This window comes from Carassius carassius, chromosome 18 (genome assembly GCF_963082965.1).
Source record: "Carassius carassius chromosome 18, fCarCar2.1, whole genome shotgun sequence".
NCBI lineage: Eukaryota > Metazoa > Chordata > Actinopteri > Cypriniformes > Cyprinidae > Carassius > Carassius carassius.
In genome coordinates this window covers 32,538,918-32,611,006 of record NC_081772.1, presented here as the reverse complement: position 1 = coordinate 32,611,006, position 72,089 = coordinate 32,538,918, and the positions used below count along the sequence as shown (strand labels likewise).

The following is a 72,089-nucleotide window of genomic DNA, read 5'->3' as shown; positions in this document are numbered from 1 at the left end:
ACTGTATTAATATAATTTGACATGAAACACCTGAGATCAGGACAGGTATCTGAAATCATAACTGTATTAATATAATTTGACATGAAACACCTGAGATCAGGACAGGTATCTGAAATCATAACTGTATTAATATAATTTGACATGAAACACCTGAGATAAGGACAGATCTGAAATCATAACTGTATTAATATAATTTGACATGAAACACCTGAGATCAGGAAAGGTATCTGAAATCATAACTGTATTAATATAATTTGACATGAAACACCTGAGATCAGGACAGGTATCTGAAATCATAACTGTATTAATATAATTTGACATGAAACACCTGAGATAAGGACGGATCTGAAATCATAACTGTATTAATATAATTTCTCATGAAACACCTGAGATCAGGACGGGTATCTGAAATCATAACTGTATTAATATAATTTGACATGAAACACCTGAGATCAGGACGGATCTGAAATCATAACTGTATTAATATAATTTGACATGAAACACCTGAGATCAGGACAGGGATCTGAAATCATAACTGTATTAATATAATTTGACATGAAACACCTGAGATCAGGACAGATCTGAAATCATAACTGTATTAATGTAATTTGACATGAAACACCTGAGATCAGGACAGGGATCTGAAATCATAACTGTATTAATATAATTTGACATGAAACACCTGAGATCAGGACAGGGATCTGAAATCATAACTGTATTAATGTAATTTGACATGAAACACCTGAGATCAGGACAGGTATCTGAAATCATAACTGTATTAATATAATTTGACATGAAACACCTGAGATCAGGACAGATCTGAAATCATAACTGTATTAATATAATTTGACATGAAACACCTGAGATCAGGACAGGTATCTGAAATCATAACTGTATTAATATAATTTGACATGAAACACCTGAGATCAGGACAGGTATCTGAAATCATAACTGTATTAATATAATTTGACATGAAACACCTGAGATCAGGACAGATCTGAAATCATAACTGTATTAATATAATTTGACATGAAACACCTGAGATCAGGACGGATCTGAAATCATAACTGTATTAATATAATTTGACACGAAACACCTTAGATCAGGACAGGTATCTGAAGTCATAACTGTATTAATATAATTTGACATGAAACACCTGAGATCAGGACAGGTATCTGAAATCATAACTGTATTAATATAATTTGACATGAAACACCTGAGATCAGGACGGATCTGAAATCATAACTGTATTAATATAATTTGACATGAAACACCTGAGATACGGACAGGGATCTGAAATCATAACTGTATTAATATAATTTGACACGAAACACCTGAGATCAGGACGGATCTTAAATCATAACTGTATTAATATAATTTGACATGAAACACCTGAGATCATGACAGGTATCTGAAGTTATAACTGTATTAATATAGTTTGACATGAAACACCTGAGATCAGGACAGATCTGAAATCATAACTGTATTAATATAATTTGACATGAAACACCTGAGATCAGGACGGATCTGAAATCATAACTGTATTAATATAATTTGACATGAAACACCTGAGATCAGGACAGGTATCTGAAATCATAACTGTATTAATATAATTTGACATGAAACACCTGAGATCAGGACAGATCTGAAATCATAACTGTATTAATGTAATTTGACATGAAACACCTGAGATCAGGACAGGGATCTGAAATCATAACTGTATTAATATAATTTGACATGAAACACCTGAGATCAGGACAGGGATCTGAAATCATAACTGTATTAATGTAATTTGACATGAAACACCTGAGATCAGGACAGGTATCTGAAATCATAACTGTATTAATATAATTTGACATGAAACACCTGAGATCAGGACAGATCTGAAATCATAACTGTATTAATATAATTTGACACGAAACACCTGAGATCAGGACGGATCTGAAATCATAACTGTATTAATATAATTTGACATGAAACACCTGAGATCAGGACAGGTATCTGAAATCATAACTGTATTAATATAATTTGACATGAAACACCTGAGATCAGGACAGGGATCTGAAATCATAACTGTATTAATGTAATTTGACATGAAACACCTGAGATCAGGACAGGTATCTGAAATCATAACTGTATTAATATAATTTGACATGAAACACCTGAGATCAGGACAGATCTGAAATCATAACTGTATTAATATAATTTGACACGAAACACCTGAGATCAGGACGGATCTGAAATCATAACTGTATTAATATAATTTGACATGAAACACCTGAGATCAGGACAGGTATCTGAAATCATAACTGTATTAATATAATTTGACATGAAACACCTGAGATCAGGATAGATCTGAAATCATAACTGTATTAATATAATTTGACACGAATCACCTGAGATCAGGACGGATCTGAAATCATAACTGTATTAATATAATTTGACATGAAACACCTGAGATCAGGACAGAAATCATAACTGTATTAATATAATTTGACATGAAACACCTGAGATCAGGACAGAAATCATAACTGTATCAATATAATTTGACATGAAACACCTGAGATAAGGACAGGGATCTGAAATCATAACTGTATTAATGTAATTTGACATGAAACACCTGAGATCAGGACAGGTATCTGAAATCATAACTGTATTAATATAATTTGACATGAAACACCTGAGATCAGGACAGATCTGAAATCATAACTGTATTAATATAATTTGACACGAAACACCTGAGATCAGGACGGATCTGAAATCATAACTGTATTAATATAATTTGACATGAAACACCTTAGATCAGGACAGGTATCTGAAGTCATAACTGTATTAATATAATTTGACATGAAACACCTGAGATCAGGACAGGTATCTGAAATCATAACTGTATTAATATAATTTGACATGAAACACCTGAGATCAGGACGGATCTGAAATCATAACTGTATTAATATAATTTGACATGAAACACCTGAGATCAGGACGGATCTGAAATCATAACTGTATTAATATAATTTGACATGAAACACCTTAGATCAGGACGGATCTGAAATCATAACTGTATTAATATAATTTGACATGAAACACCTGAGATCAGGACGGATCTGAAATCATAACTGTATTAATATAATTTGACATGAAACACCTTAGATCAGGACAGGTATATGAAGTCATAACTGTATTAATATAATTTGACATGAAACACCTGAGATCAGGACAGGTATCTGAAATCATAACTGTATTAATATAATTTGACATGAAGCACCTGAGATCAGGAAGGATCTGAAATCATAACTGTATTAATATAATTTGACATGAAACACCTGAGATCAGGACAGGGATCTGAAATCATAACTGTATTAATATAATTTGACATGAAGCACCTGAGATCAGGAAGGATCTGAAATCATAACTGTATTAATATAATTTGACATGAAACACCTGAGATCAGGACAGGGATCTGAAATCATAACTGTATTAATATAATTTGACATGAAACACCTGAGATCAGGACGGATCTGAAATCATAACTGTATTAATATAATTTGACATGAAACACCTGAGATCAGGACAGGGATCTGAAATCATAACTGTATTAATATAATTTGACATGAAACACCTGAGATCAGGACAGGTATCTGAAATCATAACTGTATTAATATAATTTGACATGAAACACCTGAGATCAGGACAGGTATCTGAACTCATAACTGTATTAATATAATTTGACATGAAATACCTGAGATCAGGACAGGTATCTGAAGATATACCAGTGTTAATGTAATTTTAACTGTATGAATGTAATTTTGACACGAAACACCATCGATCGCGGAAAGGTTTTTAGTTGTAACAGTATGAATATAATATGAAAAACACCCACGATCTCGGAGAAGTAACGCTATTTGAAGCAATTTTAGCGAACGGCTTTCCTTCCATCTGCGCATGATCGTTGACCAATGCAAATTATCAAATAGGCCACGCCTGCCCGATGACGCAATATTTGTTACGCTGTTCTGAAATCCCTGGAAAAAAGTGCTAGCCCTAGGTGGATACATAAGCACTGAGCTCCAGCTGATCATGTGGAGTTCACCGTCTCTGAGATCGGCGAAACACATTTTTAAATAGGCGCTGTCTTTATAAATAAACCACAAGTTTTAAACAACTACATTTTCGCCTTAAATACTTTAAAAATTACATTTCATGACACAATAACAGTAATATTTTGAAAATGATCCGAATAAATGGTGGTTGAACCCAACCAATGCTGCGTGAACTCAACCAATCAGGATGTTTAGCGCCCAAGCCCCGCCCCATGAAAGTTCCGGAACTTTGAAAAAGTACCACCTCGCCAGCAGGAACTTTCTGAGGGGCATTTTTTTTTACCCGGAACTTTATTTAGTTCCTGGTTCCTGCGGTGGAAACACACCGAGTACCAGCCCAAAGTCCCTAGTTCCTGGGTAAAGTTCCTGCGGTGGAAACACGGCATATATGGGCCATAAAAGCCTGATGTATCAAATAGGATACAGATATATTTTAGATTATAAAGATTTTGACTAAGGTTCAGTAATGTGTTCCATTTATAAAAAAATAAATAAAAATAAAAAGATTTTTCTATTATTTCCCCTACCAGGCTTTATAGAATTAAAAAGTTTGACTTATTAAAAATATATACTTATAAATATATATTTATATATAAATATAATATATAAAATATATATTTTATTGAATCTAAACTTCAGCAACAGAGTGTTCACATTCTAACACAAAGCTACAGCAGCGCTTCAATCTGACCACACAAAAAGAGCTTTACTGCAAAATAATGGCAAGAAAACACATCTTTCTGAAAGTTGTCTGGTTGTTTTTAGTGATCCTGATCTTAATGATCCTGCACTGAACAGACTCATTCACTCGACTTTGTGCAAGCAGATTTACTTTTTTTACTGTAACAAATGAGATGAGATGTCACATTCTGCTGTGTCTTTTTTACAAACACACAATCATTATATTTCCCTGCAATGCGGCAACGGATGCTGAAAGTTTGTGTTCTTTTTATTTTAGCTTTGTGCATTAGCAGTAACACATCTGAGCGTTTACCACATTCGATGCGCTCTATGTATGTTTGTTGATGAATATTTATATGTCAATAAAAGCCTAAAATCAAATCTGTTCATCTTATAAAGCAATTGTGTCTCTTCAGATTAACCCCCCTGAGCCTTGTGGAGCACTTTTTATGATGGATGGATGCATTTTGTTTTCAGGCTAAACCCAACCATTTTAAATCTTGGAAGAACCAGGACATATTTTAATATAACTCTGACTGGATTTGTCTGAAAGTAGAAAGTCATACACACCTATGGCTTGAGGGTGAGTATAGCAAGGGCTAATTTTCATTTTGGGGTGACCTGTCCCTTTAATTGTGTTCCAAAGATGAACCACCGTCATATGGATTTGAAACAACATACAGTAAGAGAGAATAAATGATGACAGAACTTTCATTTTTAAGTAAACTATGACTTTAAGACACATTAACAGAATCCCTGGATTTATATGATTACCATAATTTGAATCATATTTCTAATTCAGCATTTGTATGAAATAAATGAAGGAAATGGTTAAAGGAAAGAGGCAAAAGAAGGTGGAGTAGAAGAGAAAGAGGAGATGTGTTTGATGTGTTTGTCTCTGCTGTAATCGCTGGCTTCTCTTCATCATGGAGAATCTTTTCAAAGAAACTGTGGAAGGAGGATATTAATCTCACTGATGGGACTGCGTTCATTCACCCTAACCAACTCTAATGCCAGAAAATGAAGAAAAATTACTAAAGTGCACAGACGACAGGTTTAATTGCTACTCCTTTACACTTTCAGTGATTTACTTGGTTGACTGTTTGAAATGAACATTCTTACCCTGTGTCTTTTTTTCATTCCTGGTCTGAAGTGAAAAGAGTTTCATTTATTTAACACAATCACACTCATCATGAACTACAGCAGCGTGCTCCAGTAATGCTGTCTTCAGTATGTACATGAATTTGTTTCTAAAGTAACTGAATGAAGTCTCCTGCAATGGCCACTTAATTATGTTTCCTTCTGCAAAATGCATTTGTCCATCAATGATCTGTGAGGCTTTATTTGATGTGTCTCATGAGAATTTATTTTCATGCAGTTAACACTTCAACATCACTGTCAGTAGTAATGATTTTAATCAGGGTGATCCAACAAGGTCCTTTGTGTCCTATAGGCACAATTATTTCATGTCAACAATAACCTCAAATCAAATTCCAGCTTTCATGTCAAGTAAAGTCAAGTCACCTTTAATATAGAACGCTTTAAACAAAATACTGTACATTGCGTCAAAGCAACTGAACAACATTCATTATGAAAACAGAAGGTAGAAGTGATGGTTCTTCCATACTAAATTCTACAGAATTTACAATTTTGGCTATATGAAGTTTGCACAGAACTAAATAATGATCTGAGATATCATCACTTGGCTGAATAATTTCAACACCATCAACATCAATTCCATGTGACAGTATTAAATCTAGAGTATGATTTCGACAATGAGTAGGTCCTGAAACGTGTTGTCTAACACCAATAGAGTTCAGAATGTCTATAAATGCTGATCCCAATGCATCTTTTTCATTATCAACATGTGCTCACACGGCTCTGTTTTACTTCATGGGTGTAAATGTGCATTGAAAATTCTTTATTTAAATGGCAAGACAATGATAATTATCCTAAAAAATAGCATTGCATGCATTTTTCACAAAAGTTTTCTCTCTTCTTGTTCATAAGACAAACCTTCTTTCTTTAAGTTTTATGATGCTTTATTGACAGTACCAATATTTCTGCATTTGGATTGCAAGCAGCTAACATGCTGGTTAAGTTAACCTCATTACATCTTGCTGCTCCTGTTTCATCTTTCTTCCCTTTGCTTCTACAGGAGTGAGTTTGCTTTGTTTTCTTTTATTTTCATCACTACTCCATTAGTGGTTTCCTCCTCAGCTTCCACAGATGCACTCTTTCTATTTTTCTCTTCTACCTTTCATCTCCATGATCTCATATGAGCACTCTTCTCCTTTTATCATCTTCCTTTAGTTTCACTGCCACAGTTGTCATTCCCTTTGCTTCCACCTTTATTCTTGTCACTAGTGCAGGGCTCCAGATGAAAGTGTCAATTAAGGTGCCACTGGCACTTATAAGAAATTAAAATAAAATAAACAGCCACCAAATATTTTTTAATGTGCCACATAAGAATGAACTTACATTTAATTTTTTTTAAAACTCATACTTTCAAGTCATACTTTCCGTCATTCTGTCATGTGTATACTGTACGTCTGCTATCTTAAAGCGGTTTCATCTTGTAGATGTTCTGAGAACTGAAGTTCACTTAAAGTGGGATCTGAAAGTCTTTTCCATCTTGAGAAAAACCTGGTTTCAAGATTAAATCACCTGGGGTGCTTCTGAATGTAGTGAAAGTGCTTGAGCCTCAATTCACATCTTTTACCGTTTCATTCATTTATTGTGTTACAGCATTGGTGTTATGTAGTCTAAATTTAAAGGTCAAGGAGAGTGAATTTCTTGACCTTTATATATGAGTTGTCTAGTGTCACATCCTTGTGGTTTGTGTGCTAGAGCTGTAGTGTTTACAACTGTGACAATGTACTTATCAGGATCAACTAAACACTACATTTCCAAAAGTATGAGAAGTTCACGGTAGAGACTGTAGGATGGTCCTTGGCCAGTGAAAGCTGCAGTGGAGTCCAGACGTCCTGCAGTCAGTCTGAAGCTCTGGATACACATGACTAGGTACTGTAGGCACTGACTTATAATAAATAATGTCTGTTTTTATCAAAGTTAAGCACTTTTTAATGAAATAACTTCAAGAAATGTAGTTCACTTTAGTACAGTTTACAATTCACTTGAATACTTAAATTTTTTTTGAGTAACATAGGCAAGATAAGATTCAGTAAAAGCACCTACCGTAGAAGTCCCTCAGTGTGAAAATATTCAGCATAGTTTTTAGACAATTTATTCTTCAGGACTGGAAAAAAAAATTCATGCCTGCTTTAAGGGACAGGTGATAAAAATGTATCAAATTCAATGCCAAACATAATCTTTAATATTATCTTCAATTAACAATTTGATTCCATTATGACCACGTTGCAATTTTAGACAAAATGATGTAGCTCGGATCAATTTGTACTAAAAAAGAAAACCCATATGCAAAGCATAATTACAGCTTTCTCTAAAGAAATATTTATTAGAGGAGGTTAGGGGATGAAGTATTTTCTTGTGCTGGAGGCATTGGGTTTGCTGCCAGATCAGAGCAAAAAGAGATCTGACTGTAATTAGCGGCCACCATTCCCCTATAAATGGAAATTTCATCAAGGCTTATTTGGAAAACTGCTTTAGCCTTCAAAAAAAACAAAAAAACATGCATGCCATATAGCGCTTTTGCCGGCAGGCAGGATTGAATGAGTCTGTTTTTCCACATTCAGGACTTTATGATAATAGGCAGTGGGTCAGAAGCGTTTGAGCCAAACAGAAAGCCCATCTGTATATCAGGATTTAAACTTGCTCTGTGTAAACCAGTTCCTTTTCCTCTATTGGCACATATCAAACAAGGCATCCAAATAAAACCCTACACAAATGAACGCTGCTGCTGTAATTGCTGAAACTACTATTAGCGCAGTGTGGTGTTAGCGCAGTGGATAAGACGCATGTCTGTGGTGTGAGAGACCCGGGTTCGAATCCACTGTGAACCGCCAGTGTGTCCCTGAGCAAGACACTTAACCCCTAGTTGCTCCAGAGGCGTGTGACCTCTGACATATATAGCAATTGTAAGTCGCTTTGGATAAAAGTGTCAGATAAATGAATAAATGTAAATGTAGCCATAGAATGCCTTGTATTGTATAAAGTAGGAAGTAGTCGAGTGAGTAGTAGGTTCTGTTTGAAGCTACTTCATGACTGGCTTTGTTTTGCCTTGAAAATCCTGCTTGAGGAACCTTTGTTTTTTTCAGCTTAAATGCAAGTTTAATGTTTATTGCTTTATTCAATTGTTTGTTACATTTATTGTCTTTGTGGACTTAGTTTTGCTTATTTGCTTAGTTGAATTAGTTTATTCAATGTTTTCTTTTGCATAGGATTTTTGTTGTACTTGTACCATGTCTGTGGCCTCCATTATGTGTTCTCAGATGAATATACTGGTTACATTATTTAAAGCAACAACTTTGGCTTTACTTGAGTGCAATATTGCAGTTGACCAATAATCCAAGCCTAGGACTTCAATCCATCTACATCAACCTTCTCAATTGAACTCATCTACAGACAAGACTGTTCATATTTTATTAACGGTTTCTCCTCAACGACTTGTTAGACATTTCAATTTATCACACACACACACACACACACACACACACACACACACACACACACACACACACACACACACACACACACACACACACACATTTTTACAATCTAAAAAAAATAATTCTGTATGATTTGTAAGCTCTTGTAACCATGGGGACCTCGATTTAAGTCTCTACAGTGACACAAGTCCCCATGAGTTGGTGTATATTCAGGTTTAAGTCCCCACCAGTATAGAAAAACCTGTACACACACACACTTAAATATTAGTATGTATTTACATAAGACTTTCAATATACAGTATGGTGTTTGAATACATACTAAGAAAAATACCACTGATGCTAGTTTATGTTTTTGGACAACACTACTGTGTATGTGTCCAGCGGCATGGTCAGAAGGATGGAACATGGTTGCAGCTCTGCCACCTTAAAAATGACTTTTGCCACTTCAGAGCATCGTATGTGAGTGGAGTGGGAGCGGAGCAGCAGGATTTTGACTGAAGCCAGGAATTCTTGAAGGTCTGAGCGTTGTGGTTTTCCCTCGCTCAGAGAGCACTCCATTAACGCTCCACCATGAGCACAGTTAATGCTAACAGGCAACAGCCCATAATATAACTATTTTTGTACGAATTCATGCGATTAAAAACCAAAATCAAGACACTCAAATCCAAAAGAATTTGAAGGTTATGAACAGCGAAGTTTGGAGTTATAGAGGAGTTTATGGCTTTCATGGGTCCATTAAAAGTGTTATCAAATTTAAATCCATCCTGAATTACCTTAAATAGTACAAAAATGTATTACGATTTTAAGAGGTCTTAAATTTGGGGAAAAGGAATTGCGTTATGGCTTAATGTTACATTTAAACTTTAAAAGGCAATTATTTCATTGAATAAATATGAGAGCTGCATTTTTCAAAGACAAATTGCTTTGTAGTTTTTTTTTTATATGGATGTATCTCTGAAAGGAACTGACAGTCTACAGAAAACCTCTGAAACATTCATTTCATATGAAAAAGTAGCCTCTTTGTGTACAACAGTTACCAGGGAAACAGCGTTTATTGTTCCGACAATACAAATCAACACATATTTTTACATAGCCAAGATGGTTGTAACTGTGAATGGTTACTTTCTAAAAAGAGAAATAATAATAATATTAATAAGACTATAAGATTTAAATTAATATAACTTATACTTTTGACTCATCTGTTTAAAAAAAAAAAAAAAAAAGTTTAATGGTGAAATGTGAGATTTATAATTATATAAAAATAGAGTCAGCATACTCAATATTGATCCACTTAATGCACATTTTAAACAGTTTAATGTACAGGTGGAAAGTCTATCTCAATTAAGGCATTACCTACAGTTATTGTAGCATATGGACACTTGTACATACACTGAAAAAAAAGGGTTTTATTCATCCAATTATAAAAATTTTGGGTAATGATAAACATCTATATTTTTTAACTTGAGCCAAAAGGGGGAAAAATGGGAATCTTTACCCTAAATTCTTTTAATTGGATGAATGAAACATTTTTTTTCAGTGTAGAAACAGCCAGGAGCACATAAAATTACAATCACAGCTGTCCTCCAGTGATTTAACAATAGCATGTATATACTGTATACACACACACACAGTCGTGGCCAAAAATATTGGCACCTGTGAAAATTCATCTGCATTGTTAATGCTTTTGATCTTTTATTTAAAAAAATTCACGAAAATGTATCCTTTCATTGGATAATAAGAATATAAAATGGGGGGAAATATCATTATGAAATAAATGTTTTTCTCTAATATACATTGACCACAATTAACGGCACCCTTTTATTCAATACTTTTTGGAACCTCCATTTGCCAGTTTAACAGGTAATGTCTGATGAGGTTAGAGAACACCTGACACGAGATCAGAGACCATTCCTTCATCCAGAATCACTCCAGACCCTTTAGATTCCCATCTCCATGTTGGTGCTTCTTCAGTTCACTACTCTCATGTTCCGTAGGGTTCAGGTCAGAGGACTGGAAGGGCTATAACAGAAACTTGATTTTGTGCTCAGTGACCCATTTCTGTGTTGTTTTAGAAACCATTATAAGATTTCTAACAGAGTCAGTTACTTTTTGATTTTTTATCTGTTGGTATTTGATATATCTAAATTACGGCCTATGCTCTCAATGTCAAATGCAGAAATGTTAATCCATGCATTTATGACCTCAAGGTTAGATTATTGTAATGCTTTATTGGGTGGTTGTTCTGCACGCTTAGTAAACAAACTACAGCTAGTCCAAAATGCAGCAGCAAGAGTTCTTACTAGAACCAGGAAGTATGACCTTATTAGCTCGGTCCTGTCAACACTGCACTGGCTCCCTATCAAGCATCGCATAGATTTTAAAATATTGCTTATTACTTATAAAGCCCTGAATGGTTTAGCACCTCAGTATTTGAATGAGCTCCTTTTACATAATCCTCTACGTCCGCTACGTTCTCAAAACTCAGGCAATTTGATAATACCTAGAATATCAAAATCAACTGCAGGCGGCAGATCCTTTTCCTATTTGGCGCCTAAACTCTGGAATAACCTACCTAACATTGTTCGGGAGGCAGACACACTCTTGCATTTTAAATCTAGAATAAAGACCCATCTCTTTAACCTGACATACACATAACATACTAATATGCTTTTATTATCCAAATCCGTTAAAGGATTTTTAGGCTGCATTAATTAGGTAAACCGGAACCGGAAACACTTCCCATAACACCCTATGTACTTGCTACATCATTAGAAGAATGGCATCTACGCTAATATTTGTCTGTTTCTCTCTTGTTCCGAGGTCACCGTGGCCACCAGATCCAGTCTGTGTCCAGATCAGAGGGTCACTGCAGTCACCCGGATCCAGTACGTATCCAGACCAGATGCTGGATCAGCACCTAGAAAGGACCTCTACATCCCTGAAAGACAGCGGAGACCAGGACAACTAGAGCCCCAGATACAGATCCCCTGTAAAGACCTTGTCTCAGAGGAGCACCAGGACAAGACCACAGGAAACAGAGGATTCTTCTGCACAATCTGACTTTGACCAGACGAAACCAGTAGTTCAATTCCAGGCTGCAGCAGAGGAGAACTGGCCCCCCAACTGAGCCTGGTTTCTCCCAAGGTTTTTTTCTCCATTCTGTCACCGATGGAGTTTCGGTTCCTTGCCGCTGTCGCCTCTGGCTTGCTTAGTTGGGGACACTTCATCTACAGCGATATCGTTGACTTGATTGCAAATAAATGCACAGACACTATTTAACTGAACAGAGATGACATAACTGAATCCAATGATGAACTGCCTTTAACTATCATTTTGCATTATTGACACTTTTCCTCATGAATGTTGTTCAGTTGCTTTGACGCAATGTATTTTGTTTAAAGCGCTATATAAATAAAGGTGACATTGACATTGATAGAATCCATGATGCCATGTATCTAAACAAGATGTTCTAGACCTCCAGCAGATATATAGGCCCACAACATCAAAAATACAGCAGTATAGTTCATTGTACACATGGGTACTTTTTATCTCTGTGTGCACCAAACCCATCTTGAGTGTTTGCTGCTAAAATCTCATTTTTTAGTTTCATCTGACCACAGAAGCCAGTCCCATTTGAAGTTCCAGTCGTGTCTGATAACTGAATATGCTATAGTTTGTTTTTGGATGAGCTAGGAGAATTTTTCTTGAAACCCTCCTAAACAACATGTGGTGATGTAGATTCTGTTTGACAATTTTTCTTTTTTAAGTTTTCTGAACCAGACACTCAACTATTTTCTGCAATTCTCCAGCTGTGACCCTTGGAAAGTCTTTAGCCTCTCAAACTGACTTCCTCACCGTGCATTAGGACGATATAGACACACGTCCTCTTCCAGGCAGATTCATAACATTTTCTGTTGATTGGAAATTCTCAATTGTTGCCCTGATGTTGGAAATGGGAATTTTCACTGATCTAGCTCTTTTCTTAAAGCCAATTCACTAATTTGTGAAGCTCAATTATCTTTTGCTGCACATCAGAAATATATTCTTTGGTTTTTCTCATTTCGATGGATGATTAAGGGAATTTGGGCTTTGTTTTCCCTCCTCTTTATATTTCTGTGAAACAGGAAGCCATGGCTGGATGATTTCATGTTTATAATCATGCTGGAGTGCTCAAAATTGTGAATATGAATGTGAATATACTACAGAGATATTTTACTCATAAGAATTTCTAGGGGTGCCAATAATTATGTCCAACGAGTACTTGAGAAAAACCTTTATTTCATAATGATATTTCCCCCATTTTAAATTCTTATTATCTAATGAAAGGATACATTTTTTGTGATTTTTTTCAAATAAAAGATCAAAATGATTAATGCAGATGAATTTTCACAGCCTTTTTTGATCTTATTTACCAAGGGTGCCGATATTTTTGTATTTTGAATGTATATATTTATATTCTGTTTTTAAAGTAATTAAAACCCAGTTTCACTACTAGTAATGATAAGTAATTTCATCATGTATTTTTTCAAAATAATTCACATAAGGCAAGAAAATGTTCTGTTGTATTTTCTAGAAAGAGTTTTGACAATAGGTGGTATCAGATGGACTGTGACCTATGCCTTTACTTCAAAGGACTGCTAAAGTGCACGTACACACATGAACAGTTTCCACCATTACACACACAAACAAACTAGATCTCAGCAAAATAACCTCAGATATGATAGTTGTGTGGTTATTTTCCAGTTTATGTGTTGAAATATGCCCTTTGTTTATACACTTTTCTTTTATTTTTGTTTGTCGTCACAACTCATTTACAAATGGTAACAGTTTATTTCCCATGCCCAAACTAACATATACATTTAAAACATTGTCTTACTTACATTGTGGGTCCACTCTCAACTGCCAAATCCACCTGCCAAGCTTCCATTTCCCATTAGGAAGGGCAATATTTGTGATTTACTTTTTGATCGGTAGTGTGATGTATATGCTGCAGGTTAATGCCTTTTATGTGTGTATTCGTGTAGCTTTATCTTGCTTTAAACTTATAATTGACTTCCACTTACACTGTAAAACCAGACAAGTAAACTTAACTCAAACCGTTTGAGTAAACAGATTGCCTTGATTTAAACCATGTAAGTTTTAAAACTTTTCATTCAAGTAATTAAGTGATTAACTGAGTGATAATTGAGCTTTAGTGATGAACAGCTGCTGTTAACAAACAGAATCACTGAAGAAAATAGAAACACAAGAACCACTACAACTGACTTCAGACACAGCCTTAGATGAAATCAACTGAAATAAAATAAATGAAATCTCTCAAGAGTTAAGTTTACTTGTCGGGTTTTACAGTGTAGCTATATGCTCCAAAAATGGGAGTAGATTAATACTTTAAATGGACATCTTGTAGTAAAAAGGTATGGAAAGTATTATGTTTCATATACAGAGTTACACCAAAATGTAATGTGATGTGACGTGCCTGTCTGTATATGTAAGCATCTTTCCCTTTAATCTTCTGACTGAAGTGTAAATATTAACATTCTCTCTTTGCTTCTCTTCTGTCCTTTCTGCACAGTCTCCTGGGAGAGGTGGGTTTCTAAAAAGCTACGATTCATTTAATTTCTTAGATTTTAAAATGAAATTAGATTTTCCATGTATGTTTTGTTGTTTTCATGCTTTCACTTTAAGGTTATGGTTTAAGGTTTTATCTTGTCAGGTATCTTTTTGTCATTTATGCTAATCTTTATTTTATTTATTTATATGTGCCTGAATGATCGCTGCCCATTCTGCGGTGTCTCTGCATGGGAGGAGAATTTAAAAGGGTGAAATCACAAATTCTAACATGTTTTATCTTGTCAGATTAAATTAAGACCAGCAGTTGATGTCCATCAATTTTCTGTATTTATTTTACCAGCAACGAATGGTTGTATTGGGATCAAATCGATGTGGATTGGTAAAACATCTAATGCTACAGACATCAGACAATAGCATACAAGAGAGCTTACAGGAGGCAATATATTTTATAAGCCTTCTCCAGACAACACGGTCTTAGAAAATGCACAAAATGCAACAGTTTTATCCATTTTTTTGTAGGTCAAGTCTTTAAAGTAAAAAGAAAAATGTAGATGAAACTAGCTAATAAAGGGCACATTTACTGCACACAAATGAATATATTAGCCCTGATCTCGCTGCTGGATAGTTAGAAGTAACTTATATGCTTGTTACCAGTTTTCTTGAAACATTTGTTAAAACTAAAGGTGAAGTAAAGCAGCTTTGCTTTTAATTGATCCAGAAGCAATAAACACACAAACATTAAAACCACTACATACACAAGTTCAGGGGTCCATTCTTAATACATGGATTACTCAGTTAGCTGGATTTTATTGTTGGCTGTTTGACATGATTCAAGATTGTTCAGTTCTTTGGAATTCATCCCAGAGTTGTCTTTGGAACGGGTCCATGAACTCAAACCTGGTTGCAAGTGGCTTATTTCACATAAACAGAATTCGATTGTCTCATTTTAAGTGAAGATGACAATGAAAGTCTGTCCCAGCCACCGCTAATTTCTTTAAAGTGTACCCTTTTAAACAAGGAAAATTTATTTTAAAAGATAATTTTACAATTTTGAAAATAATTAAACCAGTTTTACTTATTGAGAGATTTATTTGTGAATAAATAATTATCTCACAATTTTATTACATGCACACATTTATGTAGTTTGTCTGAGCCATGCATTCATTTGAATGGTGAGCTTTAATGCTGCATCGCAGGAGATGCACACTCGCTTCTCGAATCTCAAAAAGCTTTTATGATACATCATTAACTAAAAAGTAAGTTATGTCTTAATATAGCCTTATGGATTTAGATACTTTAATGCTGTCATAAATAACAAATCTGCTTCAAAATTGAATTAATTCATTACAATGCTCTTGACACTGGGAAATGCAAAGCCCGTACAAATACTAGAAAATATATAATTATGTTCAAAATAATAATGATTCGCTTAGAACATATTCTATTTATGTATTAGAAATTCTGTTGTTTTGCTGGCTGGGCTGTTTTCTTGATCTTAATTGTATGATGTCATTACATTGCTGCCTTTACGCCAGTCAGTCATTGCATTACTGATCATGGAACAGTCTCAGACAACTTAATCCAGATATTTAATCAACTCCGCTAACTTGTTTGAAGAACCATTAGCCAGAGATCAGTTATTTATCTCAAATGTATTAAGTGACGTATGAAGAATGGACCCCTGATTTAACAAGAGCTCGGGTAACACAATCTCAGACATGATGAACAGTAGTTTATGTAGTACAGCTCAAAGGATCTGTCTACAGTCTGAGATGGTGATGGTTTTTGTGGGTTTCCCATCTTTAGTGCCCAGCTCTCCGATTCTCCTCACCACATCCATGCCATCTTTGACAAATCCAAAGGCCACATGCTTGAAGTCCAAGTGCTCTGCTTTCTTGAGGGTGATGAAGAACTGTGAGCTGTTGGTGTCTCTGCCGCGGTTGACCATAGACAGCAGCCCCGGCCCTGTATGCCTCACCTCGAAGCTCTCATCCTCAAACTTCCCTCCGTAGATGGATTTTCCTCCCGTACCATCCTTGTTGGTGATATCACCACCCTGAGAGACAGTTTTTTAAATATACAGTTTTTATTCATGTTTATTACATCAATTTGTTTAGTTTTAGTTAATTTAGTACTTCAACTTAAATGAAAACTATCTGGAATTGATAATAATGTTTTTCATATTTCATTTCAGTTGATGTTTATTTTACATCAAGTAACAAATGTTTTTTTAGAGCTTTCATTGTAGTAATAATAATAATCCTGCTCCTCAGCTGCTTTGGACACAACTGTTAAATGAACAAATGAACAGAATGTGCAAAAAACTCTGCAGCAAAACAACTTGGGCATTATTGACAGATGTGCATTATTTGTTGATTTTATAGGTAAAAATTGCAGTAATGATTGCTTCGACATTAAGAATTTATTTCCAGTCAAGGTATTGATGTAAAGAAATATTCATGCTGTTTTCATTGTGTCCTCACCTGACACATAAAGTCTGGGATGATCCTGTGGAAGGTGGACTGGCGGTAACCAAAGCCCTTCTCTCCCGTACAAAGAGCCCGGAAGTTCTCTGCAGTTCTGGGCACGATGTGAGCGAAGAGCTCTATGACGACTCTCCCAGCAAGCTCGTCATCTATGGTGATGTCGAGGAACACCACAGGGTTGGAGTCTCGTGAAAGCGCCTCGGCGGCAGATATCTGAGTGGCATCAGTCTGAGACATGCAGCTCTGCCAGTCGGAGAACACTTGTCTGAAGGATTTGGCCAGCTCTGGAGTCTTGAACTTGGCTGCCAGCTGCTCAACTTTACCGTCCCCCTCTGTGTGTGAACAAACTTACAGACATGAAGACACCGGCAGCAGGGTGATGTGTGTGAGGTGAGAAGCGAGGCCTGTACCTGAGTAATCGGTTGTCCACCCCAGCGCATTAGCCGAGATGTTCATGGGCTTGAGCTTGATGCTGGGGCTGATGCTGTGGTTGGCGCAGACTTTGAGCACCTGCTTGCATCTCATCAGCAGGCGGTAGCTCTTCTTCACGGGGTGGAAGAGGATCTTGATGTCTCCCACGCCACGCTCCTTCCACTGGTTGAGCTCGCGGTCAAAGCGGTATAGTTTGGCTCTTTCTTTTAACAGGATCTCCTCGTCCTCCTCACCGGACCTCACCTCCACCTGCAGCAGCCCCGTCAACACACGTCACACTTCTCCAGAGACACAAGGAGCACAGCTACCAGCATCACAACAAACACTCACCTCAGGCAGAGAGACGATCGGCTCAAAGTGAAACTCATCATCACTGCCCTCCTCTTCTGATTCACTGCATGTTTTTTCTTCTTCATTTTGTGTCGCTGCTCCTCCAAAGACTGGAGCTCCATTGTCTGGCCATGTGAAACCATCATCTGCAGAAATAAACAAATGATAAAAACACTAACCTGCCTACATCAATGCTGACAGCAGCAGTATAACATAGCACTTTTATAATACTAATTACTGAAATGCTATTTAAACTTCTTCTTCTTCTGAGACTACATTTCTGACTCTATCTCCTCCTAGAGCTTTAACTCTACAAACTCCAAACTCAGCCCAGCTCTTCAGACTGATCTGACAGAGTGTGCTATATCTTTTCTAACTGATCAGACTTATGGCTTTCATAAAAATGAAGATCCCAAAGACTTACATTGACTGAATGTTCAAATGAGCCAAGACTATTCAAACTCCAACTATCAAAATTTAAACTTATACTCCCAGAATCCCATGAGACTCAATCAAGCTTCCCTTCTATGTACTATTTCTAACTCATTCAAACTTATCTATCTATCTATCTATCTATCTATCTATCTATCTATCTATCTATCTATCTATCTATCTATCTATCTATCTATCTATCTATCTATCTATCTGCTTGCAACATGCTAGCAACTTGCTAATCATGCTAGAGACTTGTTAAAAAAGTAAAGGAACTATTAGAACCTAAACCAGAGCTCCAGCCTTGGTTGAACACACACCTGAAGCAAGTAATCATAATCTTTAGGACTACTTTATAACTGCAGACAGGTGTATTTGGAGCAGTGTTGGACAGCCGTGAGCTAAACAAAGAGGTACCCCACTGGGCAAAGTTACGTCCAGTGGACGTCTTTTTATGTCTTTGCTGACGTTGAAAAGTCGTCCACTGAGGAGCCAGAATGAAAGTTTTTATGACATCTTTTTTTGACGTCTTCTGTACGTCCGATTTAGACGTTTACAGAACCTGCTTACAAGGTTAAAAACTAGTTCAAAAGTGGTCAGTGGACATATTTTCAACATCATTTAAGGTTCATTTAGGCATAACTTATACTGTTTCTGGACCAAATCAACACTCTCAGGGTACGTTAGATTTAGAGTCATGTTATTTCAATGTAATTTCCAGACTGTGTTTGTCCTAAAATCAAGAACATAAAATTATCTTTATGAAATAATGAAATAACTGACGATTGAGCATGTGGTAAAATCAACTGCAAACCAAAGACATTAAATCTCTAAAGATCTCAGCAGAGGAGGATCAAACATCTCCACAAACAGCTTCATCAGCTTCACTCATTAGACATCTAGAGAAGCTTTATTGAGAATTAACAGAGGTTTAAATGTTGATATTTGATTCATTTGAAGTCACCATTGTGGTGATCAGTGTTTGGTTTAGTTGGGATCTTGGTCCAGCTACTTCTTCAATTAGCCTGTCTCTGACTGCTATAACTGTGTTTTTGTGAAACACTGCAGTAAAGAGAAACAAAATTAAGAGAGATCAGGTGGTATCAGTTCTTTGTTGATGATGAAAAATTCATCACATATTACCTGAGGTTATGAAGTTAGCTTTGTTTATTTATTTTTTTCATTTATCACCCCCCAGCCTTTTAAGTCTACAGTACAGAAACCAAGAGAGAAATACTTGCTTATTTTGAAGATGGACAAAATGCATGCAATTTAAATATTTTGAGTAAAAGCTTCATGTACTCACACACAGACATCAAGATTCCGGCTATGCATCACAACAACGGTGACAATCAAAACCACTTCATAGCACAAACTAATCCTTATTTTTCAAAACAATCATTTTTTGTTTTGATTGTCACCATTGATGTGATGCATATCCAAAATGATGCATTTTGTAAAAAATATGTACATTAATTTTTTTCTACAAGATTCCTATCCAAGAAAATAAATATAGTTGCAACAAAACACTAATGTCTTATTTTGCTATAATTTTGTCAGCATTAACAGTGAGATACAAACACCTGAGCTCAACGCTCTCTGTCACAATAAGAGTGTTTTATAACACACAGTTATAACAGCCAGAGACAAGCTAATACAAGACGTATGAGCACCAAGATCCCAACTAAACCAAACACTGATCACCACAATGGTGACTTCAAATGAATCAAATATCAACATTTAAACCTCTGTTAATTCTAAATAATAGCTTCTCTAGATGTCTGACAGAAATAAAGTCAATCTAATGAGTGAAGCTGATGAAGCTGTTTGTGGAGATGTTTGATCCTCCTCTGCTGAGATCTTCAGAGATTTAATGTCTTTGATTTGCAGTTGATTTTACCACATGCTCAATCATCAGTTATTTCATTATTTCATAAAGATAATTTTATGTTCTTGATTTTAGGACAAACACATTGTCTGGAAATTACATTGAAATAACAGTCTACATCCTGAAAGTGTTGATTTGGTCCAGAAAAAGTATAAATTATGCCTAAATGAACCATAAATGATGTTGAAAATATGTCCACTGACCACTTTTGAACTAGTTTTTAACCTTGTAAAGTGGTTCTGTGAACGTCTAAATCGGACGTACAGAAGACGTCAAAAAAAGACGTCATAAAAACTTTCATTCTGGCTCCTCAGTGGACGTCTTTTCAACATCAGCAAAGACATAAAAAAGACGTCCACTGGACGTAACTTTGCCCAGTGGGACAGTTTTACTTGTAAACTATTGGTCACAGGACATTGCTTACCTATTGTTGTTATGCTGAGAGGAGTCCCAACTGTTGACTGGTTGGTCACTGCCTGTCTAAACCCTGTAAAGAGCAGCTCACCAGCCCCTGCAAAGCTTTTGAAAGCGGGATCATTCTGGCCAAACAAAAAACTAACTTGTGACTTCGCCAAGTCAGCGAAACTGATGATGTCAGGCTTACCAGTAAAGGGGGGATTATTATCTTGACTATCAGCCTCTACAGACTGATCTGAGGAACTTGGGACTGAGGAACTTGGGACTGCTTTTTCTTTCTCTTTGTGAACCTCAACAATATTTTTTTTTAAATCCGATGCCGATCCATTTTGTGATTGTGTGTCTGATGGTTTTACCTCAGATTCTACAGAGCCAAACTTAAATCTGCCAACAGGCTCTGTCATGGAAAATGAAAAACTGCTTGATGACTTTTCAGCCTTAGTTTTAGAGGACTCAAACATGAAGCATTCTGAGAATGCATTATCCTTACATGTACTGAACTGAAAAGCAGTGCCTGGACTGAAATTGGTTTTAAATCCTGCTGCAGCAGCTTGGCTGCTAGAATTTCCAAAACTAAAGGTATTTTTTTTTTAAATTGGGTTTGCTTTCTGACATGAAACACAATGGTTAGATGAACCTTTGTTTCTTACCAGGCAATTGACACAATCTTTTTCACCAAACATGGCAGTTAACCCACCATGTGGTGTTGCTTTACTTTTTTCAGTGCTGCAGGGAGCTTTGCAAGAAACACATTTAGTTGCTGAGGCTTCATTTAATGCTAGGCAGGAGTCACACTGACCCTCTTTCTTTGTAAACTGAGCGCCAAATCGAGTGCCAAATAAGACTGCTGGTGATTGGAGAGGTGGGGTGTGTGTTGATTGTTGGCATGCATACATATGCTGATGTGGAGAAAGATGATTTATCCCCTTTATAGGGCCCTGCAGAGATAAACAAACAAAACTTTATTGATTATCTGCCCCTTTACTGTAAGGTGTAAAATATTGTGTTTACATGAAAATTCTTCCACTACCTTTGTTGGTGTAATTTTTGTAGCAGCATGTAGAGAATGTGTATAACATGCTGAAGACTGCTTGTAGTACACAGAGGAACCTGTAGTAGCAACTGAGATAAATGGTCTGTTTTTAAGCATGTCTTAACTATTGTACACACAAGTGGTTCTCTTTTTTTGGTGATGCTCTCATAAAATGACATTACCATATTACCCCACACCACCTAATCTAAAAATGTCCAAAAATAAATATTTCACTCAAATACTTTAAGGAACTGTATGCTCACAACAAGACAAACTGAAAATCAGTGCTATAAACATTGTAAATCCGAATGAATGTCATTTAGTACTTCTGTTCACACTGACAACAAACATTTAAAAGCTATAAATAAAACTGCATTTTGACAGATATTTTATGGAGAGGTGTTTTAATTTCTTTGGCAGTAAGATTTGTGCCATAAATATATTTGTATTAAACATATTAATTTGCATTCATTTATCATATAGCTACTTATAAACACACATCCCCTGTGTTAATGCACACACTCACACACACACACACACACGCACGCACGCACGCACACACACACACACACACGCACGCACGCACACACACACATATCATACAGCTTGTCAATATGCTAATATTAATGTAAATATAACATTTAATACAAAATGTTAAAGATAATAAGAAATTTATTAGAAAAAATGATAATACAAATGTTTTATGTCAAGATAAAATTATCCCTGCATCCAATTCCAAGACATTAATAATATGATGTTCTCCATGATATGAGATGGTGATGGATGAATCTCCAAGACTTTACCTCTGTCTGAGATCTTCTTGAGCTTGTTTTTGCAGAAATCCTCTAGTTTGTCTATCAGCTGATGGAGAGGTTCTCTCAGGCCATCAAAAAAGAGAGAACTAAAGGAATCATCATTTACATCTGTAGATTCAGGAGGTGCTGAGAGAGACTGGAAACTCTACACAAAAGAGAAATCAAAACTCATCAGCACCACACTTCACCCAATAACCTGCAGGAACATCAGATTTGTTTGGCTCTTGTGGAATTTTCTTATCTTTAGTAACTCACCTCAGTGTAGCCCTTTCTCAAATTGATCAATATATTACAGAAAAATACATTTTTATCAAGTGTGAAGATCCATTTGATCTTGATAAAGGTTTCTCAGAATTGGTACTACTGCCCAGCTAACAGAATTTTGTTACAAGAACATTCTCCAAATATTTAGTGTTGGTTCTAGGAATATATATATATTTTTTAAAAGGTATGATGTTCCTCAAATGTTCTGTCAACTTAATTTTAAACTCAGCATTCTAGGAACATTGATTTGCAACATTCCAAAAACATAAAAATGTCCAGTTTCCTTAATGTTAGTATGATGTTCATTAAACATTCTTTCAATCATTCAAACACCTGCTATGAACAAGCACTGAAAGAAAGAGAAATAAGAACACAAACTACAACTTTCTTCAGTCAAAGCCTTAGATTAACTGAAGATAAAATACTTTAAATCTCACAAGATCTAATTAAACAACTTTACAAACAGCATTACCAGCTTCACTTACAGTATTACTAACCAGATTGACTTTATTTCTGTCACACATTTCACTGAATTCAATTCTTATTACTCTTAATTATAATTAACAGAGGTTTAGATTTTGACCTCTTGTTGAAAATGTTTCACTTAAAGTGACCGTCACAGAGATCAGCGTTTGTTATAGTTGGGCACCTGACCCTTGACTTACACTAAGTTGTTTTTATTGCAGCTGTTTTCAGAAAACATTTCTGTGTTTAAAAATCAGGTCAACTTGTTTGTTTTAATCTAATTTAAAGACTGCTTTAAAGTTGTTTAGACAACAGTTTTTTTAAGTCTTGTTTTTGTAAAGTTTAATACATCACACTTAAACATCAGGGGCCCGTTTTGCTAAGGAGGTTCAACCAACTCTGAGTTTAAACTTGAACTCTGAATTGACTTACCCTGAGATGGGAAACCCTGAGTTTTTGGTTACAGAACAGCTGAATGAATTGGTTTAATCAAGTCTAAATTGACTGACTCTGAGTTAAGCGCGTGCACCACAACTATAAAAAGCCATTATCAATGGAGCGCCGATATTACGATTCACCATGGCAACAGCTCCCGCCAAAAAGCCGTCTGCATACTTCAGACTCAATACAGATGTAATTCTTCTCAGTGTTATAATATCACAGGTGAAAACTGGCAGAACTTTAGATTAATGAACTAATAGTTAATCATTTTATGGTATCTCATGGGGAAAAATTATATATAAAATAATATTAATAATAATATTTTAAGTGCATTTTTCTTATTTTACAAATGATCTGCCAATAGAGTAAGACAAATACGGCAGTGAGAGAGGATCCAGGGTGCCTTGTCTCCAAAAATTTGATTGATGAGGGTCATAAAAGCCATCTGTTCTGGACACCTGTTTGTACACCCCCCCCCCCCCCCCAACCCTCCCTCCTCTCCCTGTACAGCCCAGTGACCTAAATATGAACTTATGAACCCAAGAGGGAATTTCGGTGGGAGTTGTGTTGTGATCTATGTGCTTTTTAAACTCTGAAAAAGGCGAAATCGTGAAAATGGTATAAGGGAAGTTTTTATTAAGGTTTTAAATACACCGTGCATTTCAAGAAAAAGGTTATAAACACAAACAGAAATGGAAACAATGTAATGATCATTTTCGCAGTTGTAAAAATGTAAAAACGGTGTTAACGTTGTTACAAATGAAATAAAAAGAAAACTAGGTTACTGATTATTTATCTAAAACAACTATACAAGTCAAAAACTATCAGATACATTTCTTTAAGCAACACATGAAAAAGATGTGAGAGCTTGTAGCATTGCAGTTTAAAAAGGTGTAAAAACGTTGCTAAAGTTGTTACAAATTAAAAAAAGAAAAAGAAAACTAGGTTACTGGATATTTATGTAAAACGAGTCAAAAACTATCAGGAAAAGGTTATAAACACAGACTAGACGGAAACAATGTCATGGTCGTTTTGGAAGTGTAAAAATGGTGTTAAAGTTGTTACAAATTAAATAAAAAGAAAACTAGGTTACTGGTTATTTATCTAAAATAACTAAAGTCAAAAACTAACAGATATGTTTCGTTAAGCAACACGTGAAAAAGATGTGAGAGCTTGTAGTATTACAATTTAAAAAGCTGTTTTGTTACCAGTTAGAAAACTAGGTAACAGAGTTTTGGCATTTGTACCTTACCTCATACTAAAAAAAGAAGCTAATGTAAAGCAATGTTACAAACCAGAAAAGTTGTCGTTTGTCATGTCGGGATGAAAAATTAAAACAAAAGAAAAAATATGGTAGGCATTTACGCGGATCTAAAATAAAATACATCAGACAAGACACTTGTCAAATCTATGCAGTACTTTACCACTAACTACAATTTAAAAAATCTAGACTGTTACTGACAGAGAGTTAAACAAAAGAAAAAAAGATCTCACAGCAAAGTGTTACGATGTCTCTGGTAACGTTAGATCGACTCGAACTAAAAAAAGAAGATAACGTAAAGCAATGTTACAAACCAAGAAAGTAGGCGTTTGTCACGTCGGTTGAAAAGCTAAAACAAAAGAAAAAAAAGGTAGGCATTTACGCTGATCTCAAAGAAAATACATCGAACCAGTCTTTAAAACACCAGCACAAGATACTTGTCAAAACTATGCTGTACTTTACCACTAATTACAATTTAAAAAATCTAGACTGTTACTGACAGAGAGTTAAACAAAAGAAAATAAAAAGATCTCCCAGCAGAATTTGCGAAGCCTCCGTAAAAACAACCTCCCAGCAACGCAGACACACTCAGAATGCTTACGTCCGGTCCCACTCAAACCACTCCTTCTTCCTCTTTCACGCAAGGCTTTAGGTGCATTTACCGCCACCTACAGGGCAGGAGTGTGGAGCATTGACGTTAATGAAAACTAACTCAAACATAAGAGATAAAAGAAATACAAAAATAAAATTAATGATAATAATAAACTTAGTAGTGATTCTTTAAATACTGTTAATCAACTCTTTGAGATACTTAATCTGTGAAACATTTCTATAGCCACATCTTTATTTAACAAAATCTAAAATGAGATCTGATTTATTTCTATATTAAGTGCTCCTGTAAGTTGTAATCTTTCGTTGTCATATCTTTTACATTTTATTAAAATAGGTTCAACTGTTTCAAGAAGATCACATTTAACACAAAGTCCAGACACATGTTTTTCCTCTTATAAATAATGACTGATTAAGTGCAATGTGTCCAATTCTATGGCGAGATCTTCTTTTCTATCCCCAAAATTCTCCTTTCATTTCCAACTGTTCTTTGAATATTATATGAATGCCGTCCTTTATTCTAACCACCCCATTTAAATTGACACGTATCTTTTTATGTTTTTTTTTTTGTTGTTGTTTTTTTATTAGCCCTTTTATTTGTAATTTACTCATTGGAGTATTAAATTTGATGTCTGATATTTTAATGTTTTTATCTGGTCCACTACTTTCATTACCTTCAATATACCTATATGTGTGGGTATCCATAAAAAATAAATCTTTGTTTTTGCTTGTATTCTGAACAAACTCTGTAAAATGACTGACAAAATGTCTTGTGTAGTAGAAGCTTCACCACTCTTTAAACTTGATAGTACTGAAAATGAGTCTGAACATATGACTACTTTAGGTATATTAATGTGTTCAACCCCACTGAAGAGCCAAAAATATGACAATCATTTCTGTAGTATAAACAGACGGATGATTAGATGTTCTTTCTGGTATTCTATACCTAACCCTTGGAACATATTTAGCTGCTGCTGCTGTATGGACTGTGTCAGGATCTTTAGATACATCTATGTATATGAGTTACTTTAAACTAGGTTAGCCTATATGCTCTTTATTTTTAATCTAAACAAAAGTCCTTGATGTTTTATTTTGTTTTAATAAACCACTCACACTTACTTTAGTAGCCTAAATCATTGAATATGTCTTTTATTTTGTTAATATTAACTTCTGGCACGAAATTCTACATTCATAAATGTATGTTTTTCAAAATTTCCTCACGTTTAGTGGCGTTTAAAGAGGAATTTGTGATGTATTTGGAGACGTTAAAAGGAATGGAAAGTTCCAAAGCAAGATTTTTGTATTCTTCATTAGAGGACTTTGGTTTCTTAATGTGAAAATCTGTTACTCCCCCCTACATTTTCTTTATCATTATATTTTTCTTTTTTCTTAAGTGTTGTTTTATTTATTTTACATTTATTTGTTTTATGATGTACAGAGTGTGAACAAACATTTAGTGTAATCTCAGACCGTATTTGTAAATCTACCAGTAATGTATGCCTTTCTGTATCAATGTTCAAAGCAACCAATGTTTTTACTTTAAAATTAGGTTAACCTATACGATTTAATTTTTTCATCTCAACAAATATTCCTTGTTGGAAAAAAGTGTTGTTTTATTTAATTTTAATAAGTCACTCACACATACTTTAGTAGTCTAAATCCTTGAATACGTCTTTTATGTTGTCAATATTAACTTCTATCATTGCTATATCGTTGCTATATCAATTAAAACATGCGTTTAGACATACAAATATTAAACAGGAATGAATGTGGTAAGTCAAGATGGGCTTTTCTTGAGAAACTTTTACAACATTACAGGAAAGGCTAAATATTTCATCTCAAGTAGTGCGTAGAAACGCGTCTGGTGTCTAGCATCTGATGTCTTTGTGTTTACTGTTACGACCATGTCTGCGAAGATTGTAAAACATCTAAAGGTTTTTAGGGTTTGCAACTCAACTGTATTCTAATTAGTTTTCCGGGGTTCTGGTGTTGTAAATGGTGTGCTGCAGGTCAGCTAAAGTAAAAAAAATAAAATTTTGTGTATTCAGTGATCAAAGGGTGACAATTTCAACTTTATTGCTTAGGTCTGTGATCGCGAGGTTAGCTTAAAGTTCATTTACTGGTCAAAAGGATGTGAAATCTTTTAACAAGTCAGACCATAGAAAAATGTTGTTTAACAAAATATTGTTAACATCAACATAGACGTACTGAGAATGCAAACAAGTACACAAACACAACCATACAATCATAAACACACACACACACACAAATGTAAACATACAGAAAACATAAACATGTAACCAAACAAATACAAATATACACTCAAACAAGTACATAAATAAACAAACAAACAAAATAGGTCACAAACACGAAAATACCTATATTAGATTGAAAATGAGTTGTCATAAGTTTTCTTTGAAACCAAAAGTGTTTGTTGCTACAAATGTCTCACAGAACTTTATACAATAGATTAGACGTCCTTTCTCACTTTCCAAATGGTGTTGTTAACCATGATGTTTAAAATAGTTAAGTAGTTAAATAGTTAAAAGTATTATTTTTTAGCTTTCATGTAGGATGCATGTCAGCACTCAAATGTTTTTAGCAAGAGTCCAGAGACAGATGAAAATAGATGCATGAAGAAGAAAAAAATGTAAGAGGTTTTTAATGACAGACTAAATCAGGGGTGCCCATGCTTTTCTGAATGGTGATCTACCTTTTAAGTGACTGGGTCAGAATGATCTACTACTCACATTACGTGTCTTTTTTAATGTACCAAAACGAACACACAATGTCATATTGGCTGCTATTTTGCTTTAATGTTTCACACTTAAATCATTAGTAATTTCTGATTGAGTTTAATTTCTTTACCAATACTAAAAATACAGTAGCAGTCCACAATAGAAGCTACTAATCAACATGCATTTGATTTCATACACAGTGGCACTTACATTACATTTCCCATACAATTCAGTACATTTACATCAAAATCCACACGTTGAAATGTAACTTTACGCATTCAGGTAGCACACACACACACACACACACACACATTGAAATGTAACTTTTTTTCAACACTAGGATTTTCTTTTAACAAACATAGCCTACATATACAGTGGCATTTGGCCTACATCACACACTATATCACACTACAATTCACTGTTCAAACATTGAATCTTTCAGGCAGTGAATTAACTTTATGTACAATAAGTTGCATGTAGTCATTTTCTTGCATACACATGGCATGTTCACATCAGTGGTCAGTACCTTATTCAGATGATGACTTGCATTGGATGGAGTCCACTAGGGATGCATAGTCCGGGCAATAGCTACTGATGGCCAGTCTAAGACAGGCCTCCAAATGATCGTCGGTCAGGGTGGAGCGGTACTTGGATTTGATAATTTTCATATGTGAAAAGGTCTATTCGCACAAGTAAGTAGACCCAAACATTGCAGTCAGTGATGTTGCACATTTTCTCATGTTGGGATACTTTTCTTCTGTGAGTAAACTCCAGAATTGTTCCTGGGCCCTAGACTTCAAGTTAATATCTGCTTGCAGTGTCAAGATCTCATCCTCAACTTCAGCAGAACTGAGCTGAAACATTGTTGCGATTTTGGAAGCGAGGACATCGACCTCAGCATTCTCCCGAAAAGGGAAGCACATGAACGTGGCAACTGGCTCGAGTAGAGCGAAGTCTTGAAATCTCCTGTCAAAGTCTGACAGGACAGTGTCAATCTGTTCTGCATAACATGCACTGCCAATCCCAATTCCCTTGATTATTCAGCTCAGATGCAAGGTTTTTAAAGTTCCTCAGATCATGGTGTTGGATCTTTGAAGAAAGCAGTTTAAGTTTTCCCTTGAAGGCGTTCACTGAGCTTATCATATTGATCACGGTTTTCTCTTTGCCCTGTAATTCCATGTTCAGCTCATTGAGCAAGTTCGCCAGATCAGTTAAAAACGCCAAATCAAGCAGCCAACGATCGTCATTAAGTTGCGTGTATTCCGCATGTTTTTTTTTCATGTAGGAACTGCTTTACCTCGGGAAGGAGATCGCGGAATCGTTGCAGGAATTTCCCCCTGCTCAACCACCTTACCTCCGTGTGAAGCAGTAGGTCTGAGTGGTTGCTGCCAGCCTCCTCAAGATGCAAACGGAACAGTCGTCTTTGAAGAGATCTAGCACGGATTGAGCAGGCTACTTTGTTTGCTACGTCCATGATCTCTTTCATGTTCAACATTTTCGCACACAACGCTTGTTGGTGTATGATACAATGGTAACTTAAAAAGTCAGGAAACGCTTCATCCTCTCGGCATTTGGCAACAAATTCGTTAGAGCGGCCGATCATGGAAGGCGCACCGTCGGTGGTGATTGACACCAATTTGCACACTGGAATCTTATTCTTGTCGATAAAGTTTTTGAATATCTCAAATATGTCATCCCCTCGTGTGTGTGCGTTCATATGCAGAACTGCTAAAAGTTCCTCTTTTGCAGTCATGTCGTGGAAGACCATTCAAATAAAAATGCACAATTGGGCTTTGTCTGTGATGTCTGTAGACTCGTCCATCTGTAGCGAGAAGCACTCGCAACAGTCAATGTCCTTAGCAAGCTGCTGCACTAAGTTGTCGCCCATCATTTCGCATCGCCTGGTCACTGTATTTCTTGTCAACTGAACAGCTTTGACTGCAGACATTATTTCTGTTTTGTTCGTAAAGTCTTTAAACAAAGAATCCGCTGCCTCAATGAGGGCTTCCTTCACCATAACTCCATCCTGGAAAGACTTTTTGTGCCTAACGATCGTCCGACTCACCCGGAACGATGCCTCTATTGCGGCCTTCGCTTTCGTTGTTGGCCGAGTGAAAAGAGACTGCTGTCCAAGAAGCTGAGACTTCAACTCCCTCACCTTTCTCTTTCTCAATTCACTGCTTGGAGGAAAGTCTGTATCAAAAGTTCGATGAATCATTCTAAAGTGTCTCTCTACATTCCCCTTCTTTGGAAGTGCAATGCTGGATTGACAGATCAGACAGACACACTTTGAGTATGACATCGTGAATAAGAAGTCATCTTCCCATTCCTGATGAAAATGGTAAGTCTTTGCTTTTTTGATTTCTTTCACTCCCTTATTCATTGTGGCATCATTTTTGTTTGTCTATACAGATATTAAACGAGCAATAGCGAAAATGAAAAGCAACGGTAAAACGAAAGCAATGGCGCTTTTCTGTAGTGTTGACTGCCGAGATCAGCTCGGTAGAGTTTATGGTTGTTATGGTAACGTAGTGTAAAAAAAACTTTTTAGCAACCAGCAGACTGGCCTGTCTACACGTCAATCAGCGGGCACATGGTAATATAATGACATGATAGGGTGGATTGCTTTTCTGAAAAGGCGCGTTTTTTTTTTTTTCTTCTGAGTTCTGTGAGCTACCGTCATTGGCTCTGCGATCGACCAGTCGATCGCGATCGACGTATTGGGCAGGCACGGACTAAATGGTTTAGATTGTTTAAAACAATTGAGTTTATGGATTTCTCTTGAATGTGTGTACGGTAACCGTTGCATACATGAAACAGAATAAATACATAAACGCATTGTGGTTGATGTTAGACAATAAAAAAATATTATTTATATATCATAACTTACTTTCTTTTCAAAACACAATAAACATTCTTATGACTTTTTTAACTGTGAACAACCGGTTTGGTTGGAAAATAAAAATAAATAAAAACATATTATGTTTCTAAGTTAGAATGCTTATAGTTTGTAGTAAAATCACATATATAAACTAAAACATTTTTCTTACAAACCACACGTTTTCACACACACACACACACACACACACACACTCCACACAAAACTGCCAACAAGGACCTAAAGTTTTTGTTTTAACGTTTAGCTGTAGCTGAGACCTTGGGGGAATTATTTTACGCACAGTTTTGGGGGTGTTACTATGAACTTTGTAATAGCTTATAGATCACAAATTACCTATTTAAAATCTAAAAGTTTGTGTAACTATATCAATTTCTTTAAAAAGTAATGTAACTGATAACATTTGATTACATGTTTTAAGACTTGTAATGTTTTCAACCGTTAATCTTTTGAAACGTGTAAACAGGACGGGGTTAACATTAGAGTACTCAACAACTAATGACCGTCAGACTTTTCAAAATCCTTCATCACTTAATTTAGGATTGTGATCATTTCATTTTTAAGCACAACCACCACGAAATCAGATTTGCTTGGAGATTAAATACATATTTAATAACACAACAAGAAAGCTTAACAGCTATGATACTGTTTTGAAATCAGGTTTTTTCACACCTATGAAGGGAAATGCCACGGCATCTAACAATGGGTTGGTAAAACAGTTCAAATTAACAAATATATATACATCAGCCAAATAGGAAACTAGCATAGGTCTTTAACTCCTGAAACATCTGACTCATGTTTTAGAGTAGTTAAGGTAGTTTATGAAATATTTCAATGAAATCTGTACGTGTGTGAAAAAATATTCAGATGTAACATTTTCATAATTAACCGCAATTTAATTATTTTTTCTCGCTGACTGTAAGTGATTACATTTATTTTTGTAATCAAATGATATAATTTAGCTATACGTAACTAGATGATCCCCCTAACACTGATTATGCGTTCTAACAATAATAGATGGTGAAAGAGTTCATTACCCTCTTTAACTTTAAAAATGCGGACAGTGTCGCTTAACACTAGTTTGGCAAACAAGGGTTTGCTCTTAAAACAACCCCAGACCCTGACTTGAAAGCACCGTAACAAGTATAGCCATTGCAGAAATTTATTATAGAGATGCAGTAAGATAAACTCTGGATGCACGATTGAACGACTTATGACATGTTTACCATATTATTACAAGGCCCTGCTTACCTAGTTTTATGATGAAATATGTCTGTTAAAATAAACAAGCATACACACAATCTCCAGAATGGGGTCTGATGATGGGTGTTCATCATTTCATGATGAAGACAGACTGGATATTCAGACCACAGCAGCAGGACACGATTGTCTTTTTCTAAAGATAAAGACAATTATTTGGTTTCAGGACACACAAATCCTAACGCCTCAATGGTTCAGAAGATAACATAACAACGGTTGCTCCATTACAACATAGCCAACCCTATTTTAGCCTGTTTTACCACATGTACAGTATATCGTATTATTCTTGAATATAGTCGTTTAGTCTAAATTTGTGTTAACAGTTATTTTATTGTTATTATATGTATTATATGTTTTTGTTTTACAAAGGGGTTCAATTTAATACGTTTAACTAATACCTCATTCAAGCTATGTAGAACTTCAGGTCAGGGAACTACAATACCCATCATACACCTCAGGCTTCAAACATGGCCGTCGTGGATATAAATATGTGTTCACAGTTACACAGTGAATCGGACTTTTCATCACTAAAACAGATCACAAAAAAGAGGGTTTGTAACATCACCACATGGAAGGAGCGTATACTTCACAAACAGTGTAGAAATGTGCGTCTTTTTATTTAGGTTATCTGTGCATGCGTTTAATCAGATGTCCAATGATTAAGAGCGTTGCCACATACAATATGATTTCGTATCCACGACGGCCATGTTTGAAGCCTGAGGTGTATGATGGGTAATGTAGTTCCCTGACCTGAAGTTCTACATAGCTTGAATGAGGTATTAGTTAAACATATTAAATTGAACCCCTTTGTAAAACAAAAACATATAATACATATAATAACAATAAAATAACTGTTAACACAAATTTAGACTAAACGACTATACGGGAAGGACTATATGGGAAACTACTTTACGGGAAGTCGTGGCCTAATGGTTAGAGAGTCGGACTCCCAATCAAAAGGTTGTGAGTTCGAGTCCCGGGCTGGCAGGAATTGTGGGTGGGGGGAGTGCATGTACAGTTCTCTCTTCACCCTCAATACCACGACTTAGGTGCCCTTGAGCAAGGCATCGAACCCCCAACTGCTCCCCGGGTGCCGCAGCATAAATGGCTGCCCACTGCTCCGGGTGTGTGCTCACAGTGTGTGTGTGTGTTCACTGCTCTGTGTGTGTGTGCATTTCGGATGGGTTAAATGCAGAGCACAAATTCTGAGTATGGGTCACCGTACTTGGCTGAATGTCACTTCACTTTCACTTTTTTTTTTTTTTTTTTTTTTTATATTCAAGAATAATACGATATACTGTACATGTGGTAAAACAGGCTAAAATAGGGTTGGCTATGTTGTAATGGAGCAACCGTTGTTATGTTATCTTCTGAACCATTGAGGCATTAGGATTTGTGTGTCCTGAAACCAAATAATTGTCTTTATCTTTAGAAAAAGACAATCGTGTCCTGCTGCTGTGGTCTGAATAGTCTGTCTTCATCATGAAATGATGAACACCCATCATCAGACCCCATTCTGGAGATTGTGTGTATGCTTGTTTATTTTAACAGACATATTTCATCATAAAACTAGGTAAGCAGGGCCTTGTAATAATATGGTAAACATGTCATAAGTCGTTCAATCGTGCATCCAGAGTTTATCTTACTGCATCTCTATAATAAATTTCTGCAATGGCTATACTTGTTACGGTGCTTTCAAGTCAGGGTCTGGGGTTGTTTTAAGAGCAAACCCTTGTTTGCCAAACTAGTGTTAAGCGACACTGTCCGCATTTTTAAAGTTAAAGAGGGTAATGAACTCTTTCACCATCTATTATTGTTAGAACGCATAATCAGTGTTAGGGGGATCATCTAGTTACGTATAGCTAAATTATATCATTTGATTACAAAAATAAATGTAATCAGTTACAGTCAGCGAGAAAAAATAATTAAATTGCGGTTAATTATGAAAATGTTACATCTGAATATTTTTTCACACACGTACAGATTTCATTGAAATATTTCATAAACTACCTTAACTACTCTAAAATATGAGTCAGATGTTTCAGGAGTTAAAGACCTATGCTAGTTTCCTATTTGGCTGATGTATATATATTTGTTAATTTGAACTGTTTTACCAACCCATTGTTAGATGCCGTGGCATTTCCCTTCATAGGTGTGCAAAAACCTGATTTCAAAACAGTATCATAGCTGTTAAGCTTTCTTGTTGTGTTATTAAATATGTATTTAATCTCCAAGCAAATCTGATTTCGTGGTGGTTGTGCTTAAAAATGAAATGATCACAATCCTAAATTAAGTGATGAAGGATTTTGAAAAGTCTGACGGTCATTAGTTGTTGAGTACTCTAATGTTAACCCCGCCCTGTTTACACGTTTCAAAAGATTAACGGTTGAAAACATTACAAGTCTTAAAACATGTAATCAAATGTTATCAGTTACATTACTTTTTAAAGAAATTGATATAGTTACAAAAACTTTTAGATTTTAAATAGGGTAATTTGTGATCTATAAGCTATTACAAAGTTCATAGTAACACCCCCAAAACTGTGCGTAAAATAATTCCCCCAAGGTCTCAGCTACAGCTAAACGTTAAAACAAAAACTTTAGGTCCTTGTTGGCAGTTTTGTGTGGAGTGTGTGTGTGTGTGTGTGTGTGTGTGTGTGTGTGTGTGTGTGTGTGTGTGTGTGTGTGAAAACCGCGTGGTTTGAAAGAAAATGTTTTAGTTTATATATGTGATTTTACTACAAACTATAAGCATTCTAACTTAGAAACATAATAAGTTTTTATTTATTTTTATTTTCCAACCAAACCGGTTGTTCACAGTTAAAAAAGTCATAAGAATGTTTATTGTGTTTTGAAAAGAAAGTAAGTTATGATATATAAATAATATTTTTTATTGTTTAACATCAACCACAATGCGTTTATGTATTTATTCTGTTTCATGTATGCAACTGTTACCGTACACACATTCAAGAGAAATCCATAAACTCAATTGTTTTAAACAATCTAAACCATTTAGTCTGTCATTAAAAACCTCTTACATTTTTTTCTTCTTCATGCATCTATTTTCATCTGTCTCTGGACTCTTGCTAAAAACATTTGAGAGCTGACATGCATCCTACATGAAAGCTAAAAAATAATACTTTTTTAAAACTATTTTAAACATCATGGTTAACAACACCATTTGGAAAGTGAGAAAGGACGTCTAATCTATTGTATAAAGTTCTGTGAGACATTTGTAGCAACAAACACTTTTGGTTTCAAAGAAAACTTATGACAACTCATTTTCAATCTAATATAGGTATTTTCGTGTTTGTGACCTATTTTGTTTGTTTGTTTATTTATGTACTTGTTTGAGTGTATATTTGTATTTGTTTGGTTACATGTTTATGTTTTCTGTATGTTTACATTTGTGTGTGTGTGTGTTTATGATTGTATGGTTGTGTTTGTGTACTTGTTTGCATTCTCAGTACGTCTATGTTGATGTTAACAATATTTTGTTAAACAACATTTTTCTATGGTCTGACTTGTTAAAAGATTTCACATCCTTTTGACCAGTAAATGAACTTTAAGCTAACCTCGCGATCACAGACCTAAGCAATAAAGTTGAAATTGTCACCCTTTGATCACTGAATACACAAAATTTTATTTTTTTTACTTTAGCTGACCTGCAGCACACCATTTACAACACCAGAACCCCGGAAAACTAATTAGAATACAGTTGAGTTGCAAACCCTAAAAACCTTTAGATGTTTTACAATCTTCGCAGACATGGTCGTAACAGTAAACACAAAGACATCAGATGCTAGACACCAGACGCGTTTCTACGCACTACTTGAGATGAAATATTTAGCCTTTCCTGTAATGTTGTAAAAGTTTCTCAAGAAAAGCCCATCTTGACTTACCACATTCATTCCTGTTTAATATTTGTATGTCTAAACGCATGTTTTAATTGATATAGCAACGATATAGCAATGATAGAAGTTAATATTGACAACATAAAAGACGTATTCAAGGATTTAGACTACTAAAGTATGTGTGAGTGACTTATTAAAATTAAATAAAACAACACTTTTTTCCAACAAGGAATATTTGTTGAGATGAAAAAATTAAATCGTATAGGTTAACCTAATTTTAAAGTAAAAACATTGGTTGCTTTGAACATTGATACAGAAAGGCATACATTACTGGTAGATTTACAAATACGGTCTGAGATTACACTAAATGTTTGTTCACACTCTGTACATCATAAAACAAATAAATGTAAAATAAATAAAACAACACTTAAGAAAAAAGAAAAATATAATGATAAAGAAAATGTAGGGGGGAGTAACAGATTTTCACATTAAGAAACCAAAGTCCTCTAATGAAGAATACAAAAATCTTGCTTTGGAACTTTTCATTCCTTTTAACGTCTCCAAATACATCACAAATTCCTCTTTAAATGCCACTAAACGTGAGGAAATTTTGAAAAACATACATTTATGAATGTAGAATTTCGTGCCAGAAGTTAATATTAACAAAATAAAAGACATATTCAATGATTTAGGCTACTAAAGTAAGTGTAAGTGGCTTATTAAAACAAAATAAAACATCAAGGACTTTTGTTTAGATTAAAAATAAAGAGCATATAGGCTAACCTAGTTTTATAGTAACTCATATACATAGATGTATCTAAAGATCCTGACACAGTCCATACAGCAGCAGCTAAATATGTTCCAAGGGTTAGGTATAGAATACCAGAAAGAACATCTAATCATCCGTCTGTTTATACTACAGAAATGATTGTCATATTTTTGGCTCTTCAGTGGGGTTGAACACATTAATATACCTAAAGTAGTCGTATGTTCAGATTCATTTTCAGTACTATCAAGTTTAAAGAGTGGTGAAGCTTCTACTACACAAGACATTTTGTCAGTCATTTTACAGAGTTGGTTCAGAATACAAGCAAAAACAAAGATTTATTTTTTATGGATACCCACACATATAGGTATATTGAAGGTAATGAAAGTAGTGGACCAGATAAAAACATTAAAATATCAGACATCAAATTTAATACTCCAATGAGTAAATTACAAATAAAAGGGCTAATAAAAAAACAACAACAAAAAAAAACCATAAAAAGATACGTGTCAATTTAAATGGGGTGGTTAGAATAAAGGACGGCATTCATATAATATTCAAAGAACAGTTGGAAATGAAAGGAGAATTTTGGGGATAGAAAAGAAGATCTCGCCATAGAATTGGACACATTGCACTTAATCAGTCATTATTTATAAGAGGAAAAACATGTGTCTGGACTTTGTGTTAAATGTGATCTTCTTGAAACAGTTGAACCTATTTTAATAAAATGTAAAAGATATGACAACGAAAGATTACAACTTACAGGAGCACTTAATATAGAAATAAATCAGATCTCATTTTAGATTTTGTTAAATAAAGATGTGGCTATAGAAATGTTTCACAGATTAAGTATCTCAAAGAGTTGATTAACAGTATTTAAAGAATCACTACTAAGTTTATTATTATCATTAATTTTATTTTTGTATTTCTTTTATCTCTTATGTTTGAGTTAGTTTTCATTAACGTCAATGCTCCACACTCCTGCCCTGTAGGTGGCGGTAAATGCACCTAAAGCCTTGCGTGAAAGAGGAAGAAGGAGTGGTTTGAGTGGGACCGGACGTAAGCATTCTGAGTGTGTCTGCGTTGCTGGGAGGTTGTTTTTACGGAGGCTTCGCAAATTCTGCTGGGAGATCTTTTTAATTTTCTTTCGTTTAACTCTCTGTCAGTAACAGTCTAGATTTTTTAAATTGTAATTAGTGGTAAAGTACAGCATAGTTTTGACAAGTATCTTGTGCTGGTGTTTTAAAGACTGGTTCGATGTATTTTCTTTGAGATCAGCGTAAATGCCTACCTTTTTTTTCTTTTGTTTTAGCTTTTCAACCGACGTGACAAATGCCTACTTTCTTGGTTTGTAACATTGCTTTACGTTAGCTTCTTTTTTTAGTATGAGGTAAGGTACAAATGCTAAAACTCTGTTACCTAGTTTTCTAACTGGTAACAAAACAGCTTTTTAAATTGTAATACTACAAGCTCTCACATCTTTTTCACGTGTTGCTTAACGAAACATATCTGTTAGTTTTTGACTTGTTTAGTTGTTTTAGATAAATAACCAGTAACCTAGTTTTCTTTTTATTTAATGTGTAACAACTTTAACACTGTTTTTACACTTCCATGCATGGAAAAAAAATGACCATGACATTGTTTCCATCTCGTCTGTGTTTATAACCTTTTTCTGATAGTTTTTGACTTGTTTAGTCGTTTTACATAAATATCCAGTAACCTAGTTTTCTTTTTATTTAATTTGTAACAACTTTAGCAACGTTTTTACACCTTTTTAAACTGCAATGCTACAAGCTCTTCACATGTTGCTTAACGAAATGTATCTGATAGTTTTTGAATTGTATAGTCGTTTTAGATAAACAATCAGTAACCTAGTTTTCTTTTTATTTCATTTGTAATTGTAATTCATTTGTTCGGTGTACAAACAGGTGTCCAGAACAGATGGCTTTTATGACCCTCATCAATCAAATTTTTGGAGACAAGGCACCCTGGATCCTTTCTGCAGTGGCTATTTACACTAAGTGGAATTAACATACTTTCTTAGCGATAGATCCTATTTACAGTAGGCGAAGTGCAAGTAGCTCTAGATACTATTTACTGAAAAAATGTACAGTGAAAATTTTGATATATTCTATTTACCATGTAAAAGTAGCAGTTCTTGCAACAGGCTAAGTGTAAATAATAATTAGATGCTAGTTATACTTTAAAATGGAAGATACATTTGCACCTCAGTATTGTTATACATCAACAGGATGCAATAATAACAGATTGTAAATTATTATATTTATTACAATTATAAATAGCTGAATCATTATTAAAAACTCGTTAGGCACTTTACTTCCACTTTTAGAATATTTTGTTCATTTTTATTGAAAACAAATTATAATGTGACATGTGATGGGAAAAGTGAGAAAAACTAGCTCGGCAAAAGCTGGACTCTAACCCAATCAATCGCGTTACATGCTAGTTTTCCGTGCCCAAAACATTACTGTCTACAGCATTGAAACCATTATTCACATGTGTCGTATTTAACCTTATGTGTCAATGGAGGGCGGAGCTACAGTAGATTTGCTCTTAGGAACAGACACTCCGAATAATCTTGTTTTCCATTTGCATTATGATTATTTCTATTACCACACTGGCATATAATTTTACTTAAGTAAAATGCACTTAATTTAGACCCACACCCCCAGGAAACAAGACTAAATATCTTATATCATTTTCTTATATAGAAAATCAATCTTTATTTTTTTTTTATTTTGTACTTGGAGAAAAGAAGAAAAAAAAACACTTAGTAAGAAGAGCATTTTCCCAGCGTGCATTAATGAAAAGTTTAAAAAAGGGGGAGGAGACCAAAAGAAACTCTGGATTTACCGAAAAAAACCTGCTCCTGACCAGGTTAGATTCAGTTGCCAAGGCTTCATTCAATGCTAGGAGTTTAAGTTAGCTCTCTTTCAGAAACGGACTTGACTTACCCTGCTTCCTGGGGTTTGACAAACCTCCCATTCTGAAACAGAAAACCTATAGTTTCCCTCATTTCAGGGTTAACATACTCAGAGTTTTCACTTAACCTCCTTTGTGAAACGGGTCCCTGGACTCATCACACAAACCTCAACAATGGTGACAATAAAAAAAATGCTTGCTTGGAGCCCTGAATGTGTTTTGTGTGCTGGTAAAAAGTATGTCACCATTGTTGACAAATGCACTTAAAATATAATTGGTTGAACAGAGTTGGTTGAACCTCCTTAGTGAAACGGTCCCCTGTTCTTCTAGATCTGTGTTACCTGCAGGAACTGGATGTGATCCTGTGTGTGTGAAAGCTGCTCCAGCTCAGCGTCTCTCCTCCTCAGATTATTGATCTCCTGCTCCAGTCGCTCCAGTTGTCTTTCAGCTCGACTCACTGCAGTCTTTTCCTGATCTCTGATCAGCTGTCTCAGCTCAGAGCGGCTTCTCTCAATGGAGCGGATGAGCTCAGTAAAGATCCTCTCACTGTCCTCCACTGCTGTGTGTGCAGAGCGCTGTTAGGACACACAGTGATTCAGCTTCAGTGAGTCTGAACTGAGACAGAGACAAACTTATCTTCTTCTCCAGACTCACCTTATGAGACTCCACAGTCTCTCTCAGCTGCTGGAGATCTTTCTCTCTCTGCTGGATTCTCTGCTGGAACGACTTCTGTGTCTCCTTCAGCTGCTTCTGCAGGACAAACAGATGATAGTAAATCTCACAGAAAACTACTGTCAATAAATCAAGTTGTAAAGTCCACTTAACCTGACTGTTGTTGACAAGACACAACCAACTCAGAAATCCAGACCAAATGATGTCAAAATAAACAACAACACCTGATTTTACTGTTTATCAGCTTGTCTATCTGCTGTGTCACAATTACAGCAACCAAAGAATAAAAGTTTGTTTAAAACTTTAAGGGTCAAGAGCCCAACTAAAGCAAACACTGACCACCGTAATGGTAACCAAATTTTAGAATATTCTCCTTCAGTAATTCAGTTTGTTAAAATCAGGTGTCTTCAATGACTCTGTTTTGGGGACTTGAAAACATAAACTTTTGAACACGATGACTGTATCATCTCCATGTAATCAACAAAAACAAGAATTTGTGAATTACATTTTTGCGATGTGTTTCTTAGTCGCCAACTACTGGCCTGGTATGCATAACATAGTATTCATTAGAATAGTGTTTTGTTTTTCTTTTCAAATAAAGTTTTTTTTGTTTAAACTTTATTTATTTTTTTGTGCTATTTAATTCTTTTTTTAATGGTTAATTTCTAAGCATCTCATTTGATTAATTCTAATGAATTCGTATGTGTTAAATATAATTAATAATATTGCTTGTAATCTGTTGCCACAATTTTATTAATTAAATATAGTGTATTATTTTTAACAGTATACACCATTTACATACACATTTCCTATCATGTATGCCTATGAAAGACGATCGAACCAATAAGACTAGGTATGAGGTGGGTTAACATGTGCAAGCCCGCCTCTATATGCAGGCTGCAGCCGGGTGCTTCTCGTTTTGTCAGAACGTCACTTCCTGTTTGTTGTTGGCATTTGTACTGCGTTTGAGCTCCGTTACGATATTATTTTTATCAACTATGACTTATCCCCCTCCGGTCTTCGAGATCTCCACTCGGAACCACTTCACTCCCCTCCACGAGATGAGACGCGACGCTGTGATCATCGGAGACTCCATCGTCCGACACGAAGGTAAAGTGCACACTCATTGTTTCCCTGGTGCTCGTGTTCTCGATGTTTCTGTGCAGATACCCGCGATCCTGAAGGCCGACGAGAGCCCCAGAGTGGTCGTGCTTCACGCCGGGGTTAATGACACCACACTGCGGCAGACGGAGACGCTGAAGAGGGACTTCAGGAGCCTGATCGAGACGGTTCGCAGCACGACACCTGCTGCAAAAATCGTGTCAGGACCACTGCCCACATATCGACGAGGAAAAGAAAGTTTCAGTAGACTTGTTGCTTTAAATGAATGGTTGTTGTCATGGTGTAAAGAACAGAAACTGCTATTTGTTAATAACTGGAATCTTTTCTGGGAGCGTCCTAGGCTTTTTCGCGCTGATGGCCTGTACCCCAGCAGAGTCGGAGCGGAGCTGCTCTCTGACAACATCTCCAGGACACTTCGCTCCATGTGACTAGTAAGCCAATTCTCAAATAACTATTATGATGAGTTTTGTTCTACACGCTCAAATGATAGAGATACTTGCGCTGTACAATCTATTAAGACTGTGTCTGTTCCCCGAACAGTGAGGTCAAAATATAAATTTAATGTAGGATCTAGAAAAAATCTTATCGTGATTAAACCAGAAAAATGTAAAGTAAATGAACAAAAACTATTTTTTAAGTTTGGGCTCATAAATATTAGATCACTCACACCCAAAGCAGTTATTGTAAATGAAATGATCACAGATAATAGATTTGATGTACTCTGCTTGACTGAAAACTGGCTAAAACCAAATGATTATTTTGGTCTAAATGAGTTTACTCCACCGAACTACTGTTATAAGCATGAGCCCCGTCAGACTGGTCGTGGAGGAGGTGTTGCAACAATAAATAGTGATATTCTCAATGTTACCCAGAAAACAGGATACAGGTTTAACTCTTTTGAAATACTTCTGCTTAATGTTACACTGTCAGACATGCAAAAAAATCTAAAGTATCTCTTGCTCTGGCTACTGTGTATAGACCACCAGGGCCGTATACAGAATTCCTAAAAGAATTTGCAGATTTCCTCTCAGACCTTCTAGTTACAGTTGATAAGGCGCTAATCATGGGAGATTTTAATATTCACATTGATAATACAAATGATACATTAGGACTTGCGTTTACTGACCTAATAAACTCTTTTGGAGTGAAGCAACTGGGCCCACTCATCATTTTAATCATATTATAGATTTAATTATATCACATGGAATTGATCTTACTGATATAGATATCGTACCTCAAAGTGATGATATTACAGACCATTTCCTTGTATCGTGCATGCTGCGTATAACTGATATTAACTATATGTCTCAGCGTTACCGTCTGGGCAGAACTATTGTTCCAGCCACCAAAGACAGATCCGCAAATAACCTGCCTGATCTATCTCAACTGCTATTTGTACCCAAAAATACACATGAATTAGACGAAATTACTGACAACATGGGCACTATTTTCTCTAATACATTAGAAGCTGTTGCCCCCATCAAATTGAAAAAGGTTAGAGAAAAACGTACTGTGCCATGGTATAACAGTAATACTCACTCTCTCAAGAAAGAAATTCATAGTCTTGAACGCAAATGGAGAAAAACTAACTTGGAAGTTTTTAAAATTGCATGGAGAAACAGTATGTCCAGCTATAGACAGGCTCTAAAAACTGCTAGGGCAGAGCATATCCACAAACTCATTGAAAATAACCAAAACAATCCAAGGTTTTTATTTAGCACAGTGGCTAAATTAACAAATTACCAGACGCCACCTGATTCAAATATTCCACCAACGTTAAATAGTAATGACTTTATGAATTTCTTCACTGATAAAATAGATAACATTAGAAATACAATAGCGAATGTAGATTCTACAGCGTCTAACATTTCAGTTTCATCCATCACACCCAAAAATAAACTGCAGGGCTTTACAAATATAGGACAGGAAGAGATAAATAAACTTATCACTTTATCCAAACCAACAACATGTTTATTAGATCCTGTACCTACTAAATTACTAAAAGAGCTGTTACCTGTAGCAGAAGAACCGCTCCTCAATATTATTAACTCGTCATTTTCTTTAGGTCACGTCCCAAAACCATTTAATTTGGGGATTATTAAGAAACCAAAACTAGATCCTGGTGAACTGGCAAATTTCAAATCTTCCATTTATGTCTAAAATTTTAGAAAAAGTTGTGTCTGCTCAATTGAGCTCCTTCCTGCAAAAACATGATCTGTATGAAGAATTTCAGGTTTCAGGCACCACCACAGCATAGAAACTGCACTTGTTAAAATTAAAAATGACCTGCTTCTTGCGTCAGATCAAGGCTGCATCTCATTGCTAGTTTTACTTGATCTTAGTGCTGCGTTCAACACCATAGATCACAACATACACTTACACTGTAAAACCCGACAAGTTAACTTAACTCAAACCGTTTGAGTAAACAGATTGCCTTGATTTAAACCATGTAAGTTTTGAAACTTTGCATTCAAGTAATTAAGTAATTAACTAAGTGCTGATTGAGAATTAGTGATGAACAGCTGCTGTTAACAAACAGAATCACTGAAGAAAAGAGAAACACAAGAACTACTACAACTGACTTCAGACACAGCCTTAGATGAAATCAACTGAAATAAAATACATGAAATCTCTCAAGATCTGATTAAACAACCCCACAAACAGCATCACCAGCTCCACTTATTAATAACCAGACTGACTTTATTTCTGTCAGACGTCTACAGAAGATCTTATTGAGAATGAACTAAGGTTTAGATGTTGATTTATTGTTTCATTTGAAGTAACCATGTTAGAGATCAGTGTTTGCTTTAGTTGGGCTCTTAACCCTTTACTTCTGTCATTGTGTTTTCTCTGGCTGTTATAACCGTGTGTTTCTAAAACACATTTGTTGTAATTCAAAAGCCCAGAAGAAATGCCATCAGGTGTTAACCTGTACCTAGGTGTAAGTTGTTATACTTTATATTCTATTATATAGAAACTCTCATGTTGTTCAAGATGATTCTGACAGTAAGAGTTCAGACACACCAGACAGGACTTGACAGCTTTGTATTTTCTTCCATCACAGACGTCACACTGCACATCTCCAGCTCCAGCAAAAATGTCATGTCTATCAGCAAGTTTGGTCTTCTTCAGTTTCTCCACCACTTCAGCCAGCATTGTGTTTGTAGCTAAAGCAGGTCTTGGACTGAAGGTCTGTCTGCACTGAGGGCAGCTGTAGACTCTCGTGTGATCCTCCTGATCCCAGCAGTCTGTAATACAGATCTTACAGTAACTGTGTCCACAGGGGATAGCCACTGGATCCTTCAGGAGGTCCAGACACACTGGACACAAGAACTCATCCTGAGAAACTCTGGCTTCTGCCATTTTACTGCTTGAATACAGAGACACAAACACACAACAGCTAGACTACACTTAAGTTTCTCTTTCTCTGAACACATGTGACTCCTGTTTCCTGGTTCTGTGTTTGAGTGACGTGTGTAAAATGGGTGTGTTTCCAATTCTGTAATCAAAACAAAGCAGGTTTCTCATTCCTCTTCCTGGACAGCAACACAGGGGAGCTGTTTCATAAAACAAGTTTACCAAATAAGCCAGGCTTATTTCAGTTAGTCTGATTTATTGTCACTTTATTTGGATTCATAAAGCAAATTTACCATAGCTCAAGCTCTGTCAGAACACTGACCAATAGGAACACTTGCAGACGTTTTTGAATAATAAAAAAAAAATCACTAAATTAAAAATAAAAATAAATTATAGAATGAAACTATATTTTAACTGAGAAGAGGAATACACAACTCATTTGAGCTAGGAATTAGGATTGTATTAGCTAGCTTACAAATGCTTGACAGTTACTGTTATCATAAAAATACACACAAGTTTAAAATTCTACTTCTGTTACATTTAATGTCCAACAACAAATATGTTAGCAAATTGTATATATTTTATATATTGGATTGATATGATCCATGATCGACATTAAGGACTGTTTAATGGTGCGTTCACACCAGACGCGAATGAAGAGTTAAGCGCGAGTGATTTACTTGTTAAGTCAATGCAAAGACGCGAATTGACATCCCGCAGCGCGAATGAGCGATTCGTGCGAATTGAGCTTTTCGGGTGAGTTGAACTTTGGTGAAATTTCACACCGGGTTAAAGGTGCTCTAAGTGGTCACACATTTTTTAGGCCAAAACATTTTTTGTCACATCCAGCAAACATCTCCTCACTATCCGCTAGCTGCTTGTCTAGACACCACAGGCTCCACAAACAACAAGAAAAACAAACTGGGCTCAAGCACCACAAAACATAACAAACTGTTCCAGCCAATAACCGACAAGAAAGATTTGGGGGTGGGGTTTGGGGGTTAGTGCACGGATGAGGAGGAGGGAGGGTCTAGCTAGCCTCCATTTTGTTTGACAACAATTTGAACGTCAACAAGAAGTTACGACTCCCGGCATCGCTTAGAGCACCTTTAACCAATCAAGAGTTTTCCCTAGTAGCGACATGATTACAACGTAGCGAATGGAGGAAAAATCCTAAAGAACTATGGAGGACAAAGTCATCGTCGCTGTATGTGGATACCCGGAGCTGTATGATACTTCTTCATACTTTTACAGAAACAGGAATAAAAAGAATCTTGCTCGGAAGAAATAGATTAATTGAATAAAGACCAAAGATTACCTGTTAGATTTATCCAAAACTAATTCGATTTTATGTTTAACCACTAAAAAGACACCAGAGCCAGCTGCAAATGTCAGAAAGGCTAGCCGAGTTGAGAGTGCTCTAGGTGGGTACGTGATCACTGAGCTCCTGCTGATTGCGCGGAGCTGACTGTCTCCGAAATCAGTGAAACGCATTTTTAAATAGGCACTGTCTTTAAAAATAAACTGCATACTTGAGTTTTAAACAACTACATTGTTGCCTGAAATACTTTTAAAACTACATTTCATGGTACGATAACATTTATAATTTGAAAATTATCAGAATAAATGGTGGTTGAAGTCACAATGCTGCGTGAACTCAGCTGGCAGAAGCCCCTCCCATGACGCAAATTCGCGTCTGTTGTGAAGTAATGCCGCATTCCAAGCAACCTGTAACCCGTGTTTTTTCAACCTTCTAACGTCACATAACCCGCAAAACCCCAATGGCAGCCCCTACGGATAATATTGCCGGATGCAGTATTTATACAAGTGGTACACATTGAAAAAATTATTTTAGGGACAAAATAACATTGCAATAAAATTAATAATCTAACAACAATTTCTTGCGCCCAGGAAGTTTAGCGTGATTTGCCTGGAACGCTACAAAGTCATGAGTCGTGGTTTGAAGTAGCGATTTACAGGCTCAAAAACCTGCCTGGAATGCAGCATTAATTTCTTGTGCGAATGAAGCGAATAAACTCAAAATGTTGAAGAGTCCAACTACGTTCGAATAGCGTGATTTATTCGTGCAAGTCGCGTCTGGTGTGAACGCACAGTTAGAATAAGTGTGCACATCAAATTATCTTGATTCATTGTTCATGGATCAAATTAGTGAGATTGCGTGATCTTAAAATGTCGTTTATGAAACTGATTGATTTGTTAGGTTATTTCAAGTCAGATTTTATACTTTAACCACTGATTTTCTGAGACTCATGATTCTCAACTTGTCGCATTAGATTAGATTTTTATATTTTTTTAGATTTAGATTTAGATTAGATTTTTAGAGGGAGAGTTTTTTTTTTTTTCCCCGCTTTAGCAACTTAACTGAATAATTGGAAAATCATCTCTTTTTTTATCAATATTATATTATATTATAATATTAATCAGGTTGTGTGTGTTCCCTCGATCTCATTAGTTGAAATCAAAACAGGGACGATAATAGGTGAGCTGCAGCCAATGAGATTGCTTTTTGCGTATTAGCTCCGCCCTCTACTGGAAAACCTGGCAGCTATAAAAAATCCAAAGGAACTCAACATTCAAATCAAGCTAACTGAGTTAGCGACATACGAAGAACGGGTCCCTGGTCAGGAGCAGGTTTTCTTCGGTAAACCCAGAGTTTATTTCTCCTCCCCCTTTTTTAACACTTCATTGATGCACGCTTGGAAATTGCTCTTCTTACTAAGTATTTTTTCTTATTCTTTTTTCCCCCCAAGTACAAATATAAAAAAATAATAAAATAAAGATTGATTTTCTATGTAAGAATATGATATAAGATACTTAGTCTTGTTTCCTGGGAGGATCTAAATTAAGTGCATTTTACTTAAAGTGAAATTATATGCCAGTGTGGTAATAAAAATAATCTTAATACAAATGGAAAACAAGATTATTCTGAGTGTCCATTACTAAGTGCAAATCTACTGTAGCTCCGCCCTCCATCGACACATAAGGTTAAATACGACACATGTGAATAACGGCTTCAATGGTGTAAGCATTTGTCCTGTTTGAATCCTGTTAATGTATAACAATACAGAGGTGCACATGGGCCTAGTATGTGTCTGCCAGTATAAAGTATAACTAGCATCTAATTATTATTTACACTTAGCCTGTTGCAAAGAACTGCTACTTTTACATGGTAAATAGAATATATCACGATTTTCATTGTACATTTTTTCTGTAAATAGCATCTAGAGCTACTTGCACTTAGCCTACTGTAAATAGGATCTATTGCTAAGAAAGTATGTTAATTCCACAGTGTAAATAGCCACTGCCATATCTTTCTTACTCTATTGGCATATCATTTGTAAAATAAGAAAAATGCACTCAAAATATTATTATTAATATTATTATTTACCATAAAATGATTAGCTATTAGTTCATTAATCTAACGTTCTGCCAGTTATCACCTGTGATATTATAACACTGAGAATAATTACATTTGTATTGAGTCTGAAGTATGCAAACAGCTTTTTGGCGGGAGCTGTTGCCATGGTGAATCGTAATATCGGCACTCCATTGGTAATGGCTTTTTATAGTTGTGGTGCACGCGCTTAACTCAGAGTCAGTCAATTTAGACTTGATTAAACCAACTAATTTCAGCTGTTCTGTAAACGAAAACTCAGAGTTTCCCATCTCAGGGTAAGTCAACTCAGAGTTCAAGTTTAAACTCAGAGTTGGTTGAACCTCCTTAGTGAAACGGGCCCGGTGATCTTCTTTCCCCTCTGTGTCGTTGCTGACTGGATCTCCTGCGCTCTGGTAGAGCAGAGCAGAGCAGCAACCATGATAGTATTGCTGATGAGTCCACTTTGGCTATGAGCAAACTACCCATTGACTTTACGATCTTTCCACTGACAGATGCAGAACGGCACTGTGGAAATCCTGGTCTGGGATTTGTTTTGACTGAAATTGGCTTTTTGAGATCCCCTGAAACAGACATTCTTTGCTGGTGGCAGGGGAAACACTGGGCCGATTTCAGGCTGGACTGGACTTGGGTATTACCCTGGGCAGCATACTGGACAATTCATGGTTTTATTGTCTCTCCTGGTTTGAGGAGAAGTTTGTGATTTGGATACTCTTTTAAACTTAACTTTTAAAATAAAAAAATTCTATTTGATATTTCTCGTGTCTTTCTTGTGTCTTGTGTTGGTGTGGCTGGGAATCTAGAATATTTTGAATTTACAGATTTTTAATCTGTTGCATAAGTGGCGCAGTCGGCAGGGTTGCCTTTCCACACCACACAGTGAAGAATGGCAGATGAAAATGAAGGGCAGTCTGAAGGTCAAGGGGGTAATGTGTCACAAAGAACTGGGGCAAGTCGAGAAAATGTTCCATTTAATCAGCCTGTGATAAATGCAATAATCATGCCTTGGTTTATGGGGGTCCCATGGATTCCAAGGTTTAATGGTGACTCAAGTAAAATTAGTTTTTCTAAATGGAGTGGGCAGGTACAGGCATTGATGAGGGCACAAGGGTTAAATGAGGAACAGAAGATTGATTTTATATATGGGGCACTTGAGGGTGAGTCAAAAAGAGAGAAGAGGTTACTGAATCTAGGAAGATGCTTAACAAGTGTGGACATGTTGAGTTCGTTAAAGAGGCTGTATGGGAGTCTAACACCAGTGGCCCAGATCTGGGCACATTTTTTTTTAATTGTCATCAACAGGAAGAGGAAAGTTACTGCTTTCATTCTCCATCTCCGGGAACTATTCTCCACATGGAGGGAGCAGGAGCTAGTGGGCTTTGCACAGGATGAGATAACTATTAGGGACCAGCTTGTCCTGGGTTTGAGGCCTGGTGTGGTGCAACAGGAGCTCCAAAGACAGGTGCGTAGAAAACCTACATTGTCCTTCACTGAGGTGTGTAGTGAGGTGAGGGCATGGAAGTTGAGCTGAGGATGGAGCCTGTCTGTGCCTCACATACCTCTGTGCCACAGACAAACCAATCCATGGTTGCACCTTGCCTAGAGGATTGGAGGGAGACAGTAATAGCCGAACTTAAAAAAGAAATTGCAGACCAACTTTCTGTTATTAACCCTCTGTAGTTGATTAATGTAGTTGTAGTTGATGTTTTGAACTTTAGTTAGTGTGTAATGTTGTTGTTAGAGTATAAATAATATCTGTAAAATTCTAAAGCTCAAAGTTCAATGCCAAGCGAGATATTTTATTCAACAGAATTCGCCTACAACGAATGAACAGTTTGGACTACATCCCTCTAGTTCCTGCAGTAATGACGTCACTAAAACAGTTTTTTGACTAACCTCCACCTACAGGAACACACAAAAAAGGGGGCGTGGTCTTGTTGCGCTCCGACAGAAAAGAGGAAGAGCTGGGTTTGTGTTTGTCGCCATGTCGTCGAAACGCTGTTATTTTCATCTTGGAGTCAAATCACCTTTGTTTGGCCTTCCCAGGGACGCTGTACTTAGAGATCAATGGTTACAATTTATGCTTAACTAGGTTCCCGAAAATTATAATCCACATGTAAAATGTGCAGCACATTTTGCTGAGGACAGCTTCCTCAATCTCAATCTCAATCAGTTTAATGCCGGATTTGCACAAAGATAATTCTTGAAAGATGGAGCATTTCCCTCTTTGTCTGGAGAAGGTGTTGTTTATTTTATTATTTAAGTTGGTGCATTTAACAGTTTCTGGAACTTATTACACAAAGGGCAACGCTGTTTAGCTTTGTTTACTAGATGGTAGGGCTTTGCAAAAAAATCGAATGCAATTTTCATGCGCATCTTGTCAGTAAAAGCATTCTGTGATTAGAAGTACATCTCCAGCACGTGCGTTCAGATCAGGATTGCCAGGTTTTCAAAACAAATCCTGCCCACTTGCTTCTCAAAGCTGTTCCAAAACTAGCCCAAATCACATTTCCAGGAGGGCAGCGTGCGCTCAGCTGCTGTCGAATCACAACACAGGAACCGCTGGCACAAGTATTTCTGAAGGAGGGACTTCATAGAACAAGGAGGTCATCAGCCCGTTTGTATGACAGTGAAAACAGCGGTATACAGATAAGTGAATTGTGTGAAAAATACTGTTTTTTTTACATGTGAAACTTGAACACATGTTATATTGCACACTGTAAACACAATCAAAGCTTAAAAAAAACATAAAAAAAGGTGACATTTAAAATACACTTTCAGTATTGATTGTACAGACATAACAACAAAACGTTGTGCATTTATGAAATGAAGATAACAAACAAGGTGTGCTGTCTGCAGCCTTTGTCTGCGCTGATCTTCATTTACCAACACGTCATTAAAATGAACTGTAACTCAGTGAATACTCAACGAAGAGACATGAGAGAGATGAGAAAGCATGACATGTCTACTTTTAAACTAAACAAGTGCTGCTGAAAACATATATTCTGTTATAAAGTAATCCATATGAAAACAATGCAATGTCCGTTTTGCATGTCTCCCTTCATTATATCTAATGTGACCACGCCCCGCGCTGAACGCTCAATTCAGATTCTAATGTTTCATGGAAGCACGCGCCCTGAATATGCCCATATGGAAGAAAAAGCAGCGAGACTGTTCTTCAAGTTTTTACTTTTACTGTTTGCTTCGCGATGAAAGGAATAAGACATAATTCACCCCAAAAAGATATGATTTGGACTTCAGGATTTGAGATCTGGATTTCTTCAGAAAAAAAGGATTAAGTGCTTTATTCAGCAGAGATCATAAACATGAGTAAGTCTCTTTTTATTTATTTATATACTTGTACTAGTTTTCACATAACATGTAAACATTTTACTAGTTAGACGTTTTCCACATTATAATTCCTGACTAAATATATAATCAAGTGAAACATGAAGTTTTGATAACAATATACAATACTATACCATTCAAAAGCTTGATGTAAATAATATAAATGTAACAAATAAATGTAACCGTAACAAATGCTATAACAAACAATGCTATTCTTTCAATGTATCCCCCCAAAAATATTCTCAGCTCTTTTCAACAATGATAATAATAATAATTAATGTTTTTTGTTGTTGTTGTAGAAAATCAGATTGTTAAAAGGATTTATGAAGGATTTTGTGACTGGAGTAATGATGCAAAAAAAAAAAAGCTTTGAAAGTCAGCTTTGATTGTTCCTAAAAAACTGTTTAACTGCACTGGCAAGTGGATATTAAATTATGTTGTGGGATAATTAAATATATTCTAAATAAACTACAAACATAAAATTATATACATTTATTTTGTCCATATATTCTTTCTTGTAACTCTTCCCTCTCAGTGACAAACCTGACTGAACGGCTCATTATGCAGCTCATTATGCGGGCCTTTGTCTTCTCAGGTGTAAATCACAATGATATTCATCATAGTTGACGCCTACTCGCATATGACTTTTAACAACAAATAGTGTCTTAGAAGATTTTAATTAATATATTGTTTTCTGTGAGTGAGCAAACAAGATGATTTTCACTTAATTTAGAAAAAAAAATTCTAGGCTACAAGCTCTAGTTCTCAAATGTCCTGGGAACCAATGTTCTGTATGTGTTTTATGGCCTTATTCAAGTGATTTAACATTTTTAGGTTTCACTAACCACGCATAACATATTTTCTCTCAAAAATATAATCATGTACATGCATGCTGCTCACATATAATTATAGCCCAGTTTGTGCTGATTACAGTGAGATTAGACTTTAGCCATTAGATATTTATAAGAAACTGAAAAAAGCACATATGTCAGGGCATGACAAAACTTCTCCAGGCCCCAAAAATACTCTTAGACTCCAGAGGGTTAAAGAAACCCTAACTGATGAGATTAAACGCCAACTCTTTCCTCAGATTATGGTGCATAGAGACTCACCTTCGTCCCCTAGGGGGGCTGTTAGGGAAGGCTGCTATACTGCCTCCCCCAGGCGTCACCAGACTTTGGAATGGGACAACCAGGGCAAACCAATCTGCAGAGGCTGTGGGAAGGCTGGTCACATCCAGAGGTACCGTCAACAGGGGAGGAGACAGTTAAACTAACAGCCCCAACCACTAAGAGCCAGGTGGTTGGGGAGGGGGACCAGGGGAACAAAACTGATAAACCATCCCTGGTGCGGACGTGTCCAGAAGTTGAAGTTGTTGATGCAAGCGTGAAATTGCCCTGCTTTATACAGGCTCACAAGTTACACTGTTCAGTGAAACTTTCTTTAAGAAATGGCTAGATGGAGAGCAGAAGCGAAGCTCACAAGATCTACACTGGCTTTCTTTAAAAGCAGCTAATGGACTACAGATTCCATATATTGGCTATGCCATCTTGGATTTTTTTTAGTGGGAGGAGTCACCGTGCCAGGTAAAGGTGTTATCATTGTAAAGGATGGGTGCCTGAGTGCTGAAAGGGGTATTCTAGAGATGAATGTTATTTCACATTGTTGGAACGAGCTGTTTCAGGGAGTCCACCCTAGCCGGACTGTCTTTGGTGGAACTATGTCACGTGAAGCAAAGGGAGAATGTGAGCGGGCTTTTGCTGCCTATCAAAAGGTCTCAGGATGAATCATCTGATGGGCCAATTGGAGTGGTCAGGTTAACCCGTCAAGACCCAGTCTATTTGCCTCCTATAAGTGAGATGGTGCTGTGGACACCTCTATGCTGTGAAAACCAGTTCAGATTTTTGTGCTTTGGTGGAGGGCCCAGAAAGAGATGATGGGTGGCAGGTGGCCCGGGCTGTTACTACTGTGATGAAAGGACGCCTCCCTATAAGGGTACGTTACCTCAACCCTTACCCCATATCGATACCTCAACGTCGTCCCCTGGCTAATGTCTTCCAGGTTGACCCAAGGCAGATTCAAGGGGAAAAGGACCTTGTTTTGAAGTTCTCTGGATCCAGGTGTGGTGGAAGTGGATGTGCAGACCACATCGGCACCAAAGATCAGCATCCAGTCAACCTGTTGAAAAGTGATGGTTTCACAACAGACTAGCAACAGAAGATGGACTCACTGTTACAGAGATGGAGAGACATCTTAGCAACAGGAAATGAGGAATTTGGTCAGACCAGTGCAGTCCTCCACTCCATACCCTCAGGTTCTGCACCAATACCGGCTAGTTCCACCAAGCCTTTACCCTGAAATCAGGGAACTTCTGCGAAACATGCTGGATAGTGATGTCATAAGGCAAAGCTCCAGCCCTTGGGCAGTACCAATTGTCCATGTGAAGAAGAAGGATAGATCTTGGTGCTTTTGCATGGACTACAGGAAGCTGAACACACTAACCCACAAAGGTGCCTATCCCTTGCCAAGGATTGAAGTATCCCTCACCAGCCTGAAGCAAGCACCTGGACAGTGGATTCGAAGGATCGAGAGACCAGCCTCTGTAACGCACCTGCAACATTTCAAAGCCTGATGCAGAGGTGCCTGGGTGGGCAGGTCCATGACTCTCTCCTGATCTACTTGGATGATGTTGTTGTATACTCCCTAGACTTTGACACCCACATCAAACACCTGGAGCAGGTTTTTGAGAAGTTGGCAGCCCATGACTTAAAGTTGCAGCCCCATAAATGTAGCCTGTTCCAGAGGAAAGTCACCTACCTTGGCCATGTCATCTCTGGTGAGGGAATATCCACAGATCCCGAGAAGACAGTTGTCGTTGATAATTGGCCTATCCCCTCTACCATTAAGCAGGTCCAATCATTCCTTGGGTTTGTAGGGTACTACAGAAGATTTGTGAAAGGTTTTTCTAAAGTACCAGCACCCTTGAATGCTCTCCTAGTAGGTTCTGCTAGTATGTGGAGAGGAAATGCTGCCATTGATTGGAATACAGATTGCCAGGAGGCATTCAATGCTTAAAGACTGCTCTGGTGAGTGCCCAATTCTTGGCGTATGCAGCGGGTTATAGCCTATGCCAGCCGGAGCCTTCACCTTACCGTGGTTACCAAAGACAAGACTTATACATTGTGGGAGAAGTATCACAATGCCTCAGGCCATATGGGGAGAGCAAAGGTCGAGGGCTTGCTGAGAAAAACCTTCTTCTGGGCCAGGATGGGTGCGGACTTGCAAGACTGGGCATCCAAATGCTCAATTTGCACTCAACAGAAAAGAGGACCAGAGGTAAGGGCACCTTTGGTGCCTATACTTACGTTATACAGTTTGGAAACAGTTTCAATTGACTATTTGTCTCTTGGTAGGCATGCTGATACTTATCCTTATCTGTTGTATATTTTCTCCAAGTATGGATGGGCTGTCTCCACAAAAGATCAGACAGCAGCCACTGCGACATGGGCCCTATGGTGCTAACTTATTCAACCATGGGTGTGTCCTGAACAAATTCTTTCAGATCAAGGAGCAGCCTTTGAGTCAACCATGGTCGCACAGCTGTGCAGTCTGTATGGGTTGTGCCTAAGTGCGGTGGCCAGATCACTTGCCGACTCTCCTGCTGTTGTATAAAAACACCCCCCATGAGACCACTGGACTGACATTTTGTCATGTTTGGCCGACATGCCCGTCTGCCAGTGGAAACGTCTGTTGGTGCGCCACCATTTACCCAAAGACAAGACTTGGAGGGTTGGGTTCACCAACACAACCAGACAATACAGAGGGTCTACAGGCAGGTAGCCGCAAAAACTAGAGAAAGCAGAATGCGAGACAAGGCCAGGTATGATCAGAAAAAAATGAAACTCCCCTAGTTGCCCGGAAAGCGGGTGCTCTTGCGCAACTTCTGCCGAAGAGAACAAGGGAAATTGTCACCTCATTGTCAGCCCCAACTCTATGTGGTTATTGACCAACTACGCCCAGGCCGGCCAGTTTTCCAGATAAAGCCTGAAAGAAAAGAAGGCCCTATCAGGACAATTCATCGGAATCACCGTAGGCCTTGCCTTTTCAATCCCCCTGAGGATCCTCAACAAGCCCCAGAGACTGAAACGGTGAACCCCAAATTTTCCGTGTGCCTTTGTCATTAACTCTGACCTTTGTGCCCATAGCATGTGCCCCTCCTGCAGTTTCAGTGGACGATCACCCCTGCGTAGGTCCCAGAGACAAAATAGGGGTAGGCCTCCGGACAGGTATAGACAATAAAACTTTGTCGGGATGACAACTGTTAAAGGGTTGTTAAAGGGTTGTTTTTCCTCCTTCACAAACTGCAATAACAAACACTAATTGACACACCTGTAAAACCCCGTTCACATCAGTGATCTAATTTGCTGGCTGATCAGATCACTCGTGATAAAAAGGAAGCTAGATCTCTTACTGGCAGAACGCTCTGGACGGAGGAACGAGCCGTTTGATGAAGCGGATGGGTTTTTGCTGATCTTCTTTCCCCTCTGTGTCATTGCTAAATGGATCTCCTGCGCTCTGGCAGAGCCGAATCTCAGACACTGCAATGTCAGCATTCACGTACCCACGATTGAAGGCAAGTGATTATTTTTTTCCCCAAGCTGATGCGTGTGTGTGTTTAGCATTTGAGCTGAAGGAGTTGTTCTTAGCTGTTGATTTCTGCAAAGGTGCCAGATCCGTGGGGGGCAGGGTGGTTTGGGGGGCGACGACAGAGCAGCAACCACGATAGTATTGCTGATGAGTCCACTTGAAGCATAGAAAAGTTGTCACTCTAGTCACCTGAGTTTTTTTCAGTTACCGGCTATGAGCAAACTACCCATTGACGATCTTTCCACTGACAGACACAGAGCAGTGCTGTGGAAATCCTGGTCTGAGATTTGTTTTGACTGAAATCGGCTATTTGAAATCCCCCTGAAACAGACATTCTTTGCCGGTGGCAGGGGAAACACTGGGTCGATTTCAGGCTGGACTGGACTTGGGTATTACCCTGGGCAGAATACTGGACAATTCATGGTTTTATTGTCTCCTCTGGTTTGAGGAGGAGATTGTAATTAGGATACTCTTTTAAACTTTTAAAATAATAAAATACTATTTGATATTTCTTGTGTCTTTCTCTCTGTGTTGGTGTGGCTGGGAATATAGATTATTTCAAATTTACAGATTTTTAATCTGTTGCATTTACATGTAGTATGTCAATTCTGTATGCATGTAAGACTCTCAACAAAGTGACTGCAAGTCATACAACATTACACTAGAGTTCATGGTATGTCAAATACAGGTGCAGGGAAGGTCTGGAATGTATGGCAGCTTTCATTGGCCAAGGCCCACCCATGAGGCTGTTTGATGGACCTGGCAAACAACCAATCACAGTTCGTTTCATTCAGCATCATGTTTTGGGGCGTGGAAATGTCGCCATAATAACAGACTGGTGTCTCTGAGACTTATTTTAAAGATTCTATGCCGTGAACTTTAAATATTTCACATACTTTTGAACATCCAGCATTTAGTTGATCCTAATAATCGCTTGTTGTCACAGTTGTAAACTCAACGGCTTTCTGCAAGATATCGTGGTTTGGTGCCATGATATTTTTCTTTTCCAGGCGGAACGTTAAAGAACGCGACACGCATGTCTCACAGAAATCCTGTAGAATTTGACCAAACTGATGATGACTTTGACACTCCTGTATTTTTTCCAATTTTGTGTCCCATATGCATCAGACATTCAGCCAATGGTCTGTGGATGTGACGTCTGAGGCTGAGACTACAGATCACTTGACTGAAAGTGAAACTCTTAAGCACTCAGTCAGTGTTCGGCGAGTTAAAATATATATGTGCAATACTTATACTTAGCCTCCAACTCATAAAATGGAGTATAAAATCTGAAAAAGTATTAGCCATTTGCTAATATTAGACATCATTTCATCACCCAGAGTGAAGATTTAGTTGCATATGCGAATGATTTACTCTCAATGTAGAGGGTTGACTGCTCACTGCTGGCAGACGCTTTTCATATGGTGTATATGTATATAGAGTATGGTGTGCAATAATCCCCAGCTGCAGAACCGCAGAACATTACATCACAGCAGTCTCGAACAGCAACGCCACGCCAGCAACGTCTAGCCGGAAGAGTGCGGAGCAAAAGTGATCTTACTAGGCATAGCGCCTCGTAGTGTTTTGGATCATTTCAAAGTTTTAATATATTTTGATGTCAAGTCAGCATTTATTTTTTATAACAATTAAATCAGATTATAGATAGATAAAGTTGCTGATCAAAAACAAGGCTTATAAATTAAAAATTGATAAGGCTTTCATAAAACAAAGCTACTAATACAAATTATGTGTTGTCATATTCTTATTCCAGGAATAACTGAATAATATTCTATTATTTTAGAATCTTCCACAACAGCTGGCTGGCTCCGTTGACTGTTGGATCTTCATATTGATGGTGAGGAAAAGGAAGAGAAATTAATATATATATAAATGTAAAGAAGAGATTTGGTTACCAACGACTTCCATTGCATGAATGAAAAAACTGAGATGTTTCTCAAATTATCTTCTTTTATGTTTATGTAAGGCCGTTTTGAACTAAATGTGCAATAAATTTTATGTTAATTGAAATAAATTCTTTCTTTTGGGGGATTTTCACAACAAAATGTAGTTTTTGGTTAATTAGATCAATTATTTAGAACTGGTGGTGGATGAGGAGATAATGTAAAGTGCTTTAAGTGCTTAGAAAAGTGCCATATAAATGTAAGGAATTCATAATTATTATTAATTAATTGACACATAATGTAATTCATAAGATGAAAAAACTTACAGCCCTAATAATATCTATCTATCTATCTATCTATCTATCTATCTATCTATCTATGACTGAAAACTGAAAAAAAAAATTTATACAGAGGTCAAGAAAAGCACTTTTGTTTATTCATTAGAATGGATAAGGTTCATTAGATTTTTTGCTTTAAATAAATGTTATTGTTATGGTGTAAAGAACAGAAACTGCTCTTTGTAAATAATTTGAATCTTTTTTGTGAGCGTTCTAGGTTTTTTCAGTTGGAGCAGAACTACTGTCGAACAACATCTCTAGGACACTTCGCTCCATATGTCTAGTAAGTCAGTTCTCAAATATTGCAATGATGGCTTTCGTGCTACCAGCTTAAATGATAGAAGTACTTGCTCTGTCCAGTTAATTAAGACTGTGTCTGTTCCCTGAATAGGGAGGTCAAAATATACATTTTGCGCAGTAATTGTCTTCCTGACCATGACAGGCAGTGTGAGAGGCTTTGAGATCACAAGGTCCACCAGACTTGGGGTCTTCATGACCACTGGACTTGGACTCATCAGGACCACCTGACCTTGGGACCACCAGACTTGAGAAATATGTGACCACTGGGCTTGTGACCTGGAGATTGTGAGGCATAAGAATTCTCCACTTGCAAGGGTGATGATGTGAGAACAGCTGCTTTGGGATGGCAATAGTCTATTTGTTCACTTACAAAGGTGAATATGAGATTAATTCATGAAATGCAGGATTTTCCCATGACTTTCCAGTCATTTATGGTTTGATAAAGATTTTTTATAAGCTATTTGATAAAAATTGCATTGACAAATTTCAAGCCAATAAATATTTTAGAGGCTGAGCAACTAGGAAAAATATAATGAATACAAATTTACACCACTTTCTAAGTTTTGATGAAAAATTCCGTTTGCTTGACTTTTATTTTGAGTGTTCACATTTGAGATGTTTTTATGTTCACATTATTACTCATATTTTAACAATTAATGGGAACACTTATTAACTCTCATAAATAAATCATTAACAAACATTTATATAATGCTGGGTGGTTTATTAATATATTTAATGATATAAAGTAGTATAATAATGTGAGTGTTGAGGCACAAATCTTGTTACATTAGCTAAAAGTCTAATGCCCATAAAGATACTAAATGATTAGTAATCATTTATAAACATTTACAAATAATGTATAGTTTCAACTTTAGATTGGCTACTGCAAAAACATGAACAAACGATTAGTAAATGATTAGTAATGACATGTGAACAGGGTAAATTCAGGTCTTTCGGGACACTTTTTGACATTGAGATGACTACTCATAATGGTATTAATGATAAGTAATCATTTATAAACATTTGCAAAAGATGAATAGTTTCCACTTTATTTTGGCTACTGCAAAAACATGAACAAATAATTAATAGATTGTTTGTTAAGATGTGTAAATAGATATCTACACAACTAACAAAGACCATCAAATGAAGACCATATGAACTGAGAGTTTACAGACATTTGTCAGCATTTCAATTTACGTTAAATAATCAAACGTTAATCATTAGGTAATGTTTAGTAAGTTCATTAGTAAACATTAACAAGAACATTATCTCATATTTCTAGCTATGTGAATATATATTAATTAATGATCTGTTAAACATTATGTAATGATTTATAAATGAAAACTTCTATAAAGTGTTACCGAATTGACTATTAAAAGGACAGAATTAACAATTTTTCAAATGTACCTTTTGGAATGGTGTTGAAGGATATCCTAGTTGTTACTTTTGTGGTTATTTTTACAGTATTCCCAACACTAAATGCATAACAGTGTTAATCTTCTCATGAAGCATTTAACCAGACCAGACTGAAATATCTCCATAGTGGGGTTGCTGGTTGGAAAGAGTTGTCATGGAAACAGCGTTTGATAAGATCACAGCATTATTTAGCGTGATGACAACTCTTCACCAAATATTTGTTTAGAGGACAAATGCATATCCCATTATCCTAGAATGGTCGGATGTTATTAAGAACTCGCACACACACTGAAACATCCACTCAGGGTGAATATGGTTTTAAATTGTTACGAAAATCAGGTCATCATGGCTGTTGCATATGTAGAGATGTACAGCTGGCTGTCACATTCAATCTCACATTCATATTCAGTTCTGTGATTATATCAGTTTTACATGCAAATGAATGTTAAATAGCAATTTAATGTCAGATTCTAGCTTTATTTTGACTTGGTGCAGTTCGATTATCTACCAACAGGGGTTAATAGGGCAAACCAGCCAAACCCTGATTCCCTTATGGCTCTCTCACTATCGGTCATCTTCTGTTTCTCACACGTCACATCTGTGCTGTATGATGTCCTTCAGATTAGATGTTTGAAAGCAATAAAATGGTGTTCCCTCTCTCCAGTCAATAAATATTCTATTCAATGTCTCCTTAACGGCCCATCAAATAATTAATGAAGACTGGCTAGTCTTTACAAGGTTAGGTTGAACTTCAACTCTGACAAATTTACAAAATATGTATGTAATTGCAGCTGTAACTTCTAAACTAAACTCTACATATAGATAGATAAAGGTTATAAAGGTAAAATAGCCAACAGTGTCAATAAATTCAGATAAAACCGATATGTAAAGTGCTACATATAATAATCTGCTAATTAATAGTTGTATTATTGATTTTATTATATATTATTAAGACAATACATTTAGACAAAATGATATTGATTTTTACCAGTGTTATATACTGTACATACAGTACACACATAATACCACACATAACACACAAAAGCATCTGTGTCACTCAATAAAGCAGCTGTTTAGTGGGAACACAGCAATGATATAATGAGTCTGTATTTCCCTGCTGTCTTCCCTGCTTTATTAAAACACCTCATGAGACCAGAGCGTTTGTCTAGGCAGAAGTGCTCTTGTCAGCGAGAGAGAGAGAGATAAAAAACAAAATTTTTAATGAATTTTCGCTGATCAGACAATTACTTCCAGTTAATTACACAACATATCGTCCATGAGTTTTTGCAGGAGAAACATTTCAAAGGTCAGAGGGGGATTTTATGGCACTGGCATAAACATTTGAATTACTGTATACAGTATAATAAAATATTTAAAAGAATAGCTATAACATCTAGGAGCTAATTGGACAATGCTAATCAGCAAGATCTTCACTCCTTGGTCTCGGAAGATATTTTTGTTTAATTATTTAATAACTAGAATATGTTTCTTCATGCCAGGGATGAACTAAAGACAGAACATTAGAGTCTCTTCTCCATTTACATTCTTATAAATGTCTGTCCTTAACCTTTAGACCCTCTAGTCTGCAATATAACATTCACATATTGTGTGCATAATGGGAGTTTAAAAATATGGCTGTTTTACGATTTCAACTTGTTCTCACTTACACATTTAAACATTCAAAAATTTGCTAGATTTAACCACATGCATAATCAAAATGGTAACTTTGCAATGCTTTACCATCATTTTCTCCATGAGCATATTAACATTTAACACTTAACATTAACATTTGAACTTATACTTTTGCAGCTTGGGACACATACAAATTCAGTTTCTGAACTGGTTTACTCACTCTATCAGACCTTGTTACTTTCAATCCTTTTGCATCTCTGAGTAGGCAGTGAGTTATTTGTTTGTCAAGTGTCATCATCAGTCATTGTTTCTGAGTCCACTGCTGTTTCGGTGCCAGTACAGACCAGTGATGGAATAAGTTGTAGGTGGAGTAGTTCAGTAACTCAACAATGCATATGTAACGTGGTGAGGCATGACAACGGAGGTTGAGGGTCCAAATGCAGGCTTTATTGAAATCTTAGTCAAGGTCAAAATACCAGTAAAACGGTTATATCCAAGGCAAAGACAAGAGTAATCTGAAAACAGGCAATGGTCAGGGCAAGTAGCAAACAATCCTAAAAACCAGGTAAACACAAAGGCAAGACAAGGAAACAAGAAAACACTGGAACAATGGATGGCTAGGAATGCAGTTACAAACATACAATACACAGGAATGAGTGGGTGAAAGAGTGTAACTTAAATAGTCCTCCTGACTGGAAACAGTCCTCCTGAGTTTCTGGTATATTTGGGGAAGGGAATCCAGGGTTGAGTGGTAATGGCGATAGAGTGTCCTCTAGAGGAGCTCCTGTGCATTTCAGATAAAGATCGTGACAGCTAGCACCGGACCTTTTTGCTGTAGAATTGCTTTTGCCGACTGGACAGCTTGATCTGCTTGTCCGTTGCTGGACAGATGATGCAAGCTCGAAGTAGCATACTGAAAATCAAACTCATGAATGTTTGGAAAGTTTCGCTCGTAAATTGTTGGATATTGTCTGAAACAACCACTTTGGTAATGCCAAATTGTGCAAATTTTGCTTTGAGCTTGATGACAACTTGTTAGGGTGTGGTATTCAGTAAGTATAGGATTTCCAAATACTTGGAATAATAATCTGAGAGTACAGTATAATGTTTTCCTTTATTCACACAGATCTGCGCCCAGGCACAGCCATTGTCTGTCAGTAAGGAGAGCGGGACTCAGCGGCTCTTTATTTAGTCTTTTTATGCTCGAAGCAGAATTTATACATTTTAATTTTCGTTTTAGTTAAGAGGACAGTCCTGGCCACCATACGGATGTCTGTGCTCTCTCTACATTAAGTCCAGCACTTGTGTCCTTCATGTATTCGTCTATAATTTCTTGTTATACATTCTGTTATGATAATTTGGTTTTCCCAAGTGAGCAAGCTGTCAGTCTATGACAATTCGCTATTGAAGGCATGAAAATCTCTGATTCAGGGGTGTACATCTCGGGGGTTGGGCCATCCATTTCTGATTAATTATTGTTGCCTTGTGAATTCCATTAATTTTAATTTGTGATATTGGATAATTTCCCAAGTTCATGTTAACATAGCAGCTTATGTATGCTTCAGTGATGCTGTCCATGGTGCAGCTTTGTGATAACAAATATAGAGAGTGATTGGCAGTCTTGATAATTTTCACATCCACCTCATGTTCCAGCATAATAATGCACGTCCCCATGTTGCAAGAATCTGTACACAATTCCTGAAAGCTGAAAATATCCCAGTTCTTGCATGGCCAGCAAACTCACCAGACATGTCACCCATTGAACATGTTTGGGATGCCCTGGATCGGTGTATATGACGGCGTGTTCCAGTTCCTTGCCAATATCCAGCAACTTCACACAGCCATTAAAGAGGAGTGGACCAACATCCCACAGGCCACAATCAACAACCTGTTCAACTCTATGAGAAGGAGATGTGTTGCACTGCGTGAGGCAAATGGTGGTCACACCAGATACTGAATGGTTTTTGGACCCCCCCCCACCCCTGACTCCCCCATACAGTAAAGCTGCACATTTTAGAGTGGCCTTTTATTGTGGCCAGCCTAAGATACACCAGTGCAATAATCATGCTGTCTAATAAGCATCTTGATATGCCACACCTGTGAGGTGGATGGATTATCTCGGCGAAGGAGAAGTGCTCACTAACATAGATTTAGACATATTTGTGAACAATATTCGAAAGAAATAGGCCTTTGTGTACATAGAAAAAGTCTTAGACTTTTGAGTTTAGCTCATGAAAAATGGGTGCAAAAACAAAAGTGTTGCATTTATAATTTTGTTCAGTGTACGTATGCGGACAACTTTTTCTCAGGTGAATCAATTTCGGAACTCCATTGATCATGGCTTTTCATAGTTGTGGTGCTCACACTAAACTCAGAGTCAGCCTACTTATGAGTTGATTGATCTAACTCAATTCAGCTGTTCTGAACCCGAAAACAATTTGAAAACTGTGTTACCCATCTCAGGGTAAGTCAAGAGTTACAGTTTCAAATCAGAGTTAGTTGAACCTCCTAATTGAAATGGGCCCCGTCCCCAAACCACGTTTTGTCATTAAAACACACGTGAGACATGAATCGGGAATGCCGCGAAACAGTTGTTTATTTGAAAATGGATGTTAAGAAGAAATGATTTCTGCAAACTGTTTGCACGATGATCTATTCTTAAAATATTACTTCATTTCTTGTATCCAAACTTGTCTTAAAGCCATGTTGCTGTTTTTCTTCCGCTGACCTCAGCCCATGCCTTGCTCTGTCATTGGCTGTAGCTTGTGTTGCATTTAGGTAAAACAAAATCTATTGTTTTTGGGTCTTAATTTAACTTACAAAAGGTAGAAGATTTGACAGTCAAAGTTGATGTGTATGTATTAGTAAATAGAACAAGATAATCTGTCAATTATCTTGATTGTGTTCTGGATAATCATTTCTGTATAGTCTGGAAAATATGATGCTATAATCAAATTTATAGCTAGATATGCAATTTTTGTCAGACAGATAAAGTGTAAAGGTAAGCCACGGGCCTAGTTTAATGTCATTTTAAAGTGATAGTTCACTTTCAAATTAAATTTTGATATGTTTTAGCTTACCTCAAGGGCATCCAAGATGTAGCTGTCTTTGTTTCCGCAGTAGTTCCCATTTTGATATTTTTAGGTCAAACCGTTCTTGTCTGTGACTCATATAATGAAGTGAAGTGAAGTGACATTCGGCCAAGTATGGTGACCCATACTCAGAATTTGTGCTCTGCATTTAACCCATCCGAAGTGCACACACACAGAGCAGTGAACACACACACACACACTGTGAACACACACCCGGAGCAGTGGGCAGCCATTTTTTATGCTGCGGCGCCCAGGGAGCAGTTGGGGGTTCGGTGCCTTGCTCAAGGGCACCTCAGTCGTGGTATTGAGGGTGGTGAGAGAACTGTACATGCACTCCCCCCACCCACAATTCCTGCCAGCCCGGGACTCGAACCCACAACCCTTCGATTGGGAGTCCGATTCTCTAACCACCAGGCCACGACTTCCCAAATATAATGGAGGTCTATGGTGACCACCTCAAAGAGCATGTACAGAGGAGTCCAAATTAAACAATTCCCCATCATAAGAACACATTGATGACCTAAGACACGAAACGAGCGGTTTGTGTAAGAAAACGAACGAGTATTTATATCGTTTTTACCTCTTGTACACAACCACGTCCAACTGATCTGAGGGCGTGAGTGCTTCCTGTTGTGTGACATGTGCGCGTGCTCTGGTCTGCGGAAGCGCGGAAAGCGCCGGAAGTGATCTCTCGAGTGTGTACATCACTCATTGTTTACTTTTTACCACACGATACGCCACGATACGATTTCTGAAATATAATGCAGTAATTGTAATTAATTAATTTGTTTATAATGCACTCTATAATCGTTGCGATTATAATAAACACAACACATTACTCACCCTATTGACAGTGTCCCATTGGATCCCTCTGGCATTGGACGTCGCCTCCAGTTTATACGTGGCAAACAAAACACAACGTGCAAAACGCTGCGACTCAACAGCGGAGAAAACTCAGGACCTTCAGTCAGGCAGGTGTGTGATGCGATACTGTCAATGTCCTCTTCGTCGTCTTGTAGTTGTGGCATTGCTATGTTCCATTCGTGACAACATATGCTCTCCACTTCTGTTGGCATCTCACAACTCAACAAAATCCACCAATTTTGAAGAGATATCTGTCTCTCTGAGGCTTGAAGACGTGCTGCTGCAGCTGATGCATCGCTCCTGAGTACTTGATCTGTGTATTCTGGTTCAAATAAATATGGTTGTGAAAAAATTCAACGTTGTCTGTTAATATATTGAAATCGTCTTCCATTGCAATTTCCTGTACTTCTAAATATGTTTAGATCTTCACATGGAAAGGTAACACTTCCGAAATCTCTGTGTAAACCATAGACAGTAAGTGTAAACAATGAGTGACGTACACGCGCAAGAGATCACTTCCGGCGCTTTCCGCGCTTGCGCAGACTAAGCTAGAGCACGTGCACACGTCACACTATAGGAAGCACGCGCGCCTTCAGATCAGCTGGACGTGGTTGTGTACAAGAGGTAAAAACAATATAAATACTGTTCGTTTTCTTACACAAACCGCTCGTTTCGTGTCTTAGGTCATCAATGTGTTCTTATGATGGGGAATTGTTTAATTTGGACTCCTCTGTACATGCTCTTTGAGGTGGTCACCATAGACCTCCATTATATGAGTCACAGACAAGAACGGTTTGACCTAAAAATATCAAAATGGGAACTACTGCGGAAACAAAGACAGCTACATCTTGGATGCCCTTGAGGTAAGCTAAAACATATCAAAATTTAATTTGAAAGTGAACCATCCCTTTAAGTATGCGCGTTGTTCATGAATGTCCGATTTATCTAGTACATGGATGGTAAAGTTACAAGTCACAAAATAAATTGATGAGATTAGTTTTAGGATTACACTTTTAGTCATATGGAAAATATACACTTGCGGTACCTTCAGTTGGTTATCTGTCAGAAGATTAGTATTCCGACAACTAAAAATGGTAAATTATTAATAATAGAGCCCTATTGTATTTTAACATCTTTTTACAGGTTAATTTAAAGCATGGACATTTTACCAGACAGAGTATTATGGATCTTAATTTATGTAGGTGTAAGACTTTATATGGTCAAAGGCTGTTTAAATATTCAAGAGCAATGGAGTGGAATAAGCTGCCTTAGTTATTAAGGTTTTAACAAATTATGATGGTTTCAGTATAAGAGTGAAGAGTTAGTTTTTAGATAGGATGTCTTCATAGAAAAGGATTAGACTAATAATAAGCAGCAAATTAGGAGTTAATTGAGGCAAAAGTCATAGTTAATGGTTTGTTAATAGTGAGAATTGGACCTTAATATAAAGTGTGACCATATGATGCTTTTAAATAAAGGACCACAATGGAAATAAGTTAATGCAACTTTATTGTGCTATCCTTGACAAAAGAGTGCAATGCAGTTATATTGCTACATTTTGTGTCAAATAAATTTAAACTCATTTAACTTAAAAAAAAGTAACATAATAATGATAATAATAATACACATATTTTGCCTTTAATATATGTATTGTGTGGTAAAAGCAATAAACCCCAAGAAGCTGTGGTTTAGTGTGAATTTAGAACAGCTAAGGGTGTGGTTTATTTATTTTTTTTAAATGCCATTAGCTGTCACTGTAAACCACAGCTTCTTGGGAATTATTGCTTTAATATTCTACTAATTTGCAGAGACAACTATAAGTTACTTGGGCCTACCTATTGGACAAAAGCAAACTAGAAAACACGTGGATTAAGCTTTGCATTACTATTCCCAATTGCCTGGTGAAGAAACGGTGCAGATATTACATCCTTTATTGACATTCAGCACATATAGGTATACAAGAAACTGAATAAGAGATAGTTTCACCGAAGGAGCCAAGCGTGCAAGAACAAGAATAAATAAAGTGACTGCAGCTTGAGCTAGATGGCAATCCTTCTACTAGTCTGGATGAATGCAGTGTGACATTTCCAAGAGATTAAGATCACTCAGTCTATCCTGATACACACCGTATCTGCAGCTGAACTTTAGGCACCTCTGGCACAGAACACTGTCCTTTCTCTTTCCCTTTCCATCTGCCTTGTTCTGCCCTCTCACCACAACAGGGTGTGTTTGGATGAAAAGCGTTCAAATATAATCTTTCAGCTCTCATTAATTCTGTTTTGGTTCTTTACGATGATAAGAGATTTCCATCATGGAGCCCAGCAGAGCTAAGTCTCAGCGTGACAGGGAGATCAGTGCTGAGGATATGGGCTTTTCTGTTTTTAGTTTTGGTTAATTGACTGAACTGAAATCTGCCGTTAAATCTGGGGTTGTTGTGCTGGAATTACTACATTTGTTCCCTTTGCCCTGTAAGGGGTCGTCTAAAATGCGTCATAACCATAAAAATTCATGGAAGGGAAATGAGGCACACTTATTTCACGCAGTTGGCCATAAAAAAACATAGTGGGTAATTGGCAATTAATCCAGTGTTCATCAACCCTAGCTAAAGGTGGGGGTTGTGGTAGAGGATGAATCTGGCCTTGTCTCCATGGAAACGAAGGATGCCGACAGTGTCCAGTAGCCTTATGTGTATCCTCCGTGTTCATATCCAACTAAATGAGTCAGTCCCATAGACATACGCATTCAGCGTGTTACTGTAAAGAAATAAAAAAATACTGTTGTGTTAAATTGTTTTACCACCATAATTTCCTGTTCTTTAGCAGGTGAAGCTGCTTTCTTTGACATTTCCTGAGAATTATAACAGTGCCGAGGGATTTCAGTGACTCTTAGATACACAGGTTGTTTGCATTTGCACTTGAATCCTGAATCACTGTCCTTTAGTATGTATTTTAGTATTGTATTTTTTGCTGGCAGTGTTGGCACGTTGCCACCTTGTTTTTTCACAGTGAGATTGAGGGGAAAATAAGAGTTTTTTCAGAGCTTTTTCTCATTCATGCTCTAAATGCAGCTCTGCTAATATGGATGACTCTCCTCCTCTTCACTTGACCAGTGCAGATTGATATAGAGATGCCAAACATGCCAGTTTGCCTCATTGGTTTTTATTTACATTTAGCTAGGAGCAGTGGCGGTTCTAAGAATTTTCTGTAACAGGGGCCATTAAGGGGCCACATGTTACATTCAGGGGCCAAGTACAGGGTACATTCAAGCACACAAAATAATTTACTCAGTACGGTGCAAATACTTTTCGGGAGTGTTCTAATAAAAAATTATGAGCCAGTAAAGTTATTAATTATTTTTTTCATTTATTTATACTGTGCATAAAGGACACAATGCATCACACACAAACACTAAAATTTCTTACTGGTGTATTTTGCATTCCCATGCGCATTCATGCGTTTCTCAGTTAATGAATCGTGCTGTGCAATTGCATCCAAGATGGCTAAGAAATTGCCGGGGTTATCCGAGCCTTCAGATTCCCTGTGTCCCTGTATCCAACAGCTGTTAAGAGCAGCACCTGAACAATGGTTTTCATATATATTTGATATATATAACTCTTTTTTCCCTTTCTTTGTTTATTGATTCGATCATGGAGGTTTTTTTTTTCAATGACTAATTTGTGCTGTGTCCAAGCAAACACAGCACTTCTGTGATGTCCTGATTTGCAATGATCTCTAAGGTCACCATTTCTGTACAGTGCTTTTTTCCAAATAGAGAACCCTGATTTTGACCTGAATATAGACATTGGAGCATTTGGGAGCAAAAAGTGGGGACAAGGGTAGCAACAGTCTCTTGAGACAGAATACTCCAGCCACGTAAAGAATGTACCGCCTTATTGTTTCCATGGCGATGTGTCGTGCTTGTCATGTGACACAACACAGCCAAAATAGATCTGTATGTCACATGAATCACTTTTATTTTGTTTTTCCTGTTTTATTCAAAATATTTGCAAACATACTTACTATATTATGAAATATCTGATATTCCGATTCTGAAATATGTGCAAGTAAATATATTTGGTAGTTTAAACACTTTTATATCGACCGTGTTAGTTGATCTGTACCGGGTGAAGGGCGCCGCCATGTTAGTTCACGCTGAATCTGAGCTGTGGGATTTACAACACGCACATTCATCCTCTCCTCCCGAAACACGTTGAAGTAGGTCTCCGCTAAATTACACGGAGGACGTGCCCCCCCCCACCCCCCACTTTTATCATCACAGAACTTCATTCCCCGCACTTTCTCGGTCAAGTGTGTTCGTACAGAGGTTTTCAAGAGCTGGTTTGAATAAATGGACCTGATGTTTGTTTCGGACCGAGAAGGCGAAATTTACATCCCAGAGTGCTAAACACTTCTGCAGTGTGTGTGTTTCATTCATACTCGAAGCTGGAAGGGTGCTCTCGCACAGAAAGTCATAACAGGAAACTCCTAATAAGGAAAAGCTCTGTAAGAAAACGTCTCCGGTTACTATCGTAACCTCAGTTCCCTGAGAGGCGGGAATGAGACATTACGTTAGTCAGCTGTGCTATAGTTCAATTGTGATTCTCACATAATTTTCATGCATGCATTTTATACTGCCCGCTGGCTGACCTGTCAGTATTTGCATGCTTCGCGTCAATTGGCAAGATGTCCCCAGCTGGCGTTAGCCCATAAGATTTCAGCGAAAGTGGAGAAGGGAAGAGTGCAATATCATTCACTAAAAATTCATGAAAGTCTCCAATGTGCTTCGCTGAGAGCGACCATGAAGGACACAATCTCTTTGCTCCCCTGAGAAAACTGATTACCAGAGTGTGCTTACCGATTGTTTGCCCGTCAACCGGGGAACGAAAAGTGGCAATAGCGGTCACATACACCTTCAGCATGGATGGCAAACTCCCGCTATCCATACTGTGCTGTAGAAAGCACAAAACATCTGACACGGAACAGGTCCCCGAGTCAATATAAATGTCCTCGCACCATTTTGTGAAAAAACTCGCCACTTCAGAGTGTAGCAGCACCTGGTAGAAGTTGCGCCCGTTTCCGTAAGTGTACTCAGCACTTGTGAGACTAGTGCGTCCCGCTCATTAGGGTCCCCTCAGTAGCCCCACATGAAGGTTCCACAGCTCGGGGCTGGGGTGCCATATCGTGCCGTTCGCCTGAGACAGCAGGTCCTTGCTGAGGGGGATTTGCCATGGGGGAGCCATCACTAACTCTCTCAGGTCCGCGAACCAGGGCTGATTCGGCCAGACCTGCTGCCTGTTTGAATAGAGCCCTGGAGCGCACGCCGCCCTGGTGATTTATGTACAAGGCCACAGACCTGTTGTCTGTATGAATCAGTACATGTTGCAGCTCCAATTTCAACCAAAAGGCTTGCATGGCTAAGGACACTGCTTCAAATTCCAACGGTCTATGTGCCACCTTCTCTGTGACTCCGACCACAGGCCTGAGGCAGGTACGCCCAGGCGCACTGCTCCCCAGCCTGAAGTTGACGCGTTCGTAGAGAAAAGAACTCCTGGGCTGAACATATCCGGGCTGTTCCACGGTCTCAGAGTGCTGATGCAACTGTGAATGACCGTAATGTGCTTGTGGACCGAAGACCACGCCCTCGGCGGTACTCAAGTTACAGCCAAAACGTAGGATTTTCTTTAAGCCCCGAGTTGAGGGCGTGTCAGTGATT

The 72,089-nt window shown here is 37.1% G+C and overlaps 1 protein-coding gene and 1 pseudogene across 1 annotated transcript; both read right to left on the bottom strand.

The window, feature by feature from the left end:
• Positions 1-16,590: 16,590 nt before the first annotated feature.
• LOC132092807 (E3 SUMO-protein ligase RanBP2-like) lies at positions 16,591-40,844 on the bottom strand. The gene is made up of 8 exons (XM_059499225.1): positions 40,615-40,844; positions 22,766-22,922; positions 21,960-22,051; positions 21,645-21,867; positions 18,193-18,338; positions 17,841-18,111; positions 17,428-17,762; positions 16,591-17,000 (listed from the first exon to the last, which is right to left on the bottom strand). Exons 4-8 carry the CDS (start codon positions 21,823-21,825, stop codon positions 16,692-16,694), a joined length of 1,242 nt encoding a protein of 413 aa, XP_059355208.1. The 5' UTR covers positions 21,826-21,867; positions 21,960-22,051; positions 22,766-22,922; positions 40,615-40,844; the 3' UTR covers positions 16,591-16,691.
• A 4,212-nt stretch (positions 40,845-45,056) lies between these two features.
• On the bottom strand, positions 45,057-45,481 carry LOC132091971 (E3 ubiquitin/ISG15 ligase TRIM25-like; annotated as a pseudogene).
• Between the last annotated feature and the right edge of the window lie 26,608 nt (positions 45,482-72,089).

Bases quoted from the DNA above. Each gene is read 5' to 3' on its own strand.
- LOC132092807 (XM_059499225.1), bottom strand. From the start codon at position 21,825: ATGTATGCATGCCAACAATCAACACACACCCCACCTCTCCAATCACCA. The intron at 18,112-18,192 runs GTGAGTGTTTGT...GGGCTGCTGCAG, and splicing joins CGATCGTCTCTCTGCCTGAG to GTGGAGGTGAGGTCCGGTGA. The intron at 17,763-17,840 runs GTACAGGCCTCG...GTTCACACACAG, and splicing joins GTGGACAACCGATTACTCAG to AGGGGGACGGTAAAGTTGAG.